This window comes from Aptenodytes forsteri, unplaced genomic scaffold (genome assembly GCF_000699145.1).
Source record: "Aptenodytes forsteri isolate BGI_AS27 unplaced genomic scaffold, ASM69914v1 Scaffold81, whole genome shotgun sequence".
In the NCBI taxonomy this organism is placed as follows: domain Eukaryota; kingdom Metazoa; phylum Chordata; class Aves; order Sphenisciformes; family Spheniscidae; genus Aptenodytes; species Aptenodytes forsteri.
The window spans coordinates 2,748,040-2,799,362 of NW_008795259.1; the positions used below are offsets into that span (position 1 = coordinate 2,748,040).

A 51,323-nucleotide genomic window follows, 5' to 3' on the forward strand; every position below is an offset into this window, starting at 1 on the left:
CAATATAGAACATAGAATAGTTTGGGTTGGAAGGGACCTCTAAAGGTCATCTAGTCCAACCCCCTGCCGTGTGCAGGGACATCTTCAACTACATCAGGTTGCTCAGAGCCCCGTCCAACCTGACCTTGCTCTAGGCTGAACAACCCCAACTCTCTCAGCCTTTCTTCATAGGAGAGGTGTTCCATCCCCCCGATCATTTTCGTGGTCCTCCTCTGGACCTGCTCCAACAGGTCCATATCATGATGTCCTGCACATCTTTGCCATTGGCATGCATCGTTCCTACTGTGAATAACTCCATCAGGAGTTATCAGGTCAGTGGACGAAGAAAGAGCAGTGCACGTTATTTATCTTGACTATAGTAAGGCTTTTGACACTGTCTCCTCTAACATCCTCGTACACAAACTGATAAAGTACAGACTATATAAGGGGACAGTGAAGCAGACTGAAAACTGCCTGAACTGCTGGGCTCAAACGGTTGTGATCAGCTGCCTGAAGCCTACCTGGAGGCCAGTCACTAGTGGTGCATCCCTAAGATCGACACTGAGACCTGTACCGTTTAACCTGGATGACAGGACTCAGTGCACCCCCAGCAAGTTTGCAGATAATACAAAACTGTGAGGAACGGCTGATACACCAGAGGGTTGTGCTGCCAGTCAGAAGGACCTGGACAGGCTGGGGCAATGGGCAGACAGGAATCTCATGAAGTTCAACAAGGTTCTGCACCTGGGACCATACACAAAAACAGGCTGGAGGTTAAGTGGCTGGAAAGCAGCTTTGCAGAAAAGGTCTTGGGGGGTCCTGGTGGACAACAAGTTGTCCGTGAGCCATGGATGTGCCCTTGTGGCAAAGGCGGCCAACAGCATCCTGGGCTGCATTAGGAAAAGTGTTGTCAGTAGGTTGAGGGAGATGATTCTTCTCCTCTACTCAGCACAGATGAGACACATTTGGAGTTTTGTGCCCAATTCTGGACTCCCCAGTAGAAGAGAGACATGGACATGCTGGAGAGGGTCCACTGTCCAAGATGATTAAGCGATCGGGACATCGGATGCACAAGGAGAGGCTGGGAGATTATGGAGAAGAGAAGCCTCAGGGGGATCTTATCAAGGTGTGTAATGGAGGATGTAAAGACAATAGAGCCAGACCCTTCTCAGTGCTGCCCAGTGACAGGACAAGTGGCAATGGACACAAATTGAAATACAGGAAATTCCATTTAAACATAAGAAAAAACTTTTTTACTGTGACAGTGGTCAAACGCTGGCACAGGTTGCCCAGGGAGGTTATGGGGTTTCCATCCTTAGAGATATTCAAAACCCAACTGGACATGGTCCTGAGCAATCTACTCTAAATTTACCCTGCTTTGAGCAGTGCACTTGGACTAGATGATCTCCAGAGGTCCTTTCCAAACTTAATAATTCTATGACTCTCTAGTAAAAACATGCCAAAAGAATATATCATATTTATCCATCCTTACAAATTCTATTCATTTTTAATAATTTCTATCAATCTCACATAATTAAGAGGTCTTTTAATAGATACTGACTAAAATCACATTTCAAAACTAAACTTGCCTTAAAGCAAAGGGACAATGCAAAGAAGAATTACAAAGGAAAAATATTATGTATTAGGGTAGCTTCCAAGAGCATCATCAACAGCAAAAAAATTCACTAGCTCACATTTAAAGGGGGGTGACCAGCCTCTGACACCTGAACTTTGCAAGCAGTTCAAGCACAGCTCTTGACATGGACCTACATCATACCCTTGTCAATAGGCTTGTAGTGGCCTGGAGTCTGCTAGGTCATCTAAGCCCTGGGCTGTGGGAGGAAGTGAATTACCAGGAACCAGTCTCCAAATTACACTGGATCGTAGCTGAATGTCCTGCCCCACTTATCTCCAACCCCGTTGTGATTTACTGCTAAAATTCCTTCTTTCCTTAGTTTGCTAACACCTGTCTTCTAGCTCTTAGCTATATGAAGAGTTTGATACACGACTGTATTCATGGGAAGATCAATTATCCCTATACTAGAAGGTGATTCTTACACTTTTGGATAAATATATAGAAAATATTGATATTAATATAAACAATAAGAATGAGAGAGCATGACTGCAAAACAGCACTTAAATAAACCTATACCAAGGCTGCTATGCTGCCAGCACACGTGTATTTTACTTTGTTCAGCTGAACAATCCCACTGAGATCAGCAAATATAGAAAGCATGTTACAGTTCCATGCCTTACAGAATTGATGACTTCAGAAAATTAATCAATTGGAAATTATGAGCTATACAGCACCATTACAATCAAAGGGAAAGACTGGTGTCTTCCAAAGAAAAAGACTTAACCAAGATCTAGTGACAATTTTGATTTTTTAATGAATATAGAAATCTTTACCTGGAAGGAAAACAAGTAACAGTTGTCTTCCCTTGAGCTTGCAACCCAGGCCAAAGCTGAACCAGCTCTTTCTGCCTGACAACTTGTTGCCATGGCCTCCAGCCAGCCCAGCTGTGGCTAATTTAATTTGTCACAGGTGCAGCAGTAATCAGCCAGCAGGAAGCAGGGCAGGAGCCACAGGCATCCTACTGAACCAGCTCTTTCTGCCTGACAACTTGTTGCCATGGCCTCCAGCCAGCCCAGCTGTGGCTAATTTAATTTGTCACAGGTGCAGCAGTAATCAGCCAGCAGGAGCCAGGGCAGTAGCCACAGGCATCCTACAGGAACCAGGCACTCACTGCAGGCAGGGAGCTTGAGGAAGTCAAGGCTGAGAGGACAGCTCAAAACACATTTGCAGCTCCCTCAAGATATGAAGTTGCCTGGTTCTCTTTTCCATCCGCCCTATGCTAATTCTATTGCCATTAAAATCAATGTAAGAGGACAGCCTGTACATGACTTACGTGCTGTGGAAACTGCAGAACACTAGTAAAGCAATACTAAAATAAATTTAAGGCTCTTTTGTAAGAGCTATAGGCTTGAAACTAAGTCTCTCAAGGCCTGGCTGGGTGCTTTCACCTGTAGATAATGTGTAAAAGATGGGCAACGCCTACGTTTCCTGCTCCATCCCTTTCCCTGCCATTTCTTTCATTCCTATGTTAAAATAAGAACAAGCTTTTTAAAGTTGTCTCGAGAAATGAAGATAGGTAACATACCCTTTGGGGAATCCTATGGGCACCACCCCTCCTTGGAGGGTGATCCTATTTGCAACCCTGTGTCAGCTCTAGAGAGGAATGAGACTGGAAGCATTCCCCTAAACTTAGCAATTCATGCCGGTGAGCTTTAGGCAGCTCCCTAAACAGCAGATAAATTTTAATGTCATCCTTCTGAGGTCTTTTTGTCTTGTACAACTGCATGGGAAATTAAAAGTTGGGCAACAGTAGGAGGCACTTCAGTCCTTTTGAGGTATAGATCTCTTAAATAAAATGAAAGCAAGTTATACGCCACTTTTGGATGCTGAACCTATCAGCAGGTACATAGACTCGTATGCCACTGTGACTGTGGATATAAATGTTTTTCCACTGAGAATGTTTTAGAAGATCAGGGCCTAGAATTTATTTTGTTGAGTTTTTTTATTTTTCCATCTGCTTAAAAATTTGTGATGGTTCATGCATATCTACCACCACTTCCTCAGGACCATCGTTTTACTAACCTTTCCTAGTATCATCACCAGTGTGCCTCAGAATGGATCCAGTTCTCAATGTAAAATAAATTTGAGGACAAAAAAAAATATAAGTACTTTAATACTCTGTTTTGTACCTGACAAATACGAAATACCTGACACACCGAGACCATTGCCTGTTCCTTTGACCAGTGTTGTCACTGCTATGTCTTGTCTCACTCAGTCATATCTGTATGTTGTCTCTTGATTTACAGTCTTACAAGACACTGTAAACCTTAATCCTTTTGACGTGGAATGTCTTCTTGTCTTGTGTCTGTACAAAACCTATCACTAAGGGGAGCAGGCCTATGACTCATGCTACCACAGGACAAGTGTTAAACAACGAAACAAAACTTGGGCTTCACAACCCTCCAGAAGACATGAATGCTCCGCAAAGTACCCTTGAGAAATTCAGAGCTGTTCTGTGCTAAACGTAAACTAAACCATGCATATGTATTGACCATAAGGGACAATTTAAGCATGCACCTGAATAAATCAAGGAGTAATTAAAAATCACCTAAATCCTAAGAAGTAAAAAAAGTATGAGCACTGTCATCTGAAAATGCCCGCTGGAATGCCAGTCTTCATTAAAAAAAATAATTCCTTAACCAGAAATTCACTACCATTCCATTGCTAAGTAATAAATACCAAGTTGGCTGGATTCCAGTAAGCTGCACTGCGGCAGATGAGCCCAAAACATTCTGACAAACATTCTTTCTGAAAAAAATCCAAAATAACTCACACTAATAATTAATATTTTTCACAGACGCTGTCTGTGATTACTTTGGCTACCTAGTTTAACCAAAAACATTTCTACAAGAAAGCCGGAGAGATGCTACCAAGGAAAGTGAATATCCTGGTCATATCCTGGTCTAGACAAAAGCAGAGAAAGATTAAGGGTTGTGGAGATGCAATGTAGATATCAACAAATAATCATCAGAGCACAGTATGAAACTTGTTTACTGAAGTGACATTATTTTATAGTTTATTTAAAACTTTTGTTTTTTCACTGTAGATTAACTGTCTGAATGTATTATCCAAGACTTATGTCAGGAAAGGTGAGAAACTGCAGGAAAGCATTGTAACAGAGCTAGATGAGTAACTGTCCATCAGATTTGGGGGGAGAAAAGGGGATAGTGGCATACACTAAAGGGCAAAGCAACACAGACGCATTTTGCTAGACTGCAAAGTTACAGCTTGAAAGAATGCCAACAGTTAAACTTTGTTAGGAGGCAATGTGATTACCCATGAACTCCTAAAGGCTAATACAGAGAGAGATGGAAAGGGGTCTGCCCTCCCTCAAATGAGAAGAACATTGCTATGTTAAAGAGATCCACAAGGGAAGTTTTGAGGTGAATTTTGCCTTTACTGGAACAGAATTGCCCTAGATGAAGAAAATCAGATCAGAAATCCTCCCTTAGCAAAAAGATATATTAAGTACGTGCTGAAGTATTTTGGGAACATGCAGACAAAAAACATGTTGAATTACTTAGCAGTCTAATTGAGACCATCCTGAAAACAACTCTGCCCTTGACAAGTAAACCAGTCCTGCACAACAGGCAGCCTGCAAAGCAAATTACACACTGAGCACGTACATCCTACAGTCTGGATGTTCACTGGGCCAAACTGGGATTGCTGAAGTGCTGGAGCTGTAGGAGGTGCAGTCCAACACTGGTAAACCCAAGTCTTAAATGGTTTAACTGCTCTAAGTTTATGCTGCCCTGAATTCAGCAGCTTGGTAGGAGTCATTAGGTAGTTGATACCTTTTTCACTAATGTTCATGTTAGTAAAGCCAGGTGGAGATCTATCCCAGTTAGACTGTGGTCACTATATGGAAAGTGAGATACACTAACCTAGTGAAGGAACTAAGTCTTACTAGGCATAGGGATGTAGTCCAAATATAAATGTTTCAGCAATCGTGCCATCTTGAATAGTGACTATGCTCTGAGCTGTGTCAGCTCCACTGTTTTTGTGGAGAGAGTAAATCAAAATGGGAAACTGGTCCAGCTGATGGGTTTTCTTGGGTGGGTTATTTTTTAACTGGATCAGTTCTCTGATCTGGTTCACTGAACGCCCACACAAATACTGGTGTTGGCACAGCACAATGGGCTATGCAAGGGTGAACACAAACAAGCAGAGGTAGAGACTGCTGCCACTTACAATACATCAAGGCCCAGAGAATTCCACACACGAGAAAAATGTTTACTACGACAATTGTTTGATAGAGGGTGAAGCTCATGATGCAGTCTTTTGCTTACTGGGACCATTAATAGTTTCACTTTCCTCTGTCAGCAAAAAAAATGTCTTCCCTTGCCCCTCTGTCAACTTTGGTTAACATGCTAATAGATGCACATTACTATCACTTTATAACTCACTTCCTAGAGGAGCAAGCTAACAGCCCCATTTATACCTACTTATAGAGATACTTTCTGTGATATGAGAGTAAAACATTTAGCAATATAAACAGCCCAAGACAGAAAGCGTACCAAATCCCTCAGAGGTTATGACAGAAAGTGAAACAAATCCCTCAGAGGCGATGCGTTAATGCTTTAATGTCATAAGCTGATGTAACAAAGCACTGCTGCTGAAAGAAGCAATCCTACTGCCTGTCAGGCTCCCTTACATCTCCCTCCTTGGCACCAACATGAGCATGCATTCAGCTGTGTGATGAAAAAGATCAGGGATTTGATCTGGGTCACAATTAACCTTTATTCATTTACTTACTTGGTTTTGCCTTCTTAATTGTAACTCAGATCCATTCCCTGAAGCGGTTCAATGCTTGGCCATGAAAATAGCTGTGTCAGCAGAAAAGAAAGCATGGGAGTGAACCGGGAGGGACTGAGGACAATAGAAAGACTGCTCCTTTCAGTAGCAGTGTTTGCTTATGCTGGCTTAAAGTTTAAACTGTGAAATGAGGGCCCAAAGTACTTTTTTTTTTTAAAGTGAAGTACAAAAAGTAGGAGTGCAAGCTTTTTGGCGAAAAAGTCTGATGAGCCCACAGCCAACACCTGCACCATTTAATGGTTCAGGAAACTAAAAAGGACTCCAGCTTAGGAAGATTTGAATTCCTTTAATTAAGAACAATTCTGTTGTTAGTTGATTCACACGTAAAACAAGACTCCTGTAACCACATTCTCCTGATTGAACTCCTGCCAATAATGTTTCTTTCCCAGGTGCTCTTAGTGTGAAAAACCGATGCAACCCAACATACCACTTTAGATGCATTCAAACAGTACTTTCTCATTTCCTGCATTTCACAGATTATTTTGAAGTGGATATCTTGCCAGTCCTGGCAAACAGGATATGATCTGTAACCTTTCACAAATAACTGTAGCACTTCAGAACAGCAGGATGAGAATGTACACATTCCATAGATTGTTAATAAGGGTTGCAAATCTACAATGTATTTAAAAACACACAGGTCTTTCAAAAGCTAAATATATAGATTTGCTGGTTACCAGGTAAACCTCTACAAAATCTCTTTGAGGTTCTTTTGTATGTTATTTCCTCAAAAAAAAAAAAAATTTGTAATTGCACCTTTGTTTCTATTCTGGTTAAATATCTTAAAAATAATATTCCTATGCCATTTAAATATTCAGTCAATACACTGAGCAACCTGCTGAGGAAAGTGTAGCAATTTCTGAACACCAACACACTAGTTATAGAGAGAAGCCTCAAAACAAGATTACCAAATAATTTATTTAAACATGCAAGAGTGACTTGTAAGAGCAGCTTAGTGCTGGTGATAAGAAGCATAAAAGTTATTATGGCTACATATAGCCGCCTCCTGTTTCTGAATACTGGAAGCAAATGGTGAATGACCAAAGGAAATAGGAATCTGCCCATGTTCTACCTAAGGAAAATTGTACTAGACCCTGCACAACACAGACACCTCCTGTAGCTGTATTGTAAAGGGATCAGAAAGACTGTACAGTGAAAAACTGAGAGAAAATATTGAGAAACAGTACAGCACATAGAGAGGAGGACTAAGCAATAAAACCACAGTGTGACAGCTAACTTTATGGCACACTTGAGGCAAGTCCTTCAATAGTGGCAAAGTACCTAAATAATTGCAGCACTTTCCAGACATGAGGCTTAGCCCTTCAGATCCTCATTTGTGAAAATATTTCAGTGAAGTAGGCCTAAATTTATAGTCCAGCTCCTATGATCTTAATAAAAATGGTATGTGTTGTCCAACTGAATGCTGAGAATTTTGGAAAGATTCATAATTCAAGACAGAAGAGATTATATTTTTATTAGAGGAGGATAATCTGCAGCTAGATGGGGTAAATTAATTTGCATTCATGGTAAAAGAACTGAAATGATTTGGAATAGCAAGGATGTTTTTGGATGGAACATTATTGCAGAGTGTGAGAAGACACAGACAGCTCAAAGCACACACCAGTTGGTCAGTGGAGGTGATTAATGAGAATTGTGGACTAAGAACTTGGTATTTTAGATCTGAACTAAAGACAATGCTGCAAAAAGGCGATTCCTTCAGAATTACTGAGTACCTGAGAATGAACCAACAATCCAGCCAAGAAAAGAGGAGTAGAACACTGTATAATTAGTTAGCTGCCGGTTAGAGCTCATGTTTATATTTCTCTGTCGATAAACATCTCTGCTTAAGTAAATGGGTCCAAGTCTAATTTCTTCTTGGGTGTCAGGAACTGAGCATACCTTTCATGCTGAGGTACAAACGTGGCCCACATAAACAGGGGTTTCCAAAACCAAGCTTACAAAGACATCGGTGATTAATGCCCTTTGCTAACATTGTAGTTTCCTACACTGTAGCAGCAAAACTATGAAAACCCCTCTGCCATGTCTGAAATGGCTTGTCATCATTATGCAAAAAACATGATAACATCATCACACAAGTAAGTCCTGCAGGATTTATTGGACTGATTTTCAAGGGGAAGGTGAACAAATCATCAAGATAACTTTCTGTTAAATATGTATTAAAGTTCCCTGTACTGATAATGCAAAACCATTTGCCATGGAAATAAAATTCTGCATAATAAAGTACCCGACACATCTGCTTCCTGGATAAACAATTTCTATCAAAGAGAGAACAGCTGCCTTGTCATGATAAAGGATGACAAATATTCAACTCCTTAATACTGAGTTCAGTTCAGTGACATTACAGAAAGCATATTTCAGAAAATCTATGGGAAAAACTGGCAAACACTTAACATAAAGCCTGCAGAAATTATTGTAAAGATATAAGAATTATCATTATAGCAAAAAAAGATGGTTGTGCTTGTCAGATTGTAGAATACTTTGCAATCTTGAAGAAACTGGAGATGCAGATGATATAGTGAACACCTTGATGTATCAGAATCAGCTCCCGTGATGTCAGCACCATTCCTTCCTTCCACCATGAAGTTACGCAAAATACTTTTTCTTCAGGCTTGTATCAGCATGTCAAAGAACCTGCAATTATGTTGAAACACATAGCGCACAGATACAGATTACAACAGCCAAACCACTCATTCTGCAACCAAAACATCAGGATCCAGTGATCTGAAAACTTATTGTGTGATTTTGTGTTTCATAATAAGGGCACAATAGTTTCTCTAGCATACACATAGCTTTATAGTTATTATGACAGGACATATATCGTAAAATGCACTTATGCACATATACAAAGGGCCAGAACAAAAGTGTGTAACATTAAGCCACATTTAAATCCCATCCTGTGAGGTATGTGCCTTTGTTGCCCCAAGATCCCACTTCCATGAGTAAGAATACATTGCAAAATAGAAACAGTTAAAAGCATGCTAAGAAAAGAAGTAATATCATGTATGTCAGGAAAAGGTAACAACACCAATAGAATAGAAAGATGTTTATGTGACATGCTATTCACAAAGTGCTTTTTTAATATTTTATCTTACCTGAGCAGTCAGATAAATGCTAAGTAGCTAAGTAGTTGAAAGGAAGACAAGAGAAGAAAAAAAGAGAGAAGAAAAAAGGAAGGAGGACATCTGCAGGTATAGGTTTCTAGAGACAGACACATACAGCAAAGTGCACTCTTGCAGACACAATACATGGACTGTGATATGTATCTTAAAAAGGTGACAAGAAAAAGAAGTCACAGCAGTTATTATTTCTCTGTGCCCCTCTCTGGTGAGCACTGAATACTGCTGGTGTCTGTATTTAATTCCTATAGCATACAATCCATCTTTGACTGAACCCAGAGATGCCTTTTTGCTATCTTCAGGTAAAACTGGAAAATGTTCATTCATTCTCAGGAGTTCCAGTGTGTCTTTAAGTCGTGGTTTAACCCCAGCCGGCAACTAAGCACCACACAGCTGCTTGCTTACTCCCCCACGGTGGGGTGGGGGAGAGAATCAGAAGGGCAGAAGTGAGAAAACTCGTGGGTTGAGGTAAAGTGAGTTTATTTGGGAAAGCAAAAGCCGCACACACAAGCAAAGCAAAACAAGGAAACCATCCACTACTCCCCATCGGCAGGCAGGTGTTCAGCCATCTCCAGGAAAGCAGGGCTCCATCATGCATAACGGTTACTTGGGAAGACAAACACCATCACTCCAAATGTGTCCCCCTTCCTTCTTCTTCCCCCAGCTTTATAGGCTGAGCATGACGTCATATGGCGTGGGATATCCCTTTGGTCAGTTGGGGTCAGCTGTCCCAGCTGTGTCCCCTCCCAACTTCTTGTGCACCCCCAGCCTACTGGCTGGTGGGGTGGTGTGAGAAGCAGAAGAGGCCTTGACTCTGTGTAAGCACTGCTCAGCAATAACAAAAACATCCCTGTGTTATCCACACTGTTTCCAGCACAAATCCAAAACATAGCCCCATCCTAGCTACTATGAAGAAAATTAACTCTATCCCAGCCAAAACCAGCACACTTTATTAAAAAAGCAGGCCTATTTAAACTGATACACGTTCAATAGAAAGTAATTAAGAAAAAGAAAATTTAAGATATTTATTCTCAGATATTTAACAGGAAAAGCTTTCTGCAAGAGGTATTGGGTGAGAAGGAAGCTCCCAAATAAAGCACAGCTGCTGTGCTTTGTCTTCACCTGCATAGAGGCAATAGAAAACATACTGCAAGCGACTGTTTTGCCTTGGAATTGAAATGGGTGACCTGGGTCTAATGGAACTCTTTCATTACTGTCAGTTTTCTTCAACTAAGCAAATATATAAAAGGCTCTTATGTTTTTAAGAGGGTAATAATTTAAAGGCAAAGAGAATTGAGGAGAAGTGCACTTTTTTTTTTTCCCCTCCTCATGTAGCTTCTAGACAGTAGCACAAAACGTGAGGCTGTACTATTTTGAACTAAAGGAAAGAATATGAGAATTTTACACAGGGAAAAAAATGCAGCCAGGAAAAACCCTTCATCTTACCCTTAACAATAAAATACTAGAGAGGGCATTGTCATTAAGGACTTGTTTGTCAAACAATATATCTGAAGCAACTTACCAAATGAGTTCTCTAGGGAGTCCTCTCTAGATTCATTACATTAGTGCTAACAATACTGCTACAGTAAGCTTTCAACTGATGTTCATTATATTACATTTCTGTAATGATTTTTCTGGCCTTTTCAAACTACAAGACTAAAACTGTTGCGTGCGTAAGCTTTCAGTAAAAAAAAGGTTATTATTTGACAAAACAAATGCTAGCTTTTTAGAGCCAAATTCTCCTCTTATTTACAGAAAGTCTCATTCCTACATCTCAGAGAAAAATTCCGCCCATAGTTTTGTTTTATGCATTCAAAATACTGTCTCTGTCTAACAAGGTACATACTTACAAGCCATGAGTTTTGCTTGGTTAGGGCTAAGTAAGGATATAGATCAACAATAGCATTTACTACACCACCTTCGGGAAGGTGCTTTCAAAGCCTTCTACAAATGTGAATTAATTTCACCTCACAGCCCTGTGTAGCAGAGAAGGAAATTGCCAGTGAGAGGCTAAAAAGCAAATAAATACCTATTTTAAGTAGGTCGGCTAGAGGTGCAAACCAGCAAAGGTTGTGTCTGAAGTTGAAAAATGCTAGGCTTTTGGATCTGTAATCGTTAGTAACGTTCAAGGTGTATCAAGTTCAAAGAAGAACGCCCCTACTTGAAATCCAAGGCTATGTCAGAAAAAGTCAGCTACGTGTGATTTGACCAGGGTCTCACATCACGACCTCGGCAGTATGAGGGGAAAAAAAAGCGCCACCCCAACTGCCACCCTGCCGCAGCCCGGCCTCCCCACGGCGCTGGAGGCGGTTCCCTCCCCGCGGACGGAGTGGGCGGCTGCCGTCTCCTCAGCCGAGGGCCTGGCAGCTCCGGCGGGGCGGAGTTTGCCGTCTCTTCCTTTTCCTCCCGCCCATATTTCCTCCGGTCATGGCGACCACAGCCTTGACCTTCGTCCGGAGGTTGTGCTGGCGGCCGCTCTGCGAGATAAGGTGAGCCCCGGTCGTCCGCGCACCGTCCCTGTGGTCGGGGGCTCTGGTGCCGTCCTGCCCCGGGGAGGGTCCGCTCCGCGAGCCGCTGTTTCCCCGCCGCGCTCCCGGGATGAGTGGCCGGCAGCGGGCCCTGGGCGGCCTTCCCCCTCCCGCCAACCTGTTCCTCCGGGGCTGCCCGGCGGGGCCCCCTCACAGGGGTCGGGGGAGCAGGGGGCAGGCAGCGGCGGGGCCGGGGGTGTAAGTGCCGTGGGGCGGCGGGAGGACCGGCCGTTGCCTCAGGCCTGGGCAGTCCCATCTCCCTCCTGCCGGGGCCCGGCGTGGAAACCAGGTGTCCTCCTGCCTGTGCCGCTTGATGAACTGGGTTAGCTTTCTCTGTATAGCCCATATGTACGTGGTTAATGCGCAGGAGGAGACGTTGCTTTCATCCTAAGACGAGGGAGGTCGCTTGTCTGCTTAGGAGAGGGACCCTTCCAGCCATATCGCCTGCCCTTTGAGTGATTGACCACACTGTGGGTGTGGGAAACCTGCATTTGATGCCTTCCTCGAACAGGGCCTACACCCTTATGTTTCTGTCTCCTGAGGCAAATGTTTAACCACCAAAGAAATTGTTGGTTAGGCTGGGGGTAAGGCACCTGAAACTGTACTGAAATACAGAGAAGAATGTGTGATTCCATGTTTTCTTATGTTTTTTTTTCTCTTGTCAGTCCCACAAAAACAAGCTTAATTGTGTGTCTGACTAATTAAGGCTTCTTGCTAAGAGTACTCTGGCTTTCTGAATAGCGATGTAGTATCTCCTGTGGTGTGCCTTTATTATGTATTGCTTTTAAGCTGTTTCCAAATCAAGTGTCACATGCAGTATTGTACACTGTGGCAGCTGTGCACCTTCAGCATTAGTTGGGCTGTGGGAAGGGGAAAGGAAGGCTTGACTTGCAAGTAGACTTAAAATTGCAGGATTGATGTTTTGTTTTTATTGAAAATGGTTAAATTGGAAATTCCACTGTAAAATTGCTTGTGTATGAGTAAGAATCACAAAAGTTGTCAATTTGTAGAACTTTCTCTTCCTACCAAAAATAGCTTAATAAATACACAGTTAAGGAAAAGTATTTGTTGTGTTAAGTATACTTAGTAAGCAAGTTCCTAAGTAGAATAGTGAAGCAGGCATCATCATACCAATAGGTTAAAGACCTGTGATACTCTGATTGTTAACAACATGCAAATTCAACTGTTATAATGCACACTTTCATAAATGAAATGCTTTTACTCAAGTATCCAAGTATACCCATTAGGCACGAGTGCATCTTGACCAGAAAACTGTAGTCACTTATGCATTAAATTGTAATATTTTTCTCCCAAAGCTTTGTGAGAAATTATTTGAAGTGTGTACGTGAACATCTTAAGATACAGGGAGAAACAAAGAGAATGCGAATTGTGTGATCAGCATGACTTCTGCCCTCACTTCAAATAAATAACTCTTTAGGCAAGTTTTATACAGATAAATAATATTAATTTAATATAGCTAAGTTGTTACAATGAGAGGGAGGGAAAGCAGTTCTAAATTGGAAAACATGTAGAAGACTGGCCTGCTGGACATCATTAGGCTAGTGGAGTCAGATGTATTTGAAACAGCAAGATTCTGTATGAAATAAGGTCATAAATCAATATTAATAATGGGTTAATGTTTTTAGTATATAATCAGATATAATACAGGAAAATGGTGCAATTTTTCCAATGGTGGAATACCAGACAGGTGGGCTTTATTTTCTGGATCAGCAGTTTGCTAGCAGAATTATTTCAAAGACACTGGCAGCCTTGCTGCGCCAATGAATTTAGGAAACTTTTTTTGCAGTCTAAACTCAAAAAAAAGAAGCATATCCCTGGAGCACTGGGAGAGAAACACTCCTACAAATATAAGGACAAAATGCAAGATTTCCTCTTACTTTGTGGTTTGGGGGTTTTTTTCTTCCCAAAGCAGGATATTCCTAATCCTTTCAGACATGGAGTTGTGAGTTCCATGGGTTCTTTTACCACGTGCCCACTTCTTGCCTTGCCGTGTTGCAATATGTAATTTTTCCAAGTTTGAATTTGCCTGAGGAGGGGGAACGCTGACACAAATGCACATTCAGAAGAGTTTTACTGGGGCTGTAGCCATTTGACAGTCTTTGCATACAGCTGTTTGAGATCGGAGGCCCCACAACTCCACTGCTATGAGGCAGGCTGTATCTGCATTTACAGATGGTCAGACCACTGGGAGCAGAACACTTGCTGCTGGGAAACCTGCAGCCACGCTATCCTTGTTTTGGGGGTTTCCTTCAGGCTGGTTGTAGTGTGATCCCAGCACTGAATGCCTATCAGCAGCTGGAGGACATCTCCCGATCTTATGTACTCTAGAAGGGATCTAACTCGTATGTGCCAAGACAGCTCTGTGGCCCAAACCAGGGGAATGGAGTGGGCATCAACTTAGAGACTTGCTCCAAGAGCACTCTCCTGGTCCAAACTAAGACAGTAGCATAGTCACCCCCTAACTTCCTAGTTGGTACAGTTATCTCAGCAACTTTAAAGGGGGTCAGATCTTATCAAAGACCAATCTTTCCATGAGGTACTCTTATTTCTCAGCAGCTCCAAAGAGCCTTTTTCAGAGGAGTGCTATTAAATGCTGGTCTTTAAATAAAGTGGATTGAAAAATGGTTAATTTTCTCTTAAGCTGTTGGCTTGTGCTTGCTTATGGGGCCTTGTTGGTCTTTGCCCATGCCTGGAATACTTGTTGCTTGCAGTAAATCTGTCTTTACTACAGTATCTGCTCTTCAGCTTGGGAGGCAGCAGTCTTAAGGGTTCGAGTTCACTTCCATCCTGGCTCTTGAGCAGTGTCCCAAATCTCTTCTTGGCTTCCCTGCATCATCTCATGACAAGACATCTGCATGTTTAAAGCCCACCCACACGGCAGGAGCTCAGGTGCTATTAAGTCCCAGCACAATATGCAACCGTCCTTACTCGGTCTCTGCAGCCCTTTTCTGTTTCTGTCTGGGAATTAGTTGAACCTGCTCCCTGAATTGCTTATCCTTTATGTGGTAGCGCAGTTGCATTCTTTGGCCATTATATCAAGGGCCCTTTGATACATTTGCAACAAAGCAGGACATTATAACCCTTGCATCTCCTCCTTCTCCTGTCTCTGCAGACCTTATAGCTCTTTTCTGCCTTCCCTCCCACTAAGGCAGTCAGATGTAAGGTCCTGGGAAGAGGCCCAGGAGGTTTGTCTTTGCCCTGGAACTGTGTGTGTTCTGAGGAAACTCCTCTGTTGAGGGTGGAGGAAGATCTGATCTCTTGCAGCTGAGAGATTACTTCTGCCTTCATCAAATGGCTGTGTTCTGGGGCCTCTCTCAGTGAGAAGAGGCTCAGTATTCCAGGTCATTCCCTGAAAATACTTCTTTATTGCTGTTAATGGCCTATCAACTGCATCATGGGTTTTTGTTTGCTTGTTTTTAATATGTGAGGAGGATGGAAACACAGTCTTCCACTGCTACAGATATGCAATAAAGTTTCCTGTATTTGGAGATAATTGCAGATGTTAGCATACCCAGAGCGCACGTAAGCCTTGCCTTGTGGAAAACCTCTTTGAGGCTACTATCATCCTGGAGATGACCAGTAAGTTTGGTGGTATCCCTTCTTCCGTCCTGTTTCTTTCTTCCAGGTTTGGCCACGAGGAGCTAATCGGCCTTAGAGGGAGTCTGCCTCATATCCCTGTAGTGGAAAATGTCTAGTCCTTTCTGTCAATACTATTCAGATAGCTGCAGTTGGACATGGACATACAAATTTTAGTAGCTTTGTTCTGATATTCTCATGCTGGCTGAGCAAAAAGGACACTATTGCCTCTTTACTTCTCACCCACTTTCCCGCTGCCAGGCCCTATTTCTGTATTGCAGTAGCTACTTTCCTTCTCTTTCCTACTGTCCGCTGTCCCCCCCAATCCAATGCCCTTTTACAAGGAGGATGACTGGATTTTTGTAGTGTTGCTCTCAAGTAATATATCAGACTATAGTCTTAAAAACCCTGTTTGCTAACACTCCTGGGTCTTCTGTGGGTCTGTACTAAAACTTCTGGTGCTGGCAGTAGAAGTTGCTTTTACATCTGGGCAAAAGTTTCAGGCATTAGGTCTTGCCTGAGTTGGATACGGTTTCCCTCCTGATCTCAGTGTGGCATAGGCAGCAGGTGTCCTGCAGCCTCCTGACTGTCTGCTCACCAACTTCCCCACCCGCTAGCAGTTGGATGGGAATGCATCCTGGCATGTTGACATAGGAAATGTGTCCATGTACAGGGTTGTGTTTTATCCACAGCACAAAACGCATACCCTGATCCTACAACAGGGAGGCCCTGTGGAGTATGCTTTTTACTCCCTGTTGCTGTCTTACGTGGGCTCTTGCGTTTTGGTTTCCGAGTCTCTTAAGTCAAGCCTCTCAGTGCTGTGTCTCAGGCTGTACTAGCTTGCCTTGCTCAGCTGTTTGCTATTCCCTGCCAGTCAGCCAACATTTTTTTTCTGTGACAGATTTGTTTATCAGCTCTCCTTGGCTTACACTGGATTCTGTAGGTCTTGGGTGCTCTGCTCTGCTCCTCCTGCTCAAGATAACTGTGCTTATCTTTTCAAACTTCCCTTCGATAGGTCAGGCCTCTAGTTCTAGTTGATGCTTGTGAGCCAAGTTGTCTTGCCCAACCTTGGACTAACTGTGGACCACAGATCCTTGCCTGACCACCAGAAAAGAAAGCAGAGCACATAGCTGCCTTGACTTTAAACCTCCCCCCCCCCCACACAATCCACCCCCACCCTTTTCTGTCTTGGTGCAGGTCAATAAAAAGCTTAGAGCTCATCATGTTTCCCTTACCTTTTAAGTCATAATAATTTTCTCTTTAATAAAAAAAAAAATCACCTTCTTTCCTTTCTTGAAACCTTGCCCAATTTGACTTTTGCAGTAACTTTTTACAAAATACTGGTAAAATCAGCTTCCACTAACATTGTGACTGTGAGGTAACTTTCAGAGTCTTTCAGAAAGGGTCTTTATACCACCGATGAATCTTGACTTTCTCTTTTTCTTTAAGGGTTGGGATTGTGAAACATAGCCATTAGAGTAAACTCATCCACTGTCTTTTGAATACTGAGCCTAACTAGTCAATGGAAAATGAACAATTAAATCTCTTAATGGGAGGCTTTTTCTGCAAATACTAATGTTAATTGCATGAGTTACTACATCTTGTTTGCACATGCTGGTTTACCAATACGGTAACCAAAACCAAAAGGTAGTGGTGAAATGATTGAACAGTTGTCCAGAAAAGCATCTTAATAAACTTATGTCCTTATTTAAGCATCCTCTTAAACTGTTCTGAACAGAAATACACGCAGCAGTTAAAAATCAACAAAACGAAATCCGGAGCAGCAAGCTCACTAACTGTATGTAATTAAGCCGGATTTGACAGTTCACAGCTAATATCAAGCCAAGGTGTCTGGAAGTCTTGAAGATGGATTGGCTTAGAACACAGCTTTCTGTTGTAGTTAATTTGCTTTGAAGCAGCTGTTCATTGAAGTCAGTGTGACCTTGTCAGCTTTGTCTGCTTAAGTCAGTGATCACTAAGTGGTTCTGTAGCAGCTTTGCTGCTGAGTTCAAAAGAATCTGATAATATGAATGCAGATAAGGTAGTGGTTAACTACACTTTTTGTCGTTGAATTTTTCTAGGCTTGAACATCCATTCTCTCCAAAGTGGGCTCTCAAGTAGCTCCCACTTGAAGTGAGGAACCACGGTTTCTTTCTGCCCTCGCTTTTTAAGATTTCTCTCCCCATCAGAAGTTAGTTCTGAGTTTCTCGAGGAGAACATAAATACTTTTTCAAATGTTTGGGTTTTTTTTTAATTTAATATGGTGCTAGGAATTAATTTTGAACTTTTGCTGGGGTAGAAAATACTGTCTTTGAATAGTACCATTCTAAGAAGCTACTTATTTCTCTCTTCCCTTGTACTTCTCCCCCTGTGCAAACTATGTTCCGTCTGCAACTGCGATCTAGTGAAGAGAGCAAGCAAGCTATACTTCATTCTTGCACAGCAGTCCTCATTAGGATGGAAATCGGTTTATTTATTTCTAGCAAAATTTTTGGAACATTGCACGTATGAAGAAATGAAAAACACTTGAATGTCAGGCATTCAGAATTCATAGTGCAAAACATAACATTCTACCTGGGCTTGATAAGCAGACTTAATTCACTGTAATGAACCTTGTTTACAAGTAACCTCCACTTATAGTAACACCAAAGTAGACCCCAGAGGTTTCACTGGTAGTTATCTTTGTTAGAGTGAGCACATACAGAAGATTGAACCAGTTATGTCAGTCTCTTCTTTTTCCACTTTACTGTTGTATTTAGCATAAGAATATTTGTGATTTTTTCCTATTTCCTGACTGTTGTGTTTTAAAAGAATAATTTAAATGTTGATCAATGTAAAATAATCTGCCTAAAACTATTATATATTGATATTCAGTTCAGATTGGATGTTTTTCATTATGCTGATGTAGTAAATGATTGAGCCTTTCTATTGTGATGAGCCCACTGATTACAGCGAGTATTTTTCAGGTTCCCTTGAAGTTCATTATAATAAAATTTAGACTGTAATCAGTAAACTACAGCAAAAACTGTGAGCTAAGATTTTAAAGGTCTTGTTAAACCATCCTTTATTTCACAGAGAAACAGAAACCGTTGCCAAGTAATTCAGTACTGGATGCTCCACCAGAAAAGAGGAAGCAAAAGCTCTCTTGGAATGGGTTCTGGTTAAGGCTTCTTTCTTCCATCAAAACTCAGGTTTTAAGTCACTGAATAAGTGGTGCTATTTGTTTGGCTTTAGAGGGGTCTGGCCCAGTGATTAACACATAGCAACTTGATAATTTGCCAACATCCTGGTTTTTAAATTATCCTGGCAGTAGTCTTTTATCACTGAAAGCAATGAAATTAAAGAAGAAAATCACTCTTACAATTGTCAGAATAGTATTTTATCAGCTAGCGCTTTTAATGCAGGTTAGCCAGCCATGGAAAGGAGACCATAAGCATTATTGGTGAGCTAATAACTTCATTATTTTGTTCATAAGCTACTGACTTTTCATGTTCACCTGAATACCTACAGAAAGGATAACAGCACTAGATAGCAGTAAATTCAGTAGGTAGACAGATTTTGTTTGTGCTGAAATCCAGAGAGAACTTGTGTAATGTTTTGTTATGTTGTTGTTTTGCTGTGTGTATGAAAGCTACCTTTTTTCTGACAATGTGGAGTACTCCAAGTGGAAACTTCTGTGAATGAAGTCTATTTTAATTGAAGATTAAATGGAAATAATCACTGTGGTTTAGAAACAAGTAAACACAACTTTGCCCTCAGTGCTATCTGACCACATAGTTCATAGTAGCTTTTTGACTGTGGCAGTGCAAAGCCATGTTTAAAAACAAACTAAAAAAACCCTGCCCCAAAACCAAAAACTTCTTCCTATCTGAATATCGTAGAGTTCTTTTTAGCCTGCTCACAAAAGTGTTGTCTTCTGTTGGCATCTGACTCCCCAGAGGGAAAGGTTTTTTTCCTCTTCTTCTTCCCCTTCCCTCCACCTTTTTTTATTTTTTTTTTTTCTTTTTCTCCCCCCCCCCCCCCCCCCCCCCCGCTCTGTCAAAAATAAGGTTAGGTTGGAGAAGGAAGCCACAGAAGAGTTGTCCCTTGTAGGTCCTGATGTAATTCTTGGTATTTCACATATTTTGACTGTAGCTAGGGTAGCTTGCAGATGAACCTCTTTCCTTGTGGCAGAGGGCATGTGCACCTGCCCTTCATCCCAGCCTGGTCTGTGGTTGTCTGAGCAATGGCAGAGGGGGGGAACTTTGCTTTGAGCAAGTGTTATGATTTCAAGGAGTTCATAGTGTACTTTGCTCTGTGAAAGATCTTCACTAATTTAGGCAGTCAGTAGTTTGGGGGCTTTTTTTTTTCTGTCATGATCCTGCAGATTGATCTTTGATTGGACTTCCTGGCTACAAAGACTGGATGTGTACATTCATCTCAGTACTGGTTTTGTCCTTGAATGTACAGAGTGAGCCTGCCAGCTGAGAATTTGAACAGTCACAATTCAATAGCAAATGTAGTGTTCCTATTTTCTGAGTGTCCTAGAACAGATCATTCAGATTCCTCCCCTGAAAGGAGGAGGAAGCCTCCTCTGAAGGCTTTCACATGAAGGCGAGAAGAGCTATAGCTTCAAAGTCTAGTCTAGAGATGAACTGTTAAAGTTAGTGGGCCACTTGTGTGCTGCTTCGGTATAGCTAGCAGGTTAAATGTGTGTGTTTTTCACAGAATCACAGACTGGTTGAGGTTGGAAGGGAACTCTGGAGGTCATCTGGTACAACCCCACTGCTCAAGCAGGGCCACCTAGAGCTGGCTGCCCAGGACCATGTCTGGACAGCTTTTTAGTATCTCCAGGGATGGAGACTCTACCACCTCCCTGGGCAACCTGTGCTAGTGCTTGGTCACCATCACAGTAAGAAAGTGTTTCCTCGTGTTCAGGAGGAACCTCCTGTGTTTCAGTTTGTGCCCATTGCCTCTTGTCCAGTCACTACTGAGAAGAGCCTGGCTCTGTCCTCTTTACACCCTCCTTTGGATATTTATATACATTAATAAGATCCCCCTGAGCCTGTTCTTCTGTAGGCTGGACAGTCCCAACTCTCTCAGCCTCTCTTCATATGTGAGATGCTCCAGTCCTTTAATCATCTTTGTGGTCCTCTGCTGGACTCTTTCCAGTACATCCATATCTCTCTTGTACTAGGGAGCTCAGGACTGGACACAGTAATCCAAGCGTGGCCTCACCAGTGCTGAGTAGAGGGGATTCCATTCTTAATTGGGAATAAAAATGATTTCTTAAGGATTAGATGGTGTTGTATGGATTCTTTGCTGACTCTTTGGCCCTCCAAAAAAGCAGCTACTGTTTTTGTAGTAAGGTGCTCTGATAATATTTATTCTGAAAATATGGTATAAGAGGTATGTAACTTGCAGAATGTACAATAATTCTTGAATAATTTGGTCCTTAGAAGCCAACCATTAAAACAGAGTAAAAATTTTCATTTCAAATATGCTATCATTTTATACCATCTTAAATGCACTTGTAAAATGCTTACTGCTTCAAATTCATCAGTATAGCAAGCCTGTTCCTGAAACAAAAAGAATCTTTCTGGTTGGTTTTGTGTTGTTTTTCTTAATTACCAGTAAGATGCCAGATGAAACACACTTTTATTCTGGGGAAGAACTTCCAAGTTATCTGGGTTGTCAGCCACTTTTCCAGACCAATGGTTCTTCATAATCTCTACAATGATAGCAGAAGCCAATATGACTCTGTACATGTTGCATCCCCACTAATAACTGCCACAATCCAACATGATCCTCTGACCTCTGTCTTGGGAGCTGCTGCTATAGGTGCAGCCTTCTAAATGCTATGATTTAAGCTTTTTAGTGTTTTATAAGACATGACTTGAATTCCCTTGGAATGTGTATAATTTTCATTTCTAAAAGTGACAAACATTCTCAGTGCTTTATTTTGTATGTAAGACTTAGTAGTGTGTCACATCTACAAGCTCAATTGTTCTCTGATAAAACTAGGAGCGAGGTATATTACAGAGGGTATCTAAAGAGAAAGTTATCAGTTGGAAATTGATAAGAGTTTTCAATAACATTGTTATTCATAGAGCAGCTGTAAATTCTGCTGTGACAGAAATGTACTTGCAAGTCTTGCGTGTATGTGAGAACTTTAGCTCTAAGCCCAAGTCACCATTAGATTTTTATTGAGTAAAGTGGCCTGGGTCTTTACAGGACACCTGTAAGTTTGTCTAGTTGTGGGTACTGGAAATAGTGCCAAAACCAAGAGCAGTGTGCTACTTTGTGTTTAGACCTAATTTTATTTAATTCTAAATTATCTGAAAGAATTCTGGATTTGGACAGGATAAGCCATTGACAAATACTGCTTCTTTATTGTCATATAGCTTGTTCAGGATTCTTTGTGTCATCCCCATTGTATCTAGGTGTCATGGATTCAGGAGGGAAAGTTAGCTTCAGACAAATTGTTTGTCTTCGTTCACTGGTTCAGCTGAACTAGCAGGACTGTCAGTGGGTTTTCTGATGCGGATGGGGGCTCCAGCAGCTGGTTGTATCCGTGTCAGAAACTTACCTACCTTGGCCAAAAGCCATTAACATCAAAGTGCATACTTTCTTGCTCTCCCTAGTCAGCAGGATTTGTCCCCAGAAGCCAAACAAAAATGGCTTTTTCCATTCTCCATTAGTCAGCAAGATTTGTCCCCAGAAGCCAAACAAAAATGCTTTTTCCGTTCTCCATTAGCAGAAAAATTATTTTTAGTATTTGTCCATAATTGTTTTGTTAAAGTCACCTTGGATAAGGATATATAAACAACCTATGTGAGTTTGTTGCTCTCCAAATACTACAATAATCTTTGAGTGAGTCTCACAACTCTGTATTTTTCTGTTAACATTCATGTTTATAACTTATGAATGTGTTTTGGAGGATATCTCTCTGTAAATCTTCCTGCTTGCAGAGATGTCTTACATGGACTGAGGATGTACAGGAAATTCTCTCATGCTTTAGTCATTCACTATGTCCAGTTAACTTAAGTCTGCTGGAAAGAGAGCTCTTGCAGAGATTTCAGGAGGTGATCCCGTTTTCCCTCCCAGCAGCTGTGATGAGAGAATATTAACTGTGCCTGTATAGAGCACAGAGCAGCCCATTTCAGATCTCAGTGAATGGTAATCTAGATCTTTGATTCTTAGCTATTCTTTAATACTGAAAAAAAACCCTATCAAGCACAGCTGAGCCACTTACACTAAACAACAGTGATTCAGCACTTCAATTTGCCAACAGACATCATTAACTTCTAGTTTTTATATGTCAAAACAGTGTAGGAGTGTAAAATAGTAAAAACTGATAATGATTTGGACACCAAACTTGTGTTTAGAATGACTATTGAAATGTTCTAATAGAAAAGAGGAAATAATTTGACTTTCATTTCTTTCTGTTTATTAAAGCAGCAGTAAGTGAATTGGTTGTAGAGTATTTGCACTGATCTTTCTCTGCTAGATAGATACATTGGAAATGCCAGAACCTGAGAGCAGTATGTTTTAGTTACTCCATACTAGCTACAGTATAGTGAGGTACTGCCAGGGACTGTGCTGGTACAACAGGGAGGGATAGTTATTTTCTTATGTTTTTTTAGGAAAACTGGAGTTCTGTCTACTGAGTCGTCAACACCTCCATGTTATCACCATGATTAATAAAACCTTGTATTTCCACAAGTGAACCAAATGCATTGATTTCTTGAGAATAACCTTGGTGCTGATAAGACTTTCTTAGGCTACTGGTTTTGGTCTAAGAGGTGATGTGCTTGTTATGATAGGTCTTTGCAGGAGCCTGGTGAACAGCAGTGTTGCTTTACCAAACAGACCTGTCCATTAGTTTTTGCTGCGTGAAGAAATAAAACAACTGTGGCTGCTAAGCTGGTATTGACCTACTGCTAACCTGCTGCAACCTACTAACTTGGATTAATTACTGCTAACCTACTGCCATGGTGCATGTTAGCAGGTCACAGCAATGCAGGACTCAACAGAGTGAGCCTGTGAACTTATGTGGGGAAAGTACAGACTGCTTTGTGTGCGGTAGTTACTGCAAGTTAGTTGTTGATTTTAAGGTGTAAAAGTTGCTGTCATGAAAAGTGTGGGGTTTTGGGCTTAACTCAAAGGAGCAACTCAATTATTAACTGTTTCCTTCTTTTGTAGTTGCTAGATATTAGAAAATATACCAGTTACTGAAATTTGAACAGACAAAAATTGTTAGAGGCAGTCTCTGCTTCTCCATCTTCCGAATGAAGACTGAATTTCATCTGCCCACGTTCTGAATTGTTTTAGTTTTAACTAATGGCAGGGGATCTTGAAAGAGGTGCATACAAATGAGGGGAAGTGGAAGTTTTCACATGGGATGGTTGTGGAAGCAGATGCAGGCTTTTTCAAGATGTTCATGTGTCAAATATGGTTATTCCACATTTCCCAGTATAAGAGAAGAAACTTGAAAGGACAGGACTAGAAATTAGCAGCTGAAGTAATTTGACTTTAGTGTAAAAAAAAACAAAAACAAAAAACCAACAAACCAAAAACAAAAAAAAACCAACCAAACAAACAATCAAGCTGAGGTTTCTTTAGTATATCACCGTCACTGCCTACTACACAACTCCTGTTTGTAAGAAAGTCTGTCTGTACAGCTTACAGGGATACTGCTTTCCACCTAAAAGTCTGACAAGATATTGTAGCAGACATCATATTCATTTGATAGACACTCGTGAGAAACAAAATAATTTTGCAAGGGTGGGTGGGGAAAGAAACAACAACCTGAAAAGAATATATGACAAGAAATAGTGTGTATAGTCAAATGATCTGAAGTTCTTTGGGAGAAGCCTGTAACAGGATGACATAAAGAAAGAGAGGGTTGCTTTGCTTCTACAGACAAAAGAACCTCTACCCAGAATTTCTGTATTGATTAACTATCCACCCCCCACACACCACTTTTTTTTTTTCTTCTTCCCCCCCTCCAGCAGTGAAGGAGGAATGATTGCTCCAAACATGCCACAGGCTGCTCAGTTTGCTTTAGCACTGGCAGGTGCCCCCTCTCTTCCCAGCTCAGCTCTAGGTAGCTTGCATGGAAAGAATAACTGGAGGACTGAGAGGTATGGCAGAAATTTGACATTAGCCCTGTCCACGTTCAGCTATATGGGGAAAGCTGTTATTGCTTTTTAAGTGCTCCAGCTATGTGAAAATTTATGAATCCTTAATGTTACATTATTGTGTAGGTAAATATCTGTTTGGATTCAGTAGTATATAACCAATGGCATGATGAATGGTGATTTGGACAGCCTGCATATTAAAATTTGTAATGATTTCTGTGTTAACAGCATAGACGGTAGCCTCTCGCTCACAAAATAAAGTGAAGTACAACTTTAAATTTGTTGCATGCAGAAAATACTGCAAGTGAATATGGAAAACAGTAACACTATTTTCCTAGTTACAGAGAAAGTTATGAAATGCTGGCACTACTAATGCTTCGCTTGTTATTATTTGAGTACCAACCTTTCTTTTTCCTTTTTTAATCTTCTTTTTAGAGATTCTAATCTGAAGTCTTGGGGGGAAAAATAAGAGAAGTCGGTGTCTCGGGTTGAATATTTTTTTCCAGATGCTCTAGTTTTTTCTCAGTTACAGTTTAAGTTCTGGTTTCTATTCGTCTCACATGCCTCATTTCCTAACAGTTGCTGCAATTGCCAACAGTGACAACCTTTCCCACCAGCTCTGCTCCTGTCCCCCTTGATGTAGCTGAACTAATGATGAAAGGTTGCTATTCCTTCTCCAGATCCCTTTCTCCTCTGTGGAGAAAAATCAGGATAATTTTGAGGGAGGATTGAAATAGGAGAAGTGCTACTGAAAGAGGGGGACTGAAGCCTGAAACTCTACTTGGAGTGGGAATACTTCATGGCCAGGTGCCAGCAGGTGAGGACTACCCCAGTCACCCCACCAGGGAGGTCTTGTGGTTCTTCTACTGTGGCTGTGAGTGTCCGAACAGCAGGAGGACAGGGAGTGAGGAGGTCTCATTTGGTTGCTCTCCTGCTTGACTTCACAGCAGCCTCTCAGAGCTGTGGTTGCTGGTGCTGGAGCAGACCAGGTGAAGCGCTCAGGATAAGTTTCAGACTCCTGAACCTTGTAGAACAGTTGAGGCTCTGGCTGGTGCCTCGGAAACAGTGATGGGCTGGGCTGGGCAACGTGTGCTGTCTCCTCTTTGCAGGGACTCTGGAGAGGCATGTAATCAGAAGCTTGTTTTAGGTTATAACCAAACACTTGGTGCCTTGAGGTTTGTGGGAATTGATTGCTTTATATCCTAACTAAAAAAAAAAAAAACCAAACCCGTACAACTCTTTCTACAGTAGCAGCAGCAAAACAGTTTTTTGTTTAATTTTCTCTTAAGATAAAAAGAACATGAGCAGAAATATTGCCACTTTATGATGCTGTAATAACAGGTCTGTGTGAAATGGCAAAGGATGGTTACTGTGCTGCTCACTGTTCTGCATGAGGAACGTGTGGAAAGAGCAGTGCAAAAGATCACAGCACCTTGAGATAGCGATCGTGGCAAAGAGATGTCATATGCGTTATCTGAAGTATTACACATAATGTGCAAAAGATATCCACATCTTCTATTAAACATATGTTCCAGGATTCATCTGAGTGATGCTTTAAGGTACTGCTTGCTTCTGTCTGACAACACTTCCTGTTCTTTTTCTTCCTTGTCTCTCTAAAGCTAGTTACAATAATGTGAAATGAGCACTTTCCAGTTCTGTCAGTTTTAAACCCATGTTTCTAGCACCACCCGCTGCTTTTAATCCTAATAGGATTTTTAACTGCTTTTGTCTGTGCTTTATTTCCCCAGGATCTACTAACACTTAAAAGAAAACCTTTATTAAGTAAACGGAAGATGAAGTTCAGGTATATCCATCCCTTTCTTTTGCTGAACATGTCTGATGTTTCCTATGCAAAGAGATCTTTTGGCTTCCATTTAGTCTTAATGATGAAACTGCTAAGTTGCTTTAAAAGTTAGAAAGTAAGCAGCCAGCATTTTACAAAAAGTTGGCATTTTTAACTCTATAAAAGTCCTTATGCAAGTGACAGAACTACACTGTAATGAGGGGCCCTGTCTTTAACAGGCTTTGCAGTCTTTGCTAAACAGTAAGAAACTATTTGCAGTGTAACTGACTTTTAAAACCTTAACTAAGAACCTTATGTTTGAATGTTTATCAGGATAAGAGACATTTATGTGAACAGGTAGAGTGAACGGGATAAGTGACAGGCTTGCAAGATATCCAGAAGGACTGAATGGGAACAAAGAGATGTCCAAGGCAAGGGAATACATATGAAATGATTGTCAGCCTGGATGTTTCAGGTTCAGGCAGTGATGCCCAGGATTTATTTCTTTTTAGAGTGTACAGCTTGCAAAGTACTCTTGCAGGAGTGTGCAGGCATTTGTCATGGACTTTGTGGCTGCTCTGCCAAGTTACGACTCCTCTAGTTTCTCTCTTTCTGGTGGAAGCTGCTCTTTTTTACCCAGCTGGGGGAGGTTGATGGGCCCTTACTGCTCTTCCATGGGTGCCAGTACAACAAGGTAATTTGTCGCAGTGGGGCAGTGACAGCTAATTGCCTGCAAGGTGCAGGGCAATGAAGAGAGGAAGTTTTGGGAAGGAAATCACTTAGCTTTGTTGCAGTGGGTAGATGAGAAGGGGGAATGCAGAGGGGTTTTTGATTGCCCTTCCTAGGCTTCTTTTTCTGCTTGGATGGAAACAAGTGCAGGTTCAACACCAGTAGTTTGTAGGTCAGGTTCCAGGCTATCTGCCTGCCTTGTGTGGTTTCGGCAAAGTCTTGTGTGGTTTCAGTGAGGCTGCTAAAATGAGGCATGGATTTGGTCAGTGAGGGAGTAAGAAGGATTCAGTGTCACAGCAAGGGAGCAGCAGATGGAGGGAGTAAGTCTTCTCTGTAGTGGGCTACAGCAGCCTCTCCTGCTCCTCAGTCTTTGGGATTGTGGTACAGTGTCACTGTGTGGTCCCAGAGATGGCATGTGCTGACAGGTGGCAAGTCATCTCCTCTTCACTCTTTATGTGATCTACTTGGGGGTCACAGAGCTCTGCTCCTGCTCTTCATGTATCTCCCTGAAGGATGAGGTCCTGCCCAAGATGAATAAGTTGTGAAGTAACTTAACTTTTCCTTTGCGTTTTCATCCTTTGCAATTTTAATAGAGAAATAGCAGCAGTTAGCTTAGCCTTAGCATATTGAGAACTGGTGATCATCGCTAATGTATAGTAAATCTCCTCTGAGATCAGAAGGCAAAGAGAAAGAAGTGAATCATAGATATCCTGCAGAGAACTGAGCTACAAGCAGCAAGAAAGAACTAAAGAAAAGAGGCCTTTTCTAATAAACTTTAGACTTTAATAAACAGCTAAGTTGCACAATCTCCTATTACAAAGCAGTAGGTAAGGAAGAAAAGAAGAATGCAAGATGGAGTATTTGAAGTGGATAGATAATGTGTTTTACCCACACATAAACACCCACATGTGTTTTATTTTTGTAGCTAAGAAGTAAAACTGGGTATAACCAAACAGCAAAGGAAAGTAACTCTGAGTTTGGACTTATGAAAGATCATTCCACTTTTCCACAGACAGACTTTTTTTATTCACCTAATGGTTTTCTCATCATCTTCTAACTTGTCCACTTTGCATCCTTAATAAGGAAGAGAACTTGTGACCTGCTAAATGCCAAAAGCCCTTAACCCTGAATATGTGTGCATACATATCTTCAGACTGGCTGCTATGCTGTTCCCCTCTCCCCAGCTGCCCATCCTCAACTCTTGTTAATTTATGGTCACTATCAAATTGTATATAAAAGAGATTCTTAAAGCCTATTTATAATAATGACCATAGCCAAGCTGGAGTGAAGACCAGATTGTCAAACATGTTGTAAACCCAAATTTCCCTTTTTAAACATTGAATCCACTTCAGCATAGTCACTGCCTAGACTGACAAAAAAAATTTGTCCTAGGTACACAGATCATCTTGGGAACAGCAGCATTCAAGTAGTTCCAAAGATGGCTAGCAAAATTGGAGGGAAAAAACCAAAACCAAAAGAAACCCCTAGTTGTCTTCCTGCACTCTTGGTTTTTTTTCTTCCTGTGAATGTGACTTTAAAAGCATGTTTGGGGATAGGATCTGAAAGCGAGCATCATGTTCTGTGACTCCAGGACAGACTAGTCAAAGCAGCTCAGTATTAAAAAAACTTGTATCTGTATCTGTTTAGGTACACTTCTGCCTGTCAAAGGGCTCTTATTGATGCTGGAGGCGACGTCCAGAAGTTGGCTAAATAGCCTCCCAGTTGGTTAAGGGGTAAACTTTTTAAACTCTGACACAGTCTTCTGAACACATCAGTTTGAATGTTAGTTAAACTAGCAGATGGTTAACCCATGTCTGTCTGGGTGCACTGCTATGTTAATAAAGGCCTACAGCTGATCAATTTAAGTAAGACGACTTTTCTGTTCCTGCAGCCTTTTTTGATAGTCTGTTCCATTTTGTATTGTTCAGATAGATTTCTTTTTACTAGCATAAGATTTTGAAGCAGATTCTGGAATTCTTTCTTTTTGAAAGAATTTCTTTATATAACAGAAAATATTCTTTCCATTTCTGTCATTCAATCTTGGTTGCCCCAAACTACCAGGAACTTAGATTTTATTAATACAGAAGGGCAGTAATAGGACATAAAACCAATAGATCTTACAAACATTTTTACAAGATAACTAAAACCTATCTGCATGAAATGAAAGAGTAACAAAATTAATTGGACACAGTTGGCATTCTTCATGCTTCCTGCCTGTAACTTCTAGGCTTGCAACAGAAGAGAAATTTATTTAAGAAATAAGAGCAATGAGGATGTTCTCGAAGTAAGCAGTAGAATTTCTCTAAAATTCTCATTAGGTGTGTATAAAAAGGCAGAATTTTCATGTTAAGTATGATTTTTAAATGATGGTTCTGTAACTGAAATGTTAACAGATTAAATTAATGATTAAACATTCTATCAGTCTGCATTTGAGATAACCAGTCACATTTGAAAAATTAATGATTATGAAATCTATCATATATGATGTTGTAACATGACAGCTGTGTTTCTAAGTTAGAATGGGGAAAGTTGGGGAGGTTTTGTTCTTTTTTTACCAAAATAGAGAAGGAACGTCGATACATAAACGGCTAACACTTTAAAAATAGTAAAAATACTTAACATATATTGCAATTTAACTGAAGAAAGCTGAGACAACGTGCTTTTGCCCTATTGAAACAAGCCAAAACTATTAGACTTCTTGGCTTTTGATTCCAAACTCTGTTGAAGTAAACCTGCTTTTACAAAGCATTATAGGGTTGGGTTAGGTTTGGTTCTTTGGAGTGGGGTTTGGTTTTTTTGGGTTTTTTTGATGGAATTACCTTTTTTTTTCTGGTGGAGAGTTCTTCTCCCAGAATATTTTGACCACCTCTTTTTTTTTCAAGTGTCTACAGGCTGTTTCACAGCCAGTCCTTTTCCAAAGTACATTTTGAAATTAGCCTTCACTTATGCTGCCCTGATTGGAGAACCAGGCTTTCAGATTGAATTGTTTCTAGATAGAAGCACACAAACTTGAAAAGGTCACAAAAAACCAGACAGGCTGCATACTCGTTTTAATTCATAGACATATAAAGCTGTTAATGTTGCATACAGAGATTTAAACCATTAATAAAAATGTTCTGTGTTTCTTATTTGGTTGTCATGGACAGAACCTGTAGGGCTCTGATTTATTCCAGAAACAGCAAAACATTAGTTTACCACGACTGCCATTTAGTGGCCTATATGTGATCATCCAGTATATTACTGCATAGTTTCTTTGTCATCTGGCAGCATTAAATCTAGCACTTTACGTACTAGAGAGAGATAGTCATATTCTCCAAAGGTTAATTATGTTGCAGCTAAAGCAAACTTCTAAAGCAACTTTCTTGTAATTTTTAGTATCTTCCTTTTTGTTGTTGTTTTAGTCAGTGCAGGTACAAATATTTAATGTTTTACACTTACTTTAAATTACTTTAAAAAGCAGTATATTTGTTTTTCCTCTAGTCTTACATGCAAACCAAGCAATAGGATATTTTTTTCCACTTACAGGCGAGCGCAGGCTGTTTGCATTCCAGCAATTCACCTGCACATGACTGCAGCCACCATGCAAGTCAGCCAGAAACACTTTGAAAAGGCTCAAGAACAACTGAAGCTTTTGAAAAAGGATCCTGGGAATGAAACTAAGTTGAAGCTCTATGCTTTGTTTAAACAGGTAGGCTTGACTTATTTTGTTTCGTAAGGGGCATTTATAATCTGAGGGGGTGGACCTGTAAAATATTTACTTAAAATAGGCATTGTTCAAATGTATTGTGTCTTAACAAGCGCTCAATTTCAAGTGCTGAAGTTCTGTTCTTGAAATGCCAGCCCCTCAAACCCTGCCTGAATTCTGAGGGAAGCCAAACCTGTTTCATCATATAAATCATGCTTTGAATAGAAACCCCTATTCAAAGAAATAGAGCCAATTTACATCAATTGTGTGATGCCTTCCATATAATATGGCATATATTGATGCAGCTTTGGAAAATGGCTTATGCCTAGGAAAAAAAAGTATGCCACATGCTTCCTCTTAAATTTGTCATATCTACAGTCAGTCAGCTGGGCCTATATTATAACGGTGTTGACATTTGAAGGTTGATTTCTGGGTTTTCTTTTCTTTCTTTGTTTTGCGTGGTCATTGTAGTGTGGGTATGTTTTTGTTTGGTTTTGGGGGGGGGGGGAGGTGGTTAAATCAAAGAACTGTTCCTCCACACTTTGCGTGAAGGTTATTCTTTACTACAGCATGGAAGGCGACCTTTGTAGAAATAGCTGCTAGTCCTTAGTGGGGTTTGTACTGGTATTTGGGGAAGTATTTGTGGATCAAGGTTGGTTGCAGGGTCAGTACAGGCTGTGGCTTCTTATGTTGAAGAAGGCAATCAGTTGCTCCTTTAAAAACTTAGACAGCTGACTGTTCCAGGTAGTTTATGAGCTCATTATTATTAATTAGTAAAATGTATTCTTTCTTTCCCGCCTCCCACTTGAAATATTTCTCTCCAATAGTGTACTTTTCTTCAGGAAAACTGATCATAGAGTACTTCAGGATAGCTTGGACTCTTGGCATTCAACTGGTCTGATGTCCTTGCTCATAGTAGGGCCAACTTTGAAGTAAGATCTAGCTTAATAGATCCTATGCAGCTTACAAGTCTTTAACTTTCTTTTTAAGTATAAAACTTCCACAATTTTTGAGCTAGGAGAACTTAACATGCATGGGTGTTTTGGAAACTAGTGTCTCATATCGGTTAGGTGCTTCTCAGAGCCCAGCACCAGGTATTAGGAAATAGCAGGCACTGAAAACTTCATGGTACGTGAACTGTCTGAGTATTGCCCAACCAGTAGGTATTCCTTCTGTCTCAGAGATGAAGTCTGTATCCTGATCAGGTAAATATTCCTAACAGTTGTCATCTTTTCTACCAAGGCATCTGAACTTTAATCAAAGGTTTAAATAAGTTTTGTTTCACTCTCTTTTCAGGCTACTGAAGGTCCCTGCAATTCTCCAAAACCAGGTATGCTGGACTTTGTCAAGAAAGCCAAGTGGGATGCATGGAATTCTCTTGGCAATTTGTCTCAGGTGACAATACCTACAATTTCACTTAGATACTTTGTCGATTACTCTGCCTTCAAATGCCTGGTCTGTAAGTGAATGGCTAATGTCTAAACATATTCTATGGTAGTTCAGCGACTCTGCTTCAGGCACCAAAATGTTTTGCACTGTATTCTACAGTCATTTCACTGCTTCAATGTTTGGAGGGTTTTTTACTGTGTAAGCCTAGTTCTATATTATTACTACCAGCTTGTACCAGTTTAAGATATCTTACATATGTGTTGACTTTCAATAAAAATAGTGTTTTTCACACTATGTTCTATTCTGCTCTTCCCTTTAAGAAAGATGGACTGAGCTTCTCGGTTCTTAACAACAAAGAGCAAATTTGTGAATCTAGCATATTGATAACTTTGTCATTTTAAAAAGTCAGTCTCTTATGCCACTGATCAAAAGACTAGAAAAAAGTGGTGTACCGAGAGCCTCTCTTCATTCTTTCTCAGTATATCTTGTCATCTGTAATACCTTTCATAACCTTTAGAGAAGTCTTTCTTCCTGCTTGCTTCACTTGAAATAATATAGATGCAAAGATACATAAGTGTTCTTTTTTCATGCAGACTGTAGTAAGTCTGACATCATGTATAGCTACCACAGTTTCTATTTAATAGAAACTATTAAAAACCATACTATTAAATGAAGGAAACATAAGCTTTACAAACCAGCTGTGTCACTGCTGCATTAGGCCTGCTGTTCAGGAGTAGTTTCTGAGGTCAGTCAAAGATATTACTTGATACAGAGGGGTTTTTGCATTTTTTTCTTTTAAAAGAAAACATGCTTGCATAATTTCATGAACTTAACTTGTGCTGCTTTAGGGCTTTTGGGGTGTGTTTTGGTTTTTTTTGTTTGGTTGTTTTTTTTTTGAGATGGCTCTGTAGCTTTTAGGAATAGCCAGGAAACACTTAAGGAAAAGAATCTGCTCTTGAAGTTATAGTGGAGAGGGAATAGACAATTTCATGTGCTACAAATTATGGATTATAGAATTGTTCAAAGTATCTTATCCTTTCAAGAAAATAGGTTGTAACAACCAAGAACTTAGAATTTGTTTAAATCAGGGCTTACTATAGTAATAGGGAGGCAGGATTCTTTAGGCTTTTGCATGTCATGTTTGTGCTAAATGAAAACTAGTGTCTTCAAGCAATTCTAAAATGCCATAGACCCATTTCAGCACTCTTATTTTCAGCAGCACATGTTCTAAAATAAAAACTTTTATTTTGTTGGAGAAATGTCCAACTGCAACACAGAAACAAAGGATCCATAGAAATGTGTAAATGCTGGGAATATGACAAAGGTCTTTCTGGTAATCTTAGGCGTGGATGGGGACACTTCAACAAAATAAATGTCATCATCCCAGCATCTGTGCACTTTTATTTTGTGGATCCATTGCTGCTGCTTTCTAGATGACTTTAGGCATGATCTGCAGTGTTAAAATACAGCATGTTCCTCTTCTCATCCTAATTAGAATGCTTTCTAATTGAGATTTTCTTGTATGTGTGTCCTGAAGCACAGTCCCCTTTTTTCCCCATAGGTACCCATCTTATGAATAGCATAACAAACTGATTTCCATTTCAGCCTTTGATAATCTTGTGTGATTTTTTTTTCTTTTTTCTTTTCTGTCATTACAGGATAATGCTAGACAGAAATATACTGAACTTGTCTCAAGTCTGGTTTCTGCAGAATCTGCTGGCCAGAAGAAGGACGCTTCTCCAGAAGAGAGCAGACGTGATGACTATGAAACAATACTAGTTACCACCAAAAACAATATCACAAAGATAATGTTTAACCGACCTGATAGGAAAAATGCCATCAATCATAAGGTAAAGAAATTAACTTGGGAGGATTAATGATTTTTTTTTTCTTTCCTGGGCAAGCTACTTAAGTTTTTCAAGAATCATTACTACAGGTTTAGCAGAACTGACTGAAGCATGGTGGTCTGAATTTTATGAGGGCTTAGTATCTTGACTCCAATGACAACCTAAGGAATAAACATCTGGTGCAAAATGAAACCATTCAGCTAAAATTTTACGGATTGGGCTTTTCTGTGTCTCCTTTTTCAAACTTACTGTAGGATTGCGGTCTGCACTAAACTAAAATGGCAAACTGCAGGAAGACTAGCCTGTTTTGTGGATATGAGATTTGAGTGTAGCCTTATGTATAACAAAGCATGTGTGCAGCCTACTTTGGCTCAGCACTGTTGTGTGTATGTCTAGATAGTCTTCTGGTTCCCATAGCTATCTTCATGAGTAAGTACATCCTGTTGGAAACATGATCATCCTGTTTCACAACTGCAAAGATACCAGAACAGGGACTTCACCCCGCTGCTGCTAATCCTTTAATATATTATTTTGCCCACTTAAACTACTTCTCAGGTTTTAAAACTAGCTATTTCCAATTAATGTCTGTTTTCCAAAGGACCTTATTTTGTCCTTTAGATTTGCATCAGAAGTCTTGAGTATTGCAAGCATGTGTCTTTATGGTCAGAAATACCTCACATGTAATACTTAACTTTCTGTGGATGCAAATTTTTTTCATACTTAAAAGTACCATAGTTGATCTGTGTCTCAAGTTCCTTGTTGTCAGTGTGAATCTCCTTTTTATGATCTCTTGCAGCATCACATTTGTACTTTGATTTTCCTCTTATGCAGATGTACAGAGAAATTATCAAAGCACTTGAAGAAGCTGGAAAAGATGATTCTACCATAGCAGTTATTACTGGTACCAAACTTCATATGCGCCTCTCAGATTTGTTTTATATTATGTCAAAGTACAGTACTGACATGAACTATCTACCTATATATAGACTAAGATAGAATTGCATGAGGAAATTCTTTCTTCTAGTATAGACCAAAGATATTCCAAAGTGTTTCTTCCGCAAGCTTGCTGTTACATCAAAACATCTTTCTGAGATGAGAAGATAGACATGGAATACTCCTAAGGGCTTTATTACTTTTGAGTTGCTGATGTATCTGCTCCACAGCATTTTCACTACTACTTTTGAAGTTCATTGGTATCGGTTTAGTCAATTTTCTCTACCTCTGTGATACATTGGAACATGCTAAAAACAAGCCCCTCAAATCATGCACTGGCATGGCCAGTAGAAAGTTTATACTGCATGTTTACCTATGATCATTTGGAAAAAAAACTGATACTCTATGTTGATTTCCCCCCCGTCCCTGCCATGGCTGCCGTAGGAAAGAATTGGCCAGGCAAGCTGCAACCTGGCCCAGCTATATACATCCCAGTCACCAGATGTGTGCAGCTGGATGACTGCAGTGATAATGTGAAAGAGCAGCCCAAACTCAGGCTGCCTGTGAAGTCTAGCTGCTCTGGGGACGTCATTTGGATTCTCTAGAGGACGCTTTGGTCCGTCTCTGGTGCTGACTGAACGACACAGTGGCAAGGGCAGGTGGGAGGGACAGAATGGCTGAGGGCAGGCACTGCCTGTCTGGCCCATCCTTGTTGCAGATAGGTGTGCATTTAGGAAATTAGCCAAAGCTTGAGCTTTGGCTGGCAGCTAAGTAGTGTGGACACAAGGTGAATTTGGGCTTAAGCCCATTTACTTGTTACTTCTGAGGTAATTGCATACATATTCATCTCCACTGTCATCTTTACCAACACCTTGTATTCCCAGGATGCTGAATCTCCTTTCAGTAGCAATGACTAGGCACAACAACCCTTACAAAATGAGAAGGGCAGTTCACACAACCGGAATGTCTAATGTGTATAGCTAGGCGTAAAGAGCAAACACCCCTGCACAAACCTTTTTGTTCCATTTTACATAGTTAGAGCACTGCAGCGTAAAGTAATGGATGTGCTAACCAGTGAAAGGTCCATCCTGTGAATGTCCTCATGGACATAGGATGATTTAGACAATTAAATCATGCAGTCTAGCTTTTAAATACTCCTTGCTTTTTTTGACAGTGCCTCAAACTGACTTATACATTCACTAACAGGTTATCTGCTTCTTATTAAAGAATACATCTTTCAGTATAATGATTTCAATGCAGTGCTGTCAGTCTTATCCTTAGAATGCTATGCGTTTTCCTTATTGGTCATAAAAAATGTGAAACTTCTACCACATATTAAATAGGTTATTCTGTCTACTTTTGATTCCTTCATCAGTATGAAGGAGATGCATAAACTTACGTTTCCATTTTCCTGTTTAAAAAAAAAAGTTTCTCACATCTTACTGTGTGAATGATTGTGAATTGAGAGGGAAAAAAAACCTGAGCAAGTATGGAGGGAAAGAAATAATTTTTTTCCCCCCACCTGACACTGTTATGGAAAGAAGAAAAATCCCCCCCCCCCCCCAAAACTTATTTTTTAAACCATAGATGTCCTTTAAGGTAGTGTGTATACTTTGAGACAATCCCTCTAATGACTTAATAATGTTAGACACTTAGAATGAAATTCTTTTGTAAATGTAATAAATGAAAGCTTCTCTTCTCTTACTTACTTGGAAACCATTGGTGCATTTATTTATGTTCTCTGCAGGAAATGGAGACTACTATAGTAGTGGAAATGATCTGAATAATTTTACTAATATCCAACCTGGTGAAATGGAGAAGATGGCAAAAGATGGAGCAGTATTACTCAAGTAGAACATCTTGGTTTCATATATGCATAAGTTACTGTAATGGGTAAAATATAATTTGCAGGCATTGTTAGAAAACACGACAGCAGGGACCTAGTTATGCTACAATACATCCATGACTGTGTCTAAGGGCTCATCATGTGCATAAACACAAAGATCGTGTGGGAGAAGTAGTATTAATTGTGTGAAATGAGGAAATGAGATTAATATTATAAATCTTCTTAAGTACAGTGATGCTAAAGACTGTTTTATTTTCTTAGTCCCCAAAGTACATGCAGAGGTAATGACAAAAACACGATTTTGACTGTATAGTTTGTAAGCTGCAATGAAAAATTTGTGGATTTTTTGATATCCAGCAGTGTCTACACTAGCAGGACATGCCAAAATACCTTCACTGTCAGACTTCTTTGAATAGAGACGAGGTGTAATGAACGTGTTCAAAATTGCCCAGGAATTCTGAGATCTTGGTTCCATCTTTGGGTCTGAATCTACCTATTAAACTAATTTATTTTTCTAAGGCCAAGGAGATCAGGGGCATCATCTGACACAGTGGCTGAAGTGGTTTTTTGGGACAAACAACATGTTTCTTTCTCCCCTATTTAAGCAGATTTTTTTTCTTCTCTCTTCTGTACATGATGATTACATCTGAGATGCTTGCAAGTTGGATTGCTTTCTCAAGCACTTGCAATTGATTGAAAAACTAAAATACACAGAAAAGCAAACAACTCTTTTGATTTATATTTTAAAGATGAACTGCAAGTACAGTACTCGGTTTTGCAGCTTGCCCCTACAAAGTGATAATCATGCAGTCCGAATCTGTTGCAAAGGTGTTACTTAGTAGTATCTGGCAAGTGTTCCAGCCTGCAGTGTTTTGTAGGGTGTTCAACATGATGCATAGTCTCACATGTACTTTATGGCCTTTCGTCTTGCTCTTGTGAGAAGACCGTATTTGCTATGCTGTTACTATTGCACAAGCACAGTGCTTCATTACAACTGATGCATAGAGATGCCAGAGAAGCAGAGTTTTTACAGCACTGTTCACTTTTGAAAAATACTATATTTTGAGAATGTATTTTGTACTTCTTGGATGGAGAAGTAGCTGTCAAATGAAACAACACTGTTTCTGAAACCCAGACAGAACAGCACTAGGGAATTCTGTGCTGTGGTAGCATCACAATTTTGGTGCCTGCTGGGGCTTCACTGCAGAACAGAATCTGTGAAGGGAATGGATATGCCATGGGTGGAGTTGGGATGGACATATAGGCAGATAAATAGGCAGGGCAAAAGACTGTTCTTGTTAGTGAGCTGTATTCAGGAACTGTAGCTGAAGAGGACAGCGCTTTCATAACTTGATTGCAGGAACTAGGAAAGCTGTGCTGTCATGTGTGTGTTTGATTCTTAGTTGGTAAGAAAATGCAGGTATTTCAAATAGCTCTTATTTTCTTCGCCAGAATTAATTTGGGAAAGGGACAAAAACATAGAATCTAGCTCATGGTTTTTGTTATGCAGTATCTGATCATGTGTTTTGAAAGTTGCTTATATTTGATGAAAAAGACTAGGATGTGTCTCTTACATTCTGTTTTTCCTTCTCTCTAGAGAGTTCGTGGGTCATTTTATTGATTTTCCTAAACCACTGATTGCAGTGGTAAATGGCCCAGCTATTGGAATCTCTGTAACAGTGCTTGGATTGTGTGATATTGTCTATGCTTCTGACAGGGTAAGTACATTACAAGCTGATCCCAAAGCAGTCTTTAAGCCTCTTTCTGTAGCAAATATTATTCGGTTTGGGGTAATCTGACAGAAAAGAACACACAAGTGTAAAGGCTTTTTATCATGTCAAGGAACACTTATATTAATTACCAGTACAGAGGTGCATCAGCCAGTGGTTAACATGCATGGAATTTCCCTGCTGTAGTTATGGTTATCAAGTTACTGACTCCAGTTTAGAAACTCATTACTGTATCAGTGGGTAAAGTAAAGAGTAGCTGATGTGAAATGATGGTTGTAAGGCCCCTTTCAGGTGTGGGAGGGGGAGCAAAAGATTATTATGGAATGGAAGTGCAGTAAATGGCACTTTATCTAATCTGTGTTCCAAGGTAACTTTGGAAAAGCTTTGGTTTATTCAACTTGAGATTCCTTTTAAGGTAATTTGCCAAATAGATAACCAAAGGCTATCTTAAGGCATAGCACAGAATCCCATTATATGCCTTTTTTTATGTTCTGTGCCATTCATTTGCATAAGGTTATTAGACAGATACAGAACTTAACTCAAGGTCTTAATTAATTTTAGGCAAGGTTTTGCTTGCAGAAGCGTCTGTGATGGGTGGTACTTTGACTCCTGCTTCAGCACTGTGTCAGATTTTTCCTCAAAGTCCCTGCTGGATTGGGTTTGTCACTATGAGACTTAGGAAAATTGATCTGCAGGGGACCGACTCCTTCTCCTTGCCCCATAACAGGATCAGCTAGGACCATGTCACTCCTGACGTATGCTTGTATAATATGCATGATTTGTTCAGTCTGTTCTGGTACCTAGATCTCCTCTTTTACTAGAAAATAGTTGGGTTTCTCCCTCTTCCTCCCTTCCCATCTGATCTCTTTTTGCTGCAGGGTGAACCTATTGTTTCTTGTTCCTGAATTTAAAGAACAGGCTGTTTTTCATCCTCCCTTACAATAGCTGTAAGTGTGCTTAGCCATCAGTGTACTTAAACTGTTAGATATATCTCAGGTTTACATCCAGTCTCTCAATCTTTTCTTTTTTTGAGCTGAACGGCTGCAATTCATTCATTCAGTTGTTCTTCATGTGCTTTCTTAGGCCTGCAGTCACATTCCTCTGGACTCCTTCCAATTGTTCTGTGTCTCTTTAAGCATAGTGGTACAAACCAGACCCATCACTCCAGCTCATGTCTCACTGATGTGAAGTAGAGCAGAACTTCTCCACATTCTGCAGACTGTATTTCTGTTTTGACATTCCACAATGTTACTTAATTTGCATACTTGCGATCTGCTATAACACCTGGATCCCTTGCTGTAGAGTTGCCAGTTAAACAGTTGTCCCTAGTGTATATCGTATACTGTATATCAAGTTTGCACCAAACTTTAACTTGTCTGTATTAAATAGCATCTTCTTACTCGTACCTCTCCGCTTTATTAAGACGATTTTGAATTCTAATCATTTCCCCCTTGGCATATCATCTCCTACAGCCATAAGTTACTATAGATTTAGTTGAAGTTTAATCCAAATAAGCATTAAATGTTTTGTCCTGTTAATAGTATCCTTCTTTCTCGAAGGATTCTTCATACTTTGAGATTCATACTTGAGCTTCCTTTTACTACTTGTATACATAATGATTGGTAAATGCATCTTATTTTTGCCTTGTATTTCTATTTTTTTAATCTCTGCATGCTTATATTTGTTTCATACTTAGTTGTCTGATGTAGTTTTCACTTTCTGTGTATTTGTATTTAAAGTCAGTGACGAGCTCATGATTTAGCTGAGACAATCTGTTAGTACCTTCCTACCTGCACTGGGACAGCTTTTGCTTGTGCCCTTGATAACAGTTCTCTGAGGATTTCTGTAGGGTCTAACTTAGATTAGTCTTCATGAGAACTTTCCTATTAACTTCAAGTTTATTGGAGCATTCTCAAAGGTGACTGTTCTCTATTCTTCCCTTTCCAGGATTGTGAACTCTCGTGCAGTAAGGTCATTCTCATCCAAATTACTACTTAATTTCACATTTTCTAGTAGTTTGGTTGGGGGTGCCTTAGGCATTGACTACCTACTCCAGAAGTGGCCAGCTTTGCTATGTCCAGGATCTGATTTTATTCTCAGCCAGGTATTCCAAGAGCAGATCATTACCAACCACATTTACAGGACACTGCGCAGCCCAGTCTGACAACAGATCAGCATTTTGGGCGGTCAGTTAACGTTGCCTTCTGCACTGGATTTTGCTCCAGTTCCTGGGGCACCAGTTTGTACCCCTGGTATAGTTCATCCCCCCCCCCCCCCTTGCTAAAGCAGGACCAATTACACTAGCCTGTATCCTGGCAGATGTTGTCTAATCTTTTCTTACAATGATATAATTGTCACTTTCTTCCTAGGAAGTCTATTGATCTGTCTTACTGTATGGCCATCTGCAGTACAGTAAGAGATGACTACCTTCTATTACAGTGAAAGCTGCACTGGCAACTTGTGCACTCTTTGTGTATCAGTTCATATTTTTAAATGGAAATAAAGGCAAGCATTTTGTCTTCCTTGTTTAAAGTTGATGTAAGTTGTCAAAACATAAAATTCTGCAGTTCAGTTCTAACTTGTAACTAGGGTATTGTTTTGTATGATCCCATGATGCATTTCTGCCACAGGTTCTTCTTAAATTTGCATAAAATTTGAGGAAATAAGATTCAATGACTTGAATTATTCAGGAGTAGAGTAAACTTAGTGTGCCTTCAGAAAGCAAAATGCTCTTTACCTCTTAAGTTATTTGGGCTATATATTTAATAACTCTTAGCGCAGAAGTGTATGAACATCTTTTCTGTAAAGATTTTGCACATGCAAATTAGTTTCTCTAAGCACTGTATTCAAATAAGGTAACTTCATCAGTGGGGTTGTTATGATAAGGGAATTGAATTATACAGACAAAGTCAGCTCTTAGGTGCATTGAGAGGATGAAGCAGTGTTACCGGATGGTATTTAAAGACTATTATGGTAACAGTTCAAATGTATTTCTGGTGAACTCTGTCACAGTAGAAGCTCTAAAATGAAAACTAAATCCTAGTACTTTAGTCCTGTGCTCTGTTGTGAGATTTGCTTTGTTTTGTTCTTTTTTTCTTTTTTTTTTTCCCCCCCAGGCTACATTTCACAGCCCATTTAGTCAACTTGGACAGAGCCCAGAAGGATGTTCCTCTTACCTGTTCCCAAAAATCATGGGCTTACCTAAGGTAAGAATATGGGATCATCTGACCTTTGTGTGTTGGTATCCTCCAACTGTAAGAGCACGTGGAGTCACAGCAAGAGTCCTCAGAGAAAGCTCCTGTTTGCATCTTTGAAACAAAGATCAAGAAATGTAATGACAGTGTTAGAACAGGCACCATAACAGAGTAGTGACAGCTTGTAAAGCCATACTGTGATACCGATGAAGGTTTTCTTTCTCATGGTTTCTTCCACCTTCTTGATACAATTTCTATATAGCGAAAGGTTGTAACTTTCTTCCAGCAATGGGAGGGAATGATATAAAGAAGGATCAAAGAAATAAAGTAAGAGCACTTTTAAGAAATGTCTTGGTAGCCTGCCTTTATCAGGCAAGGGAGCAAGTGTTGCAGTGGTTTCTGCCAACCCTGTGAGTAATTTGTATTCAACCATTCCTCCAAATGTGAATGTGAAGCAATCCATTTATGTATTTACTTCCAGACCTTTTAGATTATCTATTTTGTTCTAATATGTATTGGTCTTCTGTCCATACTCTTACTTTCTGTGTCTACTCTAGAAATAAGGAAACTAAATAATAAAAATTAAAAAGAAAAAAAAGGAGAGACAGCAGAATCTAAATTTTCTTTTCTTAGAATGGCATAACTCCCTTTCTAATTCTTTTGATAATCCCACAAAAAACTGGATAGTTTCAAATACTTATCTGATATTATTGTCTGCGTTAATATAATGTATTTTTGTTGAGCAGGGTTTAAATCTGTAAGGAGTAGAGCAAGTGCTTCATAAACATCCAAGTATCAAGGCTAGTCTATTCAGTGACATATAACCTACTAGTACATGTTCTAGCAATCTTGGAGTTACTGCAGGAAGTGAACAAACACATTTATGATTTGGTAATGTCAGGTGACAACCTTGGAGCTCTGCTCAAAAAGGCACGTAGACTCTTGGTGAACAATAGGAGCTGGAGGCCAGTCACTAGTGGCGTAGCCCAGGAGTTGATACTGGGTCTAATACTTATTTAACCTCTTCATTATGGCCTGGATGATGGGACTGAGTACACCCTCAGCAGATGATACAAAACTGGGAGAAATGGTTGACACACTAGATGCGTTGCCATTCAAAGGGACCTGGACAGGCTGGAGAATTGGAGAATCTCATAGACTTCAGCAAAGGAAAAGGCAAAGTCCTGTACCTGGGAAGAAATGATCCCATGCACCAGTGCATGCTGGGGGCTTACTGGCTGGAAAGCAGCTTTGCAGAGAAGGACTTGTGTGTCCTGGTGGACAGCAAGTTGCCCGCGAGCCAGCAACGCACCCTTGCAGCAGAGAAGACCCAACGGTATCCTGGGTTGTATTAGATGGAGCGTTGCCAGCAGGTTGAGGGGGGAGGTGATTCTTCCCTCTGCTCAACACTGCTGAGACCACAGCTGGAGTGCAGAGATGCTGTGAAGTCGTCATCCTTGGAGAAGTGTCTTCATCCTTGGAGATACTCAAAACCCAACAGGACACAGTCCTGGGCAGCCTGCTCCAGCTGACCCTGCTTGAGCAGGGAGTTTGAACTAGGCAGTGTCTGGAGGTCCCTTCCAACCTCATCTATTCTGTGTTCTTTTCAGAGGGCAGACTTGGAAGCTTGTACCTTTCCTCTCAGATGACTCAAGTCTTGTGTCTCGTTGAATCACACTTTCTACTTTTCTTTATATAGGCAAATGAGATTTTGCTTTTCAATAAAAAGCTGACTGCAGCAGAAGCCTGTGCCCAGGGACTTGTGACTGAAGTCTTCCCCGACAGGACTTTTCAGAAGGAAGTTTGGGCAAGATTAGAAGCTTATGCAAGCCTCCCCAAAAACGTCAGTATTTCAAATTTTTCTCCACCTTGTAAGCCTGTAGCATTCCTAATCCTCCTGCCAAACCTATCCTGTTACTGGGTTTCTCTTCATCCTTAATTGAAATAACAAGGCTCAATATATCTTCCTTCCTTCAAGCACAGATCTGTCCCTGTTCCTCTGCTGCTGTGGAACAGATACCTCTCTTCTACCCTGGCTAATTCTAAGACAGTGCGCTGTACACAGAGATTCAGTGGCTGAAGAGCCTTAAAAACTAACTAATTAATCCACTTGCAGTCTCCGTGTGCGTGCCTTGGATGCCTTCTCTTAGATCTTTATTTTGACAATAGTTTAGGTTCAAGAGCCTTACCACTGGTTCTACAATATTAATTGTACTGTGTGCACTGTGGGTGCTCAAGATGATGCTGGGTGGCTTTACTTTTTGCTGAATTCAGTCATCCTGCTCACTTAGCTTAGGTTTTGCAAAACTACTTGAGTCACAATGGTACTATGTTACATTGGACAAGAGGAGACACTCGTGCCAACTGCTGATAACGTAGGTTGCATTTGGCACTGCAGACAGTTGAACGGGTTTCGCTTCTTATGCCCATCTACTCTGATTATCAACACTTAGCGGACTGCTGTTTCGCTTCCCATGAACCTCCTCCGCCTTATTAGCAGTCTTAGTAATTAAATGCAATAATTACTTCCAGTGAAAAGATTGACTAAAAGCTAAGTAGTACAATGTTAATACAACTCTTTGAATTCCAGTGTGTTTATCGTGCTATTTTCCGAAACATTAAATTAAGGTATGGAAAACAAACTTCCTAATGTTCCTCTCTTTCTCCTCCAGTCCTTGGCAGTGTCAAAGCAACTGTTACGAAGTATGGAAAAGGAGAAGCTCCATGCAGTCAACAGTAAAGAGTGTGAAGTCCTGAAGGAGAGGTGGTTATCTGATGAATGTGTAAATGCTATTATGAGCTTCTTTCAGAAGAAATCAAAACTCTAATCTTCACCAGTAGAATAATTCACCTTCTGGCAATAGCTTAATCTGCCCTTATTGTTAGTAAACTTTCTCCTCAAATAATTCTTATACCTTCTGTTGTGGTATATTTCTGTTCTGAGTACTGGCTTAAAACTGGTTCATAAAATTAATACCGTGTTATGTGCCTTGGATCCATTATGGATGTTTAGGTGGGGGAAAAAAGGTTCATTATTCTGTAGGCAGCAGTGATGTCTCTGAATAATACTAAAGCAGATTGTCTTCCAAAAGAAGCAACAGATTCAATAGCACCGTATTTTGATAGCTCTTCAATAAATGTCTTATGAGTGATTCTTTTTATTCATCTGTGGGGAAGGAAATACTGTATTAATGAAAAATAAATAGAAGTATTTAATTACTGTTGTGTTGATTCTTACTCCTTCTGTTAAACATCCTCAGTGAGAGGGAAAGTAGTTCCTGGAGGTGTATTAATATAATACTTACAAAAAGTATTCACTTAATGAACTTGAAGATTCTTAAAGATGTTTGTGAGCTTTATGGTTCTAACCTTAAATATATTTTTCCATGTGAGCTCTATGGTTCTAACCTTAAATATATTTTTCCACAAATTGCTTCATGTTGCTCTTTTTCTGTGAAAAATCCCATTAAAGATAGTATGACCTTTTACTGTAACCATTTTGGAGTTAAATTAACAATGCAATTCTCTTTCAACAGAAAATTTCTCCACTGTTCGTGGATGTCTTTGGGTAGAGAGTGTACCAGGCACTGCAGAGGACAGGGTCAGGCTGCTGGAAGTAGGTAGGCATTTAGCTCAGGCCAATGAAAGGAAATTGTGGAGAAGCAGCAGTTACTCATCAAGAAAAGCCTCTCAATGATGAGGAGCTGATTTTTTTTTTTTTTATTTTTTTACAACAAAGCTATCTTTAATTTCAGTGCTCTAGACTCTGATCACAAGAGTGTTGATGGTGAGAAACCCAAAAGGTGGCACTCTGATCCTGGCTGCTGCAGGTGCCTACGGGCAATGCAGAGGGAGGCTGGCATAGGTGCAGCAGAGGTTGAGGTGGGTGCCTGTTTCTCGTCTGGATGCAAGTGCCAGAGAACCAGGGCGCAGCACAGGGATGGGAACTGCTGGAGCAGAGCAGCAAGCTGTCAGAAATGGATGGCTTTGGCTGCCACCAGTGCGCCTTGGCCAAGACTTGCGGTGCTGCTGTTGGAAAGTCACCTGTGCCTGGGCAGCATGGATGTGCAGGATGGCTGCTCGGCAGTGTCACCACCGCCTCACATGGTAAGCAGGTCTTAATATCCAGACTTTGCCTCCAATGTGGTACCTGGCCCTTGGGATTTAACTGCTGAGAAAGAAGGTAAATGGGGTCAGAGAAAAAGAAAATGAGAAGCATGGGTATGCATCACTCAGCTATGCTACAGCAGTTAAATTTGATGTTAAGTAGTATTAAATGTATTTAGGGTCCTCCTTAACCCTCTGTGAGAGTTGATGCTGCCACATAGGATAACCAGCAAAAACAAGTCTGCTGTCACACACAGGATGGCAGAAGCAGGGCTGACAGAAACACGGGGAGAGTGAAGCAGTAGAGAGGTACAGGGGAGAAGGAGAGGGTAAATCTGCCAGGGTGACCTGAGGCCAGCCTTGGACCCAGCTGACGGGAAAGAGGGAAACCAAAATAATTTCCTGTTGCCATGGAAAAGGGCCGGGGAGGGCATGCTTCCAGCAGATGTGAAACAGCCAAGGGGTGGTGGGACTCTTTCGCCTTCCCTCCCAGCGCCCAGAGAGGGGGTGTGACCCCAGGGCCCAAGGCATGGCGGCGGGAGGAGGGACGTCTCTGCGGGGCGACATGCATGGGCAACATCCCAGGGCCAGTGCAATGGTGGGAACTGAGGCGTGGCTGAGGCCCAGGGGATGGTGGCAGGAGAGGCAATGAAAGAAGAAGCTGAGGTGGAGACCCAGGTGCTGCCAGCATGCTAGGCAGGCTCAGGGCTACCATGGTGCCCCAGCCCCATGAGGCAGCAGCCTCTGCTATCCCACCCAGGTGCATCCTGCTGTGGAGAGGGCAGCCATTGGGCTTCTGGCAAGGAACCATGCTGCGAATCTGGGCAGGTGTTGCCGGGGCACCCCAAGGTGTGAGGCTGGGTGCTGGCTGCAAAATGGCGGCAGCTGTGTGGGGCAAGGAGGAGGCCAAGAACTGTGGCCCTGGCCCAGGGCAGCCCCTGGGCTTGGGGCTGCACAGGGAACGTGCCTTCAGGACTGGAGGATGAAACATGGCTTTGTCTTGCTAAGGCTTTTGTGGCTGGTATGTTTCCCCCCCTCCCATGTTGCTCACATGAGCCTGAAACTCTTTCTGTGGAGTTTTTATGGCACTGTGGTGGTAGTATAGTGGTGGCCATTGTTGACATAGCCAGGGATAAACAGTTGTTCAGTCTTTTGAAAGCTCTTTATCAGCGATAACGTTTAGTAGATTTAATAGTGCATGAGTTATGTCATCAAGTATAGTTTGTGTGTGTGATGTGTTTGCTTTCCTCAAGGAAAAATGCAGCCATTGATGATCTGTTGATGGATGAAATAGCAGAAACAGGGTTTCCTTGATGAGTAGATGCCAGCATACCACTTACAGCAATGGGAGATGAACCATTACTGGTTGTGAATGAATTAGATCTGCTGAAATATTTTTTCCTGTTCTGACTCTCTGAGTAATGAGAATAAATCAACATTGCTTCTCGGGAATGAAACTCCTGCGTGTTTTTAGTTAAAGTTAAATCATTGTCTCAGATCACTTACAAAGTTCACTTCATGAGTGTTTTGTGAACAAAATAATTTGTTTCTGATTAGCAGCATCTTTAGTAATTTTTACAAATTTTATAGGTGTCTGGTACTAAGAACAACAAAACAAGTCTGATGAATCTCTTCAAACAATTTCTATTTACTTCATACAACAAATTAGCAACTTTAGATAGTTTCTTCTGAAATAAGGTCACTTATTAATGATGTTTATTATAATGGGATTGTGAGGATTGCATCAAATGCTCCTGAATGTTCTTTATGTTCCCTTCAAGGTATCACCGTTGGGTGGTGTATATCTTGCTAACACGGGGGTGCAATGTACAATAGGATTCAGGTCACACTTGGCACAATCATACACTTGCTTAATAATCTGCCTCCATGTTTGTGTAGAATCACAGGTAAATAATCAAATAGATCACACAGATATACCAATGGCAAGATATCTGCACCTAGTTTCAGAAAATAAGGTGTTCTAAGCTTACACTGGATAAAGACCTGCAACATTCATTGATTATATTCATTACAGTTACTGCTAATACAACACCTGTTTGACTAAAAGCAGGTTTGAGACCAGCAATTAGAAATCCAAAGTCTGTCAAAACCACAAAACTCTGCATACAAGGGCATTGTGAAACTTTACTGATACACTCCATGTTTTTATCATAAATGATTCAGTATTTTCAGGCTGCATCATGATGCTGGCTTTTGTTTCTAATATTGGATTTACAGTTCAGTTGTAAATATCCCATAACAACTCTGCTGTGTTAAAGTGCCTCTCCCTTGTTCCAGCTGAATGTGAACATGTCCATGAGGGTAATGCAGTAGATCTCATATCTAAACAAGGACTTTTAAGTTTTTCAAACAAGCTACAATTTACGATGAAAAACTCTAAACCACGGCCATTCTTAAAAGGTTTCCTCCGTCTATAACCTTCCCTAGATACTTAGGGACAGACAGCTACACACGTTATATAATCTTCTTGTAGTAACTAAGCAAAATACTGTCATTCACAAAATTTTCTTGGAGGATTAGTTTTCCTCTTTGGTTTGCAACTCAGCAAACTTGAAAACGCACTCCGTATTGCCTGTAACAAGTGAAACAGTATCAATACATTTTAGTCCTAAGTGGAAGGTGGAATAGGTCTAGAATGCAACGTCTGAAACCTGGGAAAGAAAACGCAAAACCAAATCCTTTTGTGACTTATTAACCACTTCTCCATTCAATATGATCAAGATGCGTACAGTTGAAAGCAGTTCGTATAGTGTGTTTAACATGATACTGCTTTAATTAACTAGCTGCAGTCAACCACGCGTGTGATGACAGTTCAGCAGCTTCTCACCGAGAAGGGTGCGCAGCACAAGATGACGAGTAACAGAACTGGCAGCAAAGCCTGCAGAGCTTTGCAAGGCGATCAGTTCGGGGCTTGCAGGGGGCTGGAGCAAAAAGGCTAAGATTGCTATTGTCATATTTTCTGAAACTTTGGGATTAAAATATAAATCTGTACGACTGAAAATTCAATAGTAGCTCATCAGGCAGTAGCTACTGTCTGGATCAAAGGGTTTTTTTTCCTCTTCTGACAGAAAATGCCCAGACTCTCCTCAGACCTTCTCTCATCGCCACCCACAGGTCAGGTTGAGAGCTGGTAGGACACCGATGAGGACCTCGTATCTATTAGTCTGCCACAAGTGGGTACAGGTGAGAAGCGTCATTTGAAGGAGTGCCAAGCTGCATGCAGATGGTTGGTCACAGCACAGCTGCAGAGGGACTGCGGCGCAGTGTTTGTCCCTACATGAATCCTTCTGCTGTCCCAGGGGTGCCCTGAGCTCTGCACTCCAGGCCGAGGTGTTCTTTTCCGGGCCTTGCAAACCTCATGAACCAGCACTTTTCATGAGTGCAAAGTTTACATGCACCTATATTATGTTAGAGACATAGTGTGCTAAGAATATAAACAAAACATGTAGGAAGATGTCCTTTGTCAGAGTGGTTAGTGTAGCACAAAAAGTGGAAAATTTTTCTGGCACATAGCTTTTCTTTCATGTGTCCTCAAAAGCAGACTTCTTCTCTCCGACTATGGTAGTTAGCTTTATAGAAGTTATTTCTTCCTACCTAAAATCCCCATCTTGTTCAAATGCAGATGCAACATTTGAGGTATGTTGTTAAAATCCAAGTTCAGCTCACTGAAACTAACAGATACATGCTTGTAACAGGTTAAAACTTTCTAGTAAATGATCAAAGAAAAAAAGTAAGTGATAATTTCTGAGAAGTGTTTTCACATGCACTATATCCCAAATTGGTTTGTTCTTTTTGCAGGACTCTTGCAGACTTCCAGTGGACCTACTGCTAGATTTAAGGTAATCTGAGAATAAGTGTAGCACAACACAGGTGGACTTAATTGCCAGATAAATTAGGTATCCTGTTTAATTTTGTATTCCTTGTGCTCATTCTGAAACGTATTTCTGATATTTAAACAAAACTGTTATCCTTACATTAGCTAACTCAAAATATCAGCGAAGAAGGAAAGTTTCATGCCTGGAAGAAGACGCGTAATGAAGGCAAAATTTCTGTGAGCAGGTAAAATAATGTTTTAATAGTTATATCAAATTAAATTGAGTAGTTAATGTCATAGCCATCCAGCCAGGCTGAACAGGTGAGAGCAATGCATGCAAAGACATGTTAGCACTCTGTAGAATTAAATGTCAATGGGTAATTATCAGCTTATATCTTTTTTAATTGGAGCGCTCAAAGGGCTTTTATTAACTGATGTAAATTTGTTTTCATTAAAGTTATGGAAGGGCACTGGGGAGGTAACAAACAGTATGTTCAAGTAAAAGCCTTTAGTCTCTTCTAGAGCGTGTCATTTTGTACTATAGTTACACCCTGAGGATGCTTGTAGATAGCTAAGTATACAGTTCATTAACTCCATTATTAGTGTAATTTCTTCAGTAGATTCTCTGTATACTCTGTCTGATGCTGGTTTTCATTATTAAAGGGGTAGCATACAGCAGAGAGGGAGATTTTTGTTTGGCTGTTTTTCTTTTATTGCTACTGGGCTTTCTCTTCCAATTTAGTTAAGACCCCAGAACTGTAAGAACCACGTCAGTACTTTCGATTACAAACAACATTTCTTATGCACCACGTGTTCTAGTGGATAGGAAATGTTTATGCAGATTGAAAACTTCAACCTGAACTTTGAATAATTCACTTACCTTGTTTTCCCTAAACGTATATGTAAATAAACTGATGGTATCTCCAGTTTGTACCCCTCATGATAGTATATGTTCACCTTAATTAACCTTTTGTGATGGGTAGGTTTTCATATTTTTCAGCCAGTGAAATATCAATTGCAAATGTATTTTTTACCTGGCATTTTAGATAACTGATCTTACAGATATGAAATAATGGAATTCTTTACCTATTGATATGAAGGTTAATTTAAAAATCTGGAAAAGATTTGCATAGATAAAGAAAATTTAGAAATGTAAGTACTTACAGAAATTCCGTGGAGTTTGTAACAACATACCTAAAAGAAGAAACAATCTGTAAGTTGTTACAATTTGCATTGATTAAAGGGATATTTTTGCTGTCTCTCAGCACTGCTGAATATTGTTGGGGTTTTTTTTTGACTTAGAAATGTTACTTACAGAAATTCCGTGGAGTTTGTAACAACTAAAAGAAGAAACAATCTGTAAGTTGTTACAATTTGCATTGCATTAAGGGATATTTTTGCTGTCTCTCAGCACTGCTGAATATTGTTTGGGGT

At 40.5% G+C, this 51,323-nt stretch overlaps 1 protein-coding gene across 4 annotated transcripts; it reads left to right on the forward strand.

Annotated features, from left to right (window-relative positions):
* The first annotated feature begins 11,926 nt into the window (after positions 1-11,926).
* Positions 11,927-45,160, forward strand: ECI2 (enoyl-CoA delta isomerase 2). 4 transcript variants are annotated; one of them, XM_009279181.2, is made up of 11 exons: positions 11,976-12,053; positions 26,560-26,615; positions 30,849-31,011; positions 32,305-32,403; positions 34,056-34,247; positions 35,076-35,145; positions 36,925-37,027; positions 38,621-38,741; positions 41,870-41,959; positions 43,647-43,790; positions 44,620-45,160. In XM_009279181.2, exons 2-11 carry the CDS (start codon positions 26,605-26,607, stop codon positions 44,773-44,775), a joined length of 1,149 nt encoding a protein of 382 aa, XP_009277456.1. In that variant the 5' UTR covers positions 11,976-12,053; positions 26,560-26,604; the 3' UTR covers positions 44,776-45,160. The 4 variants fall into 4 exon arrangements, with proteins under 4 accessions (XP_009277455.1, XP_009277456.1, XP_009277454.1 ...); XM_009279179.2 differs by lacking the exon at positions 11,976-12,053 and adding an exon at positions 25,596-25,628; XM_009279180.2 differs by lacking the exon at positions 26,560-26,615 and having other exon boundaries at positions 11,927-12,053.
* Positions 45,161-51,323: the final 6,163 nt, after the last annotated feature.

Excerpts from the sequence above, each read along its gene's own strand:
- ECI2 (XM_009279179.2), top strand. Across the intron at positions 32,404-34,055 it reads CTCTTGGCAATTTGTCTCAG|GATAATGCTAGACAGAAATA; the intron begins GTGACAATACCT and ends CTGTCATTACAG. Across the intron at positions 41,960-43,646 it reads AAATCATGGGCTTACCTAAG|GCAAATGAGATTTTGCTTTT; the intron begins GTAAGAATATGG and ends TTCTTTATATAG.